This window comes from Arvicanthis niloticus, chromosome 5 (genome assembly GCF_011762505.2).
Source record: "Arvicanthis niloticus isolate mArvNil1 chromosome 5, mArvNil1.pat.X, whole genome shotgun sequence".
Lineage (NCBI taxonomy): Eukaryota > Metazoa > Chordata > Mammalia > Rodentia > Muridae > Arvicanthis > Arvicanthis niloticus.
The window spans coordinates 74155353-74227441 of record NC_047662.1 but is presented as its reverse complement, the minus strand read 5'-3'; the positions used below and the strand labels follow the sequence as shown (position 1 = coordinate 74227441).

General features: G+C 36.5%; 2 pseudogenes; both read left to right on the top strand.

The window, feature by feature from the left end:
• Positions 1-18352: 18352 nt before the first annotated feature.
• LOC117708749 (eukaryotic translation initiation factor 4E pseudogene) lies at positions 18353-18751 on the top strand (annotated as a pseudogene).
• A 22247-nt stretch (positions 18752-40998) lies between these two features.
• Positions 40999-41394, top strand: LOC117709485 (RNA-binding protein 3 pseudogene; annotated as a pseudogene).
• The last annotated feature ends 30695 nt before the right edge of the window (positions 41395-72089 follow it).

The window sequence follows — 72089 nt, the reverse complement described above, 5'->3', positions numbered from 1 at the left end:
TTTTTATTTTTTAGTAGGTCAGAAGACACCTTTATGGAATATGTATGTGCCCTTTTTCTTCTTTTACCTGAATTTCAGAAATGGAATCAAGTTGTGAGGTCCATATCCATTAAGCATTTTTGTTTTGGGGAACATCCAAATATCAGACTTTTTTTTCTCTAGGGAAAATAATCAAACTTATCCTCTTGCGTGGTACACCAGGGCACTGTATTATCATGGTGTTCACCTGTGGTTTCTGTACACTTGTTATGAAGAATCTTTCTTGAAACCGTTAGGTTCTTTTGTAAAGATTAAATGGTGCTTAGCAGGTCTGAAGTGCCATCAGGCACATATTTTCTGAGGGTTTTTAGAACATCTGGAAGAGTCATTTTCTGTAAGCAACCTAAAAGAAGACTGTTTTGACTGATGACATTGGGAGTGATTTGCTATCTGTATCAGAGAGGAGTCTAATGTGGCTTTATTAATCACAGAATTGATTGATTACTAATTTCTCAACATGCCTTCAAAACAAGCAATTGTAAAGGTTTTTTCTTACCACACCCTTTGTATACCTGAAAAAAAAATCTTTGAAGCATATGGCACCACACTTTTAAAGTCTCATATGAGAAACACGCATATCCTTCTGAGAGCAATGCATTTCTAAAATGGCATTTGCTTTGATTATTGTTTGTCCCAATCCATCTGAAGAGCCACCTCTGTATGCTTTTCTGCTAATCCAAAGTCTTCTGTGTGTTATTTACTCAGTTTTTCATGTTCCCTGCCAATCTTGTCACAAAGATAACTGATGCTGCAATTTCATCTCTCAATGTTCAAGAACAATCTGTGAGGGAGACAAAGAATAAAATATTTCAGGAGTCAGCAATTTGAAAGTGCGGCTCACGAAATTGCACTTAGAGTTAGGATTAATCACAAATATTTGACAGAAAAGTCTTGTCCGTCTCAACAAAAAGGGCTGTATGATGTGTCTTAATGAGCTCTTTGTTAAAGGAAAAGTGGCATCATTCCTGTTTCAGTCGAATAACAAGGCTAATGGACTTAGTTGGGATATAGAAGATTAGTGCTAAAAGCTAAAATGCAGGGGAGGCCAAGCAAGAGTCACATATAGCTTAGCATGGCATTTAGATGTGAGTAGACACATTTTACCCATAGAGACAGCAATGGAGTGTGTTCATATTTCTGTGGACATCACATGATCACTTGGTAATTGAATTAGCATCTATACTTTAATACTGATTGATGGTATATATAAAATGTAGTGAACATTGTTATGTATGTATGTTATATTTTATGTCATGTAATATATGAGATATGAGCCAAATTATTATGTAAACAAGTAAATCACATTATTATTTATTATATTTTTCCAAACATCAATTGGAATTTGATAAAAATGTAGAAAGAGTAATGAATTTGAACACATTTCACTGATTTTATGTTGATGAACCAGAATTTAAAGCTGTGAATGTCATTTTTATCTGAGTATTATTGAACACAATATTTGCAAGAAAAAGGAATTTAATAAATATTGATAAATCAACTCCAAATTTATCAATGGGACAAGTAAAAATTATACTTAGATGTTTCTTTTTTTCATAAAGGCAGCAGTTGCTATTATCATCTTTTACACTTCATTTCCTAGAGTGAATACACACACACACACATACACATACCCCTCCATTCTGTTGAGCAACTGAATATACTTCACTATGTAAATATGTTTCATTATTCTACTTTCTTCTCTGATTTTCTCGTAATGTGCTTAATGCCTTGCCATTTTGAAAAAGCTTCAATAATTAGTCTTACAAACATGTAACATGCTTCTATAAATCTATTCATTTAGTTTCATTTAGTTGATATACAGAAGTGAGGTCTCTGAAAAAATACTGGGAACAACATGTGATATATGCAAAGTTGATGATTAGACAATTTCATTGGTTCGGCTTAACGAATTTAGCTTCTGGCATTACTAGGTGACACAATGTCTCAGCAATTTATGTTTTTCTAAGATAATTAAATGTTTTCTTAGTTACTTCTTTTTACTTTTTGAGATTAATATAATTGCACCATTTCTCTTTCCATTCCTTCCCTCCAAATCTTCCCAACATCCCTTTTCCCTTTCAAATTCATGTCCTTCTTTTCATTAAATGTTATTATGTATATGTATGTATATAAACATCTCTTCCTAAATACAGCCCACTGAGTCTGTATATTAGTTGTATACATGTTTATGGAGGTAACCAGTTAGTGTGCTCTTCCTTGGGGCACACTACTTCTCTCACTCTCAGAACTCCTTATTTATCTATAATTTTGGGGGGTAGGGTTTATATTTTGTCATCTTTCCCTCACTGACTTTGTCACATCTATTTTTGTTGCTCTTGTGAACTTGATGTTTAGGCAGTCATATTGGTGAGACTTAACAGGATTAGCTTTTGACATTACTAGGAGACACAATCTCATAGCAAACTACTCTGTTCTTGTAAGCTTAGATTTTTTCCAAACCTACTTTATCTAGGGCTCTTAAATGCTTCAACCTCCCTTCTAACTCAATAATCAGAAGTAGGGGAAAAAGAAGTTTAATAGGAAAGGGGCTTGTGGACCTGTTTAGAAGTCGTTCTTTGGGGTGGATTTCACTCTTTGTTGTCAGAATACCAGCAGTCCAGTTCAATACCAAACACCAAACATGAATCAGTAGCAGTGGCACTATCTTACAGAAACAGTAAGGCTCTACCAAATAGGCACAAGTCAGTGGGTGCTGCCAGAATCAGCTAGAATACCACCAGAAGTCCTTTGTCACATTTCTTTCTGCAAAATGAAGACCAACAAAGACCAGTGAAGACCAGTGAAGATTGATGAAGACCAGCGAAGGCCTGTGAAGTGTTGCATGTTGTAGCAATGTAAGAGCATTTTCTTTGTTTGTGGGGTTATATTTATATTCTTTCTAATCATCATGTGTCCTCTCAAGTGTTTGTTTTCAGTAAGACATCACATCACAAGACAGCTTCCAGTAAAGCATCAAGTGACACAACTGAGTTGTTAAAGAAACCAGAAATTTCCACTTTTTGTTCCTCTGGATTTTACAATTTTTTTTTGCCCCCTCTTACACAGTGATTCCCAAACCATAGGTGTCAGTGATGTTTGTTGATGGTCCCATTGGTACTAGGATCCACAACTCTGTATATTGATTGGTTGTAGTTTTCTGTTCCAATCTCTATCTGGTGCAAAGAGAACTTTTCTTGATAAAGGCTTATATGTATGCTTATCTTTGGACTTAAGGAAAATGTTTATATATTGTTGTTAATTGATTATGCTTGTTTAATAAAATAATGGTTGTAGATTTTCCTAAAAAAGATCATGACCTCACCAACGGTAAGTAGTTGGGTTTCTTCTTGTTGAGTAGGACTTCAGTCCATTTAGAGAGCTTCTGGTTATTGCCATCATATGTGTTACCCTACTGAACACTGAGGTTATGTTGCTATGCTTGTTGTTGTGGTTCATATATATCATAGCTTGGCAGGATTGATGGCTGCTTTCTTTCTTTGAAAACTTACATGGTAACTTTTGTACCATCAAAACTAGTTCTCAGGGAAGAGGCTTTCAAATCAGTTCCAGCTCAGTGGCCTCTGTGTGCTCTTTCTAAAGTGGATGATGTCTTTAGCAATATGACTTATCTTCCATATCTGGGGTCATCCAAAGGCAATAGTAATAGCTTTTTGGGATTCTCTTGGACAGACATGACCAACAACTCAAAAAAAGTCTCCCATGTCTGTTAAGTGGTCTTTTTCTCTTGTAGGGATTATATGCACAGAGGAAGAAATTTTGTTTAAACTGTGTTTTAGTTTGGGTTACTATTACTATGATGAAATACTATGACCAAAAGGCAAGATGAGAAAAAAGAGTTTATTTGGCTTACACTTCCAGATTGTAGTCCATCACTGAAGGAAGCTACAAGAATTCAAACATGACAGGAACCTAAAGACAAGAGCTCATTTAAAGGTCATGGTGGGGTGCTGATTACTGGCTTGTTCATCATGGCTTGCTCAGACTGTTTTCTTACAGATCATAGGAGCTTAAGCCCAGCGATAGCTTCATACACAATGGACTGGGCCCTCTTCCATCAACACTAATTAAAAAAATGCCCTACAGGATTGCCTACAAACATACCTTTTTTGTTGTTATTGTTTTATTATTTTTATATTTAATTAATTGCTTTAGTTTATATTTCTACCATAGTTTTTCCTCCTTCTTTTTCTTTGCAGTCATTCCTTTGTATCTCCACTCCCCCCATGCACCTCTCCTTTTCTCTTCAGAAAGGGCAAGACCTCCCATGGACATCAACCAGCTTAGACATATCAAGTTGCAGTAAGACTAAGAGAATCTTCTCCTATTGAAACTAGTCAAGGCAGCCTAGTCAGGGGAAAGGGTCTTAAAGGTAGGCAACAGAGTCAGAGACAACCCTACCTCTAGCTGTTAGGAATTCCACATGAAGACCAAGATACACAACTGTTGGGGCCTAGGCTGGCCCACTTTGGGCAGCCTAAAATGTTGAGGCCCTCTCTACTCCACACTTGGCGGCCACTGTATCCCAGCCCAAGCTGCCTCTCCGGTCTGCGGGTCAGGGTTCAGCAAGAGAGAGAGTGAGGACGGACTCGAAGAATGGAGACCAGACAGAGTGTGATTCAATCCTGTTTATTCTTCACTCTCTCTTCCTAGTCCAAGTCCCAAGTCTTGAGTTCCTAGTTCCTAGTTCCTAGTTCCTAGTTCCTAGTTCCTAGTTCCTAGTTGTACTCCTCTTGTTCTCTTCCGAGTGTTTAATGTCTACTCCTACTCCTAGTGTCTGAATCTCTGTTACTCCAAATTGTTCTGTTCTCAAGTGTCTGATTCTCTCATCTCTCTTCTGTCTGCCTCTCGCCTTTATATGTCTCACTTCTAAGCCATGCCTCTAAGTCACACCTTTAATCATGCCCTTAGGTCTTGTCTCTAAATCTGATCTCTAAGTCACACTCTTAAGTCACACATCTTTAATCTCACACACCTTTAATCTCACATACCTTTAATCTCACACACCCAGGGAAAGTCCTGGGTATCTAAAGCAAGATGTTATCAGAGTGTGCTCAGCTGTTGCAGGCTATTGTAATCCAAGTCTCCTGTCAGGGTATATGGCTCAAGATGGCTGCAAAGCTGATAGCCACTTTCTGCTAAAAGTCGGCCCCCAACACACAACATTACATACTACAGCCCAATCTTAAGGAGACATTTTCTTAGTTGAGGTTCCCTCCTGTCAAATGATTTCAACTTGTGACAGGGTGATAAAATATAATCCAGTACACTATATATGAGTATTTTACAGAGACCTATATACACTTAGTTGAGGTTCCCTCCTGTCAAATGATTTCAACTTGTGACAGGGTGATAAAATATAATCCAGTACACTATATATGAGTATTTTACAGAGACCTATATACATTGTAAGTTTTTCTTTATTGGTAGATAGTTAATAATATGATTTCTTATGACTTTTCAAACACAGTCTCCTCTCTTTCTTTCTGTATTTACTTGGCTCTTGCATCCTTAATTTGAGGTCCTCATTTTCTCATTTTCATAATCAGATCACTATTACCCTGATACTGCCCTTTCTATTACTTCTCAATCTTCCATCTCAGCAATGATACCATTTTACTCTCCTGGCTTCTACAGTTATCCTGGATATGTGTGTACATATGAAAACTGTGGAACTAGGTTCTAGGAGAGAGGACATATGATGTTTGTCCTTTCTGAATCCAATTGCTTCACTCTATAAGATATTTTTCCTTTTCTATCCATTTATTTGCAATGTTCTAGATTTCATTTTTCTTTATAGTTGAATAAAATCTAATAGTGTATATGTACAAGGTTTTCATTATCCATTTGTCATTTTAAGGACATTGAAGTTGTTTATACTCCTGACTATATAATATAAGCAACAATATAAGCCCCAAATAAGACTGGTTACCAAGAGTGTTAGGAGCCGCAATATAATCTGCCACCCCAAGTTGGCGCTACATTGATCTGCGCAGTTGCTAGGCAGAGAGGCGTGCCATAGTCACTGAATGTTGGGTGGTGAGCGAACAGCCAATCAGAAGTGAATACGTCACTCTAGACTGTACTTAAGCCGGACCCCTTCCTCAGCTCACCCCTTCCGCGCCTCTCCGCGTTTTCCCACATGTGTGAGACAGATTAAAGCCTCGTTTTGCAGTAACTACCTGATCTCTGCGTCGTGCTTTCTCTCCCATGGATGCAAGGCTCAGGGGGGCGCGTTAGACAAGAGTTACATTTAACGAAGTTGGCATGTTTCTTTTTTTCAAGAAAAAAAGGCAGTTCCTAAGCAACCATAAGCCATAATACATGAGAAAAGTTATGAACTCAATAGTTCTATGAATAGAGCACCCAAATTCAAATTTCTCCAGTTGACTCCATGTATTTGTGGTTATTTTATTGTTTTACTTGTAATATTTGTCAATTCTATCTTCTTAGTCTTCTCCAATATAAGCCCATTCTCTTTATCGAGTTTGTTTGTTTTTTGTATATATTTATATTATTTTTATTTATTGGATATTTTCTTTATTTACATTTCAAATGTGATTGCTTTTCCCAGTCCCACACAGAAGCCCCCTATCCCATCCCCCTACCCTTGTTTCTGTAAGGGTGTTCTCCCACCTACCCACCCACTCCCACCTCCCCACCCTCGAATTCCAATACACTGTATCATCGAGCCTTCACAGGACAAAAGGCCTCTCTTCACATTGATGCCCAATAAGGCCATCCTCTGCTACATACATGCCTGGAGTCATGGGTTCCTCTATGTGTACTCCTTCATTGTTGGTTTAGTTCCCTGGGAGCTCTGGGAGATCTGGATAGTTGATATTATTGTTCTTTCTATGGGGTTGCAAACCCTTCAGCTCCTTCAGTCCTTTCTATATATACTCCATTGGAGACCCCATTGGGAACCCTGTGCTCAGTCCAATGTTTGCTGTGAGCATCCCCTCTGTATTTGTCAGGATCTGGCAGAGCCTTTCAGGAAACAGCTATATCAGGCTTCTATTAGCATGCACTTTTTGGCACCCATAATAGTGTCTGGGTTTGTTGACTATATATGGGATGGATCCCCAGGTGGGACAGTCTTTGGACAGACTTTCCTTCAGTCTCTGCTCTCCACTTTCTCTATGTATTTGATCCCATTAGTATTTTGTTCCCCTTTCTAAGCAGGTTGGAAGCACCCATACTTTGGTCTTCCTTCTTCTTGAGCTTCATGTGGTCTGTGAATTGTATTGTGGGTATTCTGAGCATTTGGTCTAATATCCATTTATCAGTGAGTGCATACCATGTGTGTTCTTTTGTGACTGGGTTACCTCACTCAGGATATTTTCTAGCTCCATCTAGTTGCTTAAGAATTTAATAAATTCATTGTTTTAATAGCTGAGTAGTACCCCATTGTGTAAATGTACCACATTTTTTGTTTCCATTCCTCTGTTGAAGGACATCTGGTTCCTTCCCAGTTTCTGGCTATAATAAATATGCCTGCTATGAATATAGCAGAGCATGTGTTTTTATTATATGTTTGTAAATCTTTTGGTTGTATGCCCAGGAGTGGTATAGATGGATCCTCAGGTAATACTATGTCCAATTTTCTGAGGAACCGTCAGACTGATTTCCAGAGTGGTTGCACCAGCTTGCAATTCCACCAACAATGGAAGTGTGTTCCTTAGGCTTATTGATCAGGTTTTTTTCATTAATGATAAAATATAAAAATCAATTCTTAATATATAGTTCAGCCAATTTTGAGGTATACAAATGAATGAGTTGTGTTTATCATCACTGTGACATATGTGTTCATAAAAATTTACTAAGTCATATTAACTGGGTATATAAGAATTGTGGTTATAGCAAAATGGGACAGGTTTTTCTATAGACCAAAATGCTATCTGATGATAGTATTGCTTTTTGTGGTTCTTGGAAGCTAGGGGAGTCAGCTGCATCAACAAATAGATCCAAAATGACTTTAAAATAACTCTTTATTATGGGGTGTTAGTTTAGGAACAGCTATTCTAGGGGCTAAAGGTAGCCCAAGGTAAGGTAATTAGCATCTGTACCTGTTACATTCCAGTGTCTCTACATTATTGCAGTTCTAACCAGTCAGTTTCTGCAGATAAGTTATCTTCTCAGGAATTCTCATTAACATCTTTATATGTAACTATCACAATGTTTTTAAAAGTAGGTGTACATTTTACAATTACGTACTTCCAATGCATATGCTCTAATTGGGTGGCTCTCATTGCTTCTAAAGATAAAAATTTCCTTTTGGAGAAATTGCTGGGTCAAGGACGTAATCCAACATTGTAGATTTTTATTTCAATTTTTTTTAGTGGGTTATTAGCATCATGCTCTGATAGTAGCTCACTTAACTGCTCTGTGGAACTCCCACTCATTCTATCAGAAGACTGGCAATGTCAGGCTGGGTTTCATTTTCATATATGTCACCTTAGTTCATTTAAAGTTGTGACAATGCATCTCTGTTCTAAAGATTTGCTTCCCCCCTTTTTGTAATGAATAAATAAATGACACGTGGGTAGGACTTTGAGTCTGTGTAAAAACTGTATCCTATATTAACTTTTCTATTCTTTTTGTCTTAGCATCATTTCAGTTTTGCATAAATCAATGCATATTGAAATTTTGAAGTGGTGCTTTTCTATTCCTCTATTCCCTCTATGTGTTTTAGTTACATCCTTCAACAGGAATTTTTTTTCTTGTCTTTCTCCTCGTTCTTTGTTTTGAGGTCATGATAGGATCATGTACCATTGTCATTTGTTTTAATCCATGTTCATAATTCTATTTTATTTTTAAATTATGATGAGTTACTGTTATCTTTCTAGATTATTGGCTCATTAATTTTTAAGGTTTTTGGCACGAGAATTATCTATGTTGTATTTTGCTGGCACAGGCCTTGAATTAACCACTTTCTTGGAATTTGGAGTTTGTTTAGAACTAATATGGAAGATGATATTAGTTTTAAAAGTGTGTAATAAATAATCATGGAGCTGGGAGTGATGGTGCACACCTCTAATCCCAGTAATTTAGAGGTAGATGTAGGTCAGTCTCTATGAATTCAAGGCTATTTGGTCTATGTAGCAAGTTCCAGGGCAACCTGGGCTATACAGAGAGAACCTGTCTCAAAAACAAACAAAAACATAAAACTAAACTAAAAGTGAACCAACCATGGAATCTGGTGCTTTTTATTAGAACGTGCAAGAGCTAAGTACAGAATCTGTCATTTGTTATTAATATGTGTCCTAATTTGTTTCCTATTGCCATGATAAACATTATGATAAAATCAACTGGAGAGGAAATTTATGTGGCTTACATGTTCAGATCATATTTTATTATTGATGAAAGTCATGGCCGATTTTCAAGCAGGAACACAAAGGACCATGGAGAAAACTGCTTATTGGCTTGCTCAGCCTGCTTTTTTATATAAGCAAGAACATGTCCTGGGGTGGTATTGGCTACAGTGGACTGAGACTCTCACATCAATTATTAATTAAGAAATTACACTTCAGAGTTTCCTAAAGGGTAACTCTGCTGGCAGCAATTCCTTATACAAAGTTTTCTCTTCATAGGTATTATGATTGGTTTAAAGAAGACAAGCATATCAAACATTTGTACAATGATTGTAAACAAAATATAGACTTATTTGTATATTTTATCTCTCATTATTATTTTAATTTTTATAAACATTTATTGGCTTAAGTATACTGTCTACCATGCTTACTTATTAGTTATAATTCTTTTTTCTTTCCATTATTTTAATATTTAGTAAATTCTTAGGTATCTTTTAAAATATTTATTTAAAAATAAAATATAATTGCATCATTTTTTCCCTTCCCTTTATTTTCTCCAATCTTTATATAACCTCACTCCAGAATCTCCCACCACTCCCCATTACCATTCTAATTTATGGTATCTGTTTTTGCTTATCATAATAATTATCTTTGTGCTTTTACTAGAATCATTGCTATTAGCTTAGCAAGCATAATAATATATAAGACAAAACTTTCACCTGCCTAGATATATATAAAACAAATGCACAGATAGTGAATGCACATTGAAATTTTAATTATGAAATTTTAATTATATTTTAAAAATATAATCACATCATTTCTTCCATTTCCTTTTCATCTTCATTCTCAAGTTATTTCTCTTTTCCTTGAATTTTTATTCCTAAATATATAGATAAATACATAAATATAGAGACATAATCTTATTATTTTTTGTTTGATCATTTGGAATTGGATTATAATCTAGAGGGCTCATCCCTGGTGATAACCAATTCTGTTTCTCTCAGCACTCTTTAGTTGCTTATAGTTCTCTGACTAGAGTGGTCCCTGATTGTATCTTTACCTTCCATGATAGACTGTCAATTGGTACTGTCATTGTTGAAGTACTGTTTACACAGGCACATTGTTGAATTATTATAGGTCTAGCTTTCCTATCATTTCTTGGAGACATAATTTGGTCTCTGGTACTTACACTCTTTCTATCCATCTTCCTTTATGTTCCCCGAGTCTTTGATGCACAAATTGTGAATTGTTTTGTAGATATATCCTTTGAGTCTGAGAATCTAGCAGTTTAATGTTCTTTGTATTTTCACCAGTTGTAATTTTGTGGTTCCTCATTTGCTAATAAAAGAAAAGTAGTTAATGAACTATGAGAGCTACAATTATGTGTGGGTACAAGATTAAGTATTTAGAATGCAGTTAGAAATCACATTGCTCTAGGAAAGTGGCATAAATATTGTCTCCAAATAATGACCTTACTAGTCAAAGTTGTGAGGTTAGGTTTTCAGTGCCATGCAAAATTTACCTCATGTTCTCTGGGCTTTAAGTTCCATTATATAGCTGTGGGCACTATACTACCAAGGTATGAAAAACACTATGAAACTTTTAGGGATATCTTGGTATGGAAGTGATTGAGATGGTTCATAGGCATCATAGCTGTGTAAAGCTATTGATTGCTTCCCACCTGTGGCAGATGATATGATAACTTTTGATACTATGAAAGATAGTTCTCAGGGAGGACATTATCAGGTCAGATCCAGCTTGAATTCTTTGAGTACCATGTTTAAAGTATATAGTGCATTAAGCTATATCTTATATTCAACTTTTATGAGGCAACCAAAGCAATAGCAACAGTTTACGTTGCTTAGGGAGTTTCTTGGAGTCCTGTGACCAGCAACTTGAAAGGTGATTTCTTATGCCTAGTATTGGGGTTTTATTTAATTGATGGCATTAGGGGAACGTGTGTGTGTGTGTCTTTAGGAAAAATAGTAGTAATAGATTATTTGCTCTAGTGTTTTTGAGCACATCAGCATGGGTAGTGGGATAGTTTTATAGTACCAGGAATAATATCTTTGTTTGACTGGGTCTTAAGTCCAATTAGACAGCTGTGGCAAAACTCCCATTTAAACTAAACGTACTTATTTGTATTTACATATTATACAATATTGTATATTATAATATATTATGTATATAATACACATATACTTATGTATTTATTTTAAGTATGAGTATAAAGCAATGTGTTTTCCTATGGTCATTTCGTACATCTTTGGTATTATTTATCTCTCCTTCCTTCCGTTCCTTCTATATTAACCTCTGTCACTGCTGCCAAGTTAAAGATCTTCTAGTAGTCTCATGTCTACTTTCTTAGAACCGGTGTCTTACTACTCTTCTCTTTGTAGCACTTTTCCTTCCAGTCTCTTATATCCCTTTCTCCCTTCCTACAGTTACTTCAGGTTATAAGCTCAAATCTAAAAACACCAGAGCCAGAATCCATTAAAGAGAATATTCAGTGTTAGTCCACTCAGTTTATCATTTTCCAATTTCCTACAATTTTTATGATTTTATTTTTCTTATAGATGCATAGCATTGCATTGTGTGTATTTATCAGACTTTCATTATCCATTTATCAGTTGAAGGGCACTTTCATTTCCTATGTATTGTGAATAGAGTAGCAATGACTATGAATATCTTACTTGTGAAATAAGATATTGAGTCCTTTGGACACATGTCAAGGAGTGTATCTAGGTAACAGAGTAGATTTTTTTTAGGCTTTATAATCTATCTTACAACAGAGTTTTAAAATCTTAGTTATTGATATTCCTTATATATCCTAGTTATTAAGCCTCTGTTAGAAGACTATTAAACAAATGTAGCAGCATATATCTTTAATCTCACCACTTGATAACTTCAGTACTCACTTGAGAGGCAGAGGTAGACAGATCTGAGTTCAAGGCTATCCTGCTCTACATAATGAGTTCTAGGACAGCCAGGGCTACATAGTGAGGTTCTGTCAACAACAACAAGAAAACAAATAAAAATGAGATGACTGCCTAAGAGATATTTTCTCGCATTTTGGAGACTACACCTTCACTCAATTAACAATTTCTCTTTCTGTACCACAGCCATTTAGCATTATGAGACACCACTGGTTGATAGAGTTACCTGTGCTATGTTAGTCTTATAAAATCTTTATCTATACTGCTGTGTTAACAACTACTTCATACTTTTTCATCTAGTAGTTTTAAGATATCAGGTCTTATACTGAAGCTTTTGATCCTCTTTGATTTGAGTTTTGCTCAGGGTAATATATTAAAATTTAGATTGGTCATGATTCTTAGCATGGTTTCTAGAAGATAGTATAAGAAAAAAGGCTGAGGAAGTCATGCAAGCATACATTAGTTACTGACTCTAGGTTCCTGCCTCAAGTTCCTGCCTCAACTTGCTTGGATAATGGGTTTATTAGATGTAAGATTTTATTCCTAGTGTCTTATTATATCAATAGAAACCTTAAATAATTCAATGATTCTATGATGTTTTCTTAGACATCTTCAGAATTTTTATTTTTCTCTGTGGTTTCTTGGGTTTGTTTACTTCTGTTTGGTCTGACATATTTCCTTCTCTACCTTCTATAGGGCAGGCCTATTATTCATGAGTTTCTTAAGTATACTTATATCAATAAAGTTTTTATTTCTTCTTCACTTATGCAAAGATAGTTTTTCTTGGAATAATATTCTGGTTAGTAATTGAGGTCTTTCAGATCTTGGAATAAAGTTTGTTCTATTGAGTCTACTTATGTATATGACATGTTCATTTTTTAGCAGTTTTTAATATCTGTTAATTATTTTATGTTTTTAACTTAGAGTTATTTACCTTAACTTTTATGAGAATATTTTCTGGTTCTGTATATTTGTAGTTCTATGGGCTTTTTGGTTATATATGGTAATATCTTTCTCAAGACTGGACAATTTTTGTTTATAATTTTACTAAAACACATTTTTTATGTTCTTGATCTAAAATTTGTCCTTTTTTCCCCTGTCAATTATTCACAATTGTTCTTTCATGCCATCCCAAGGATTCTGAATGTCCTCTCTATTTGTAATCTTTCTTCGTTTTCTCAGAATATTTTATTCAGCTCTACTTTGTCTTTATGATTTGTTGTTCTGCCTTCCACATATGTAAGTAGTTAAAATTTACTTTTCTAGTTTCAATTCAGTTTATGTTTTTAATATTTCTATCTTTCATTGATTTCTATTTTAATAACTTGAATTTACTTTCTTATTTCATTCATGTATTCGTTTTTTTTTTTTTTTTATGAGGTTGAATTAGTTTATACCTATTCTTTCTTAGTTCACTCAGGTATTTGTTCATGCCCATTTTAAACTCCTTCAACACTTTGAACAAATTTGTAATTGCTCTTTAGAATTTCATGTATTAAATTTTAGTTAAGATATTCTCCTTTGGAATTATTACTATGAGATTAGTGCATGGGGCTGCATCTTGACTTTTTTTTTTTTTTTTTTTGAATTATGTGTTTGTCCAGTAAGACCTTAGGGTGATAAGCTGTTGGTTGGACTTTTGTTGAATTATTTTCACCCCACCATATTAGTGTTTTCATAAGGTCAGTATGTTGAATCACTTTAAGATATTATAGTGTGAAAGATAGCTTGAGAGAAGCCGCTGTCTTACCATGTGTCCACTATGCTGAATCACTTATAGGCTTTTAGCTTAAGCGTGCCCCAGGATCCAGGGAAGTATTATAGGTAGTGGAGATGGAGAAGGGTATCTTATTTAATTTCCAATTGAACAGGGCACATGTGGTAGTTCCACTTGGACAGACATGGGTAGGGATGTAGGAATAACCTTACTTGTTCTCCAAAGTGCAAGGTGTATGTATCAGTTTGCTTTAAACAGGTTCTGGGATGTAGGAAAAAGACTTTAGATATCAGGAACAGATGAAGTACTTTGCCTGGCCCATCAAATGTGATGGGTCAACTAAAGAATCTAGGAAGGAAATTGCAAGTGGTCTGGGAGTGAAAGCTTTGCTTCGTCTCCACCATAATGAGCTGACTATACTGGTTCATTCTGATTTGATATGCCTCCAGGGTGTGAAAATCTCTATTTTTAAATATACTTTTACTTAAATATATAGTTATATGCTTCCATAGTTTTTCCCTCCTGTAGTTTTTAGTTTTGGCTGACCCCACCCTTGCATCATTCTATCATTCTTCTCCTATTGTTCTACCATCATTTCTATTAAAACCTCTCTACCCTTATTATTGATACCATTTACTTACACATGTGCTTTGCTCTCCCCCACCCAAAGAATTTCACCTACCATCTGTCATTTCTCTTACATTCTTCTATAAGTGCTCAGTTTTGTATTAAACACCGACATCTAGAACTTACAATGCTAGGATCTGAATATGAGAAAGAACATATGGTGTTTGTCTTTCTAGTCCTTGGGTACCCCCCACTCTATATAATAGTTTTCATTTTCCTTAATTTTCTGCAAATTTCATTTTTATTCAGTGCTAAATAAAATTACATTGTGTATATGCACAATTTTTTATTAACCATTCATCCATTGTCATATATCTAGGTTAATTTACTTCCTTAGCTATTGTTAATAGACCATGTATGGATATGGATGTGTAGGTATTTTTATAAGAGAATACTTTTGGGATAATGCCCAGGAGAACACAATTTTTTGCTGGTGAACACACCTCTGCTGTTGCTGCCGCAGCCATTGCCACACTGTTTCCACTGCCCAAGTCACTCTCCAGCTGACTTTACCACTGACATCGTTGACTTTCCAAGGCAGACTGAAGACCCTGCTGGCTTGCCATGAATCCTCTAGACCTTCAGAGCCAGGCTGAGACTTCTGAAGCACACAGCATAATGGACTGAGCATCATTACCAGCTCTGTAGTTTATCCAGAGTAAAGACAGCCATTGTTGGACAGTCAATATGGCTTACCATGTAAGCCCATATAATAAGTACCTTTAAAATATATAATTCTAATGTTCAGATTCTCTAGAGCAGCAGCTTTCAACCTGTGGGTTTCAAATCCTTTAGGGGTTACATATCAGATATCCTGAACAGCAGATCTTTATATTACAATTCACAGCAGTAGCAAAATTAAAATTATGAAGCAGCAACAAAGTAATTTTATGGTTTGGGGTCACCACAATATAAGGAACTATATTCATGGGTCTTATCCATTGAGGTTGAGAACTACTGCTTTAGAGGACCCCAAGTGATACGCTATGTATTTCAGATTATCAGTCCTCTGTCATATGCAAATATTTTTCACATTTTATATCCTGTATCTTTTTTATGGTTATTATTATAATTGCTGTTAAGAAGCATTTTAATTTCATGTTATTCCACTTGTTAATTCTTGGTATTATTTTCTGTACAATAGGAGCTCCTTTTATGAAGTGTTTGATATGCTATATCTTATAGTATTGTACTAAAGTTTTTCTCTAGCACATTTAAAACTTTAGGTTTTACATTAATGTCTTTCATTCAGTTTTGAACTGGTGCATGTGTGTGTGTGTGTGTGTGTATGTGTGGTGTGTGTGTACAAGATGAGTCATAGAGATCCAATTTTATTCTTCTACGGATGGACATCCAGTTCTATCATCATCTTTGGGTGAAGAGGCTCCCTTTCTCAAAAAATATAACATTTTTGAACAACATTAGATGAGTGTATGTAGTTGTGTATGCTTGTTTTGGGGGTATTTTATTCTGTTCCATTATTCTACACTTCAAATTTTGTGCAAATACCTTGCTTTGAAGTTTGTAAAATTTAAGATGTAGTACCCCTATCATTGTTCTTCCTGCTAAAAATTTTGTCTATTGATGGCCTTTTGCTCATCAGTATGCACTTTTGGAAATATATTTTTAGTTTTATGGAAAGTGTAATTTAAATTAAAAACACTTATTTATTTTATGCATATGTACCTAAGTATATATGTGTGCACCATGTGTTTTCATGAGCCTGCAGAGGTCAAAAGAGGAATCAGATGCCCTGGATCTGGAGTTATTGATGACTAGGAGCTGCCATGTAAATGCTGAGAACTGAACTTGGTCCCTGTGCAAGAGCAGCAAGTGCTCTTAACCACTGAGTCACCTCTCTAGTCTCATAATTGAAATTCTTATGGAGGTTGTGTTGAATATGTAAATGACTTTGAGTAACATAGTCTTTAAGGGTTCATAATATAGTTTTCACTTTTCTAGTGTCCTTTTCAGTTTCTTTCTTTGATGTCTTAAAGTTTTAGTAGTGTGTTTCCTTCAGAATGCTTCCTTTTCCATATATGACTTACCATTCTATCATAAAGAGTTGTTTCTCATGTGCAGATTTATGTAACCGAGCCCCTTCTGTAGCCATAGGATAGTCTTCTGCTTCACTTCTTCTGTGCCTTCTGCTTTTATTCAGTGGCTTTCTTGTGTTGAAGTCCCTTTTCTCAGATTTACTTCTTCCTTTGCCATTACTGGGCAGGTGTCTCCAAGTGTCCTTTAACAGTGAAAAATGCTTATCTTAGGAACTAAATATCTTTTACTTGAAAAGCCCCAAGTATGTCCTTTCATTAGTGCCAAAACCTGATTTACTTCCTGTCTCTGTAAATATATGTGGTTTCTGGAGGACATGCACAATTATAGCTATTTATCTTCATAGAAAAAACATGGTGCTCCCCAACACGTTTAATATCTACCAAGGAAGCCTGCCAACCATTGTAGTTTTCCCTCTGCTATTTATTCAATCTGTGTTTGTTAGGTACATTTCAATTTAAATGAACTTTCAACCAAAATTTTTACGATGATTAGTAACAAATTATATTACTATTCTATGGAGAGGTCTTAGCACAGCTATATGAAAGACCAAAGACTTAGTAATATGTAAACTAGTGGCTTTGAATCCTGGATCCGCCAGGATTTTCTACCTTCATGAACTTAGCAATGTTATTTGACCTAGTGCTTTAATTTGTCTCTAAAATTGTGTTGTAAGGACAACCTTACTGGTTTGTAGGGAGGGCTAAGACATTTTAACTCTGAGTGGGTTATCCTGCTAGATGGATTAATATGCACCAGTCGATGGCTCTAGGGTCAGCTTCAGCTGGTAGAGTATATGATAGATGAGAGGAAAAAAGAAAAAAAAAAAAGAGATGTGGATATAATGAGTAGAGTAAGATAGTGGAAAATGCTCCCAAGTCTTACATAATTTAGAAACAATTGAAAAATTCTAAGCACATCTCAGGAAGAGTAGCTTGTGTCAGCTTTGCAAAGTGACACATTGCTGAGCTCTCAGAAGTAAATTTTAGGAATGAATAGAGAACTACAAAATAGAATACTGGGCCAAATTGGAAGAAATGAAAAGATCAAGGAAGGAGAGAATAACAAAATGAGGTAGCCAGAGAGAAGGAAGACTTATACATTTCTCTGGCTAATTCATTTCGGAAGAGGGGGCTTTGGGGCAGAAATGGAGAGTCTATGTTGAAATCAAGAAATGTAATTATAAAAGTTGATACTGATGAATTCTGAAGTTTATCAGAGAAAGCTTATTTTAAAAACGTCTCAAAATAAAAATTATCTAGAGAATAGTATAAAAAAAATTACTTGGGCTAATGACCTAAATGATCTATCTATTATTTTTGGAAATATTTTAACAACCTGCTTATTCTGTTTAAGGTAGGAAGGCATAAGATGGATCTGAGATGGTGACTGTGGAACTGAAAACCATCTCTACTATTAATCATCTACCTGTTGAAGAGGTAATAACAGAATTTATCATGAGGTTGCTAACCCAGAGCACTTTGTTAAACATCCTCTATGTAATATGGGAGTATTCCTTTTTAAAAAATGATTAAAAAAAGACTTGACAAACAAACCTTCCATTGCTCTCTAAGATTGATTCTATTGAAGACATTTTTTTTTTTTTTTTGGCTCTGTACAACTATGTCTAGTTATCTTAGAATTTAATGCCTTGCTGTGACTACTCATTTTTTTAAGGACTGTATTGAACTTATGTGCTAAGATGATAAAAGCAAATGAGGAGAATGATGGCTAAATACATTGAACAAACAGTAATGATGAAATGACCTTGATTACTTTTTGCTCCTGACACTGCTGTGCCTTACTGGAGAATCTTTTGATTAGTACATGATGGTGTATGTGGAGCTGTTGTTAGCATGAGAGCTAAAGGTGATAAGATAGTAATATGGACTACTGAATGTGAAAACAGAGATGCAATCACACCCATAAAGAGAGTATACAAGGAAGGGTTAGGACTTCCTCTGATGGTAGTGATTGGTTATCAGTCCCACACAGACACAACTATAAAAAGTGGATCCGCCACTAAAAAGAGGTTTGTTGCTTAAGAAGACACCTTCTGAGTATTCTCAAAGGAGACTGCGTCATGCTATTGAGATTGGGAACTGAACCAAAACCTTGTCAAAGTAGAGTAGACAGCATTGAACTTGATTCCATCTAAATGTTACTATGATACAGGAGAAGTCTCATTCACCTTTGTCTTGTACTTCTGTGTTCATTCTCTCCTACCCCACATTTTTTGCTAATGTGTCCACTATACCCATCAAAGAATTACAGCATATGTCACTACATAACCTACAGATGTGGTCCAGGCCCACTCTGTAACAGCCATTTAGAATTACCATGACACACACATTTGCCTTTTCACATTAATTGAAAAAAAACTTGCTTTCATATTACCTTAGCAGGAAAAGTTCATTTCTGTACCACTCCACTTAAGACTGAACTTTGCTGGCCTGTGAGTCTGAGTACAGCTTCCCAGCAACCTTTTTTCCTTTCATAGCATTGTTCTTGCTGTCCTCTTGCTTATGACTGCTAGATTTTAATTATTTGCTTTTCACTTTGGTAACATTGAATCTGATTTCATTTGTTTTGCTTTTGTTTTTTACCCTCATATAACATTGGTGAAGGATCCAAGAATATGACAGAAAGGAAGAATAAACATAAAATGTGTCCATTCTTTGATAACTTTTGTAACTACAAAGCTTTGCTACAAATTTATGCATTTCATTCAAATCAGTAATCTATGTCTGTATGATCTCTAAACATAATTGTGGACTATAAAAATATAACACTATAATTACATTCCTAACTAGAAGTAGTATATCTGCTTTTGTATCTTTATACTGTTCTTCAACACTTTGTATTACTTAGTTTATTTTGCTTTCATTACAAATGGCTCAAATAGAAATGTGGTTTCAATCATATTAAGACAGTGCACAAAACTACAAATAAAATGTGTACAGTAAATTATTTAAAACAATGATATGAAGGCATATTTCAGAAATGGCATGGTAACTGCTCTAATATGTGTGATAGTTAAGTTGAACATTATTTTTAAGAAGTGTGGAAGAGGACCCTGGGGAAAGACAGATGATGTTAATGATTATCAAGTGCCCTTTATTTATGCACAGACAGGCTTTTGGTCATTGCATGAAATAAAGACACTTCACCTTTAAGGACTGTGTGATTTCCTGTATCTGTAAAGTGAGTTAGAATGGGTCCTTAGGGCTTTGAGGGGGTGAATAAATCAACTTAACAACTCTAATGGCCTAAGCTGGGAGCAAAAGACTGAATTGTTTGTATGCATGTTTCTGCTTCAATTACAAGAAAGAATATAGAGCATAAAGTAAAGTCTCTTAAAAATAGAGCTGTTACCTACAATTCCTGTAGTTGGAAGTCTAAGGCAGAAGGCTCATGAGATCGTGGCCGTCTTGGACTACTCAATGATGTCTTGTCTCAAAAAGATAATAAATATAGTAATAATGGTAGCAATTCTCAAAGCAGAACATCATGAGACCTACACACTTGTTTGTAAAATGTCAGTTTTTATTTTTACTCTTATTAATTTAAGTCCAAAATTAAAAAAAAAAAAAAACAACCTTAGTTTTTGTCACTCCTGTGTAACTATAGAAGCAGAAAATTTAAGCGTCTTACATAGGGTCCTCATTGTTTCCTCTTGTCTCTGTCTCTGTATAGTTATTTGAGGTTCTGATCAAGGTTTTTTGATATAAGAAGTACCACAGAAACCCATACACCCATGGGAACCTACCTCCTCCTAGTATAAAGGATTCCCTGCCTCTTTCAGAGAGGTCCTCCCAAAGTGCTCTGTTTACCTTTCCTCATAGATGACTTCTCTCTAGTCATCCTCTTCAGCACTCATCTTCTAGTAACTTGATGTTTAAAAGGAGACAGGCCTTGGTTTCTGTTCCACTTTCTTTATATCTTGTATACATTTCAAACTTAAAAAAGATAAATGTATGAGGACTTTGACTAATTGCATATATAATTTTAGTCAAATTAATTCCATTCTAAAGAGAATGAAATCCCAGACTATTATATATAGGCTAACAGTTTCAAGAATGGAAGATAAGAAAAGTATATTAGTGTCTAAAAAAAACTCATAGAAGAGCTCTCCAGTACTTCCCTTAACTTTCATCTCAAGTTGTTTATTTCTCATTTATTTTTAGTCTTTTTTCTTTTCTTTTTTCTTTTTTTGAGACAGGGTTATAATGCATAAAATAGGATGGCAAGGAGCTCACTGTGTAGCCAAAGTCTATCCTAACAATTGTGACAAACAACTTGCCTTAGCTTCTGAATGCTGGGATGTAGTCATGAGCCTCTGCAGCAGGCTCCTGAATCTTTGTATTCTATATAAAAAAGGAAGAACTAAAAGAGCAACTTCTGAGGAATTTGAGAGACACTCCTATTCTTCACGTGTCTAGGAAAACTCATCAATAGTAAATCAGAAGCTTCAGAGAGAATATGGACAATATGAACCATGTATCTAAAACTGTGCTGTATAACAATAAAGCTAAATGTTGACAGAGAGAGGAAATTTATTCTGTTTTGGCAATTGAGACAAGCTTTAATTTATTCTGTTTTGGCAATTGAGATAAGCTTTCTGCATGGATCACTAATTGATAGGTTAAATAAATATGAATTAAATGGTACATAATCATAGATTATGATTGTGGAAGAGAAAATATTGATTTGGTGGTTTATATTTTCTCAATATATATATGAAGAACTATCATGGTTATTTTATTATGCTTGGGTCCTTTATTGGGCGAAATGTGTGAATCTCACTTAGAAGGTGGAATAAAATAGTCAGGGGCAGACAGAGAAAGGCAATTGGGTGGGAGAGTGGATGGGGAGAGGAATGAAGGAGTTAGGAATAGATGTGGGCAGAAACCAGAAAGAGGGCCAGAGTGGCAGGAAAATGAATGGAAATCTGAAGCTGTTGGGGGTTGAGCAGTGGGGATATATCTTGGAAGCTCCAGAGCCTGGGATAGGGTAGGTGTCCAGGATCAATGCAGGTGACTCTAGCTGAGTTACTAACAATGGGAACATGACACCAGAAGATGCCACCTCCTGTAGCCAGTCAGGACCCCAACATATGGAGGGATAAAAACACCAACCTACCCATCCACAAAACTTTTGACCCAAAATTTGTTCTATCTAAAAGCAATGCAGCGACAAAGATGAAACAGAGACTGAAAGGATGGCCTGCCAATAACCAGTCAAACTTGAGACCCATCCCATGGGCAAACACCAACCCATGAAACTATTAATGATACTCTGTTATTCTTGAAGACAGGACCCTGGCATAACTGTCCTCTGAGAGGCTCTACCTAGCAGTAGACGGAAACATATGCAGATACTCAGAGTCAAACATTGGATGGAGGCCCCCTGGCACACAGGGCTACCTTGTCTGGTTGCAGTGGAAGAGGATGCACCTAAACCTGCAGAGAGTTGATGAGCCAGGGTGTGGGAGGGGATACCATGGGGCCCTTCTTTCAGAGGAGAAGGGGAGTGCAGATGGGGAAAAGGACTCTGGGAGGGTGGGCGTTTGTGATTTAAATAACAAATAAATAAATACATTTCTTTAAAATGAGAGAAAAAAAGAGATTGAGGCGTGTCCAATGGAAAGAAAGAGAGATAATAGAAGAAGAAATGAATGGATTTCTTCCCCTGTCTGAGTAAGAACAGTGAGAGTTCTCAGGCAGCTTATAGATAACAGGGGAATGGAGGACTGCCTCACAGAAGAAGGTGACTTTCACTGTGTTAACTGCCCATGATCCTAAGAACAAAAAGTACAAGCTGAGAGAAAGGGAAGGATGTAGCTTGAGAACAGATTATTCGTCATGTGGGGGATGAAATAGCAACTTGGCTGCAGCAGATACCATACTTTCTGGAGGGACTGAGATGCCCCTGCATTCACAAAAAGTTTTGAGGATTGGCTTAACCAATCGTTTGTTGCTAATTTTCAAACTACATGGGCAAGAGGGAGCAAAAGAAAAAAAAGAAAAGTAAAATTTTTTTTTAGAGGGAAGGAGATTAGACACTTTCTTAAAGATCTATATAATACCTCATTGTTTTGATAACAGACTGTTTGACTCAAATGAGTTGATACTGCTAAATAAATGCTGTTATTTGAAATTTTATTCATTGAAAAAATTTTTTATAATCTTGCAGTACTGGGAATTGCAGGTACTGTGCCACCAAGTTACTTGCTATTCTTGAAAAGATCTGCATTTTTTTCTTAGTTTAATAAAATATTTTCTTACTTTCTATACTCACCTCTCATGAATTGTTATGAGAGCTTAACTATATGTTTCTTTCTCATTAATTAAATATTATGTAAGAAGAAAAATAGCATAACTGCAAAATCTCATTGGTTAAAGACTTCTATGAAGCACATCAAAGCAATGCATAGTAACGTGTAGTTTGAAGCCATGTCTGTGGTAGATGGTTTTGGATCTGAGTCCAGGCTTTTGATTTAAGTCTGTGTTCACAAGGGGTTTGAATTCTATAAACACTTAGTTCTTTCTAATACGGAGATAAATAATATAGCCCGGTCTCTTTACAAAACAGACCTACTCCATAAAAATTTTTCTTTCTTTCTTTTTTTTAAATCTTTATTTAATTTTTTTACTCTTCAGATTTTATACCACCCCCCTGCTAGTCCACCCTCCAACTGTTCCATATTCCAACCCTCCTCCCCGCCCTCCATCTCCATAAGGATGTCCCCACCCCACCATAACTCTAAACACTCTGGAGCCTCCAGTCTCTTTAGAGTTAGGTGTATCATCTCCGATTGAACACAGACCCGGCAGTCCTCTGCTGTATATGTTTTGGGGGGCTCATATCAGTTGGTGTATGCTGCCTGGTTGGTGATCTAGTGTCTGAGAGATCTTGGGGGTCCAGGTTAATTGAGACTGTTGGTCCTCCTACAGGGTTGCCTTCCTCCTCAGCTTCTTCCAGTTTTTCCCTAATTCAACCACAGGTGTCAGCAGCTTCTGTCCATTGGTTGGGTGCAAATATCTGCATCTGACTCAGCTTCTTGTTGGGTCTTTGGAGGGCAGTCATGATAGGCCCCTTTTTGCAAGTTTCTATAGCCTCAGTAATAGTGTCAGCCCTTGGGGCCTCCCTTTGAGCTGGGTTAGACTTTGGGACTGTCATTGTACCTTCTTGAGGAGTGCTGTTAACTGGCTTGGTTTCCATTGGTCATACTCAACCAGGTTTATAATAGAACTCAGGACCACCTGCCATTGGAGGGGGCTACTCACAGTGAGACCTCACACATTAAGTAATAATCAAGAAAAATGACCCATCCATACACCCACATGCTAGTCTGATTGAGACAGTTCCTCAGTTGAGGTCCCCTCTTATAATTCTGGGCTCTGTCAAGTTGATAACTGAAAATAACTAGAAGGCTCCCCCCTTGTCAATTTGACACACAAATACCTCACTTTAAGCCATTGTCTTTCTGTTCTTGTTTTGTTTCCAAGAGCTCATATTAATATCACAATACAAGCTACACACATGTGTATGTTTTACATGGGGCCTTACAGAAAAGTGCCAGAATTTGCTCAACATCCTTTTGTTCCTTTGTTTCCTTCACCTTCAGTGTTTCTTTTTATGATACTAGAGATTGGACCCAGAGCCTATGCACAATGAAAAATGCACTTTATGTTGAGATATGTCCTTAGTTCTTCTCATTAAAAGCTATCCTAGCTTTGGTAACTTCATTCAGAGTATTCCAATGCATATCATCTAGTTAATCTTTAAACAGACATTGCTCTATGACACATGGGTCGTTAAAAGACAGAAAAAAATAGATTCTCAATTTCTTTCATCTTTTTTTGCCCCCTATCCTCCATTCTTCAACCAGCTTGTTCTGTATTTAAGTGTATACTAATATCTCTTTCAGGTTCCAAAAGGATACAAGCCTGCATTCTGAAGTATAACTATGGGAAATCAATTTGGGATTATTAATTTATTTTTACATTTAATAATATAGTTTTCTGGCTGATGGCTTTGCTCTTTTTTTTTTTGGCTTTGCTCTTTTTTTAATTAATCATTTTATTTGTTTGTATTTAAAATAATATTCCCCTTCCCAGTTACCTCTCCACAAATCCCTCATCCCATCACTGTTCTCCTCCTTCCCCTTTGTCTCTATGAGTGTGCTCCTCACCCATGGGTGCAGGTGCAAACTGGAAGACATCCTCTAAGCTTTGTTCTTAATTGTTCAAATTTTTTTTTTTTTTTTATAGATGGTGGGTGTCTTTGGGCTGCCACCTGTGGGATGACCACGATACAGTGAAATTCCCACATTCATGAATAGAAGAGATTAAACTTGATGGTTCAATTTGCTTAATTGAATCACTTTAAGTACATAAGGTAGAAGGATGGAACTAGGAGGAGTTGGCTATGGTAAAACTAATCATTGTACAAAATTGTCAAAGAAACAAAAAGAATATAAAAATGCAAGAATGCCATTTATATTTTGACACTAACCCACAGATGTCTAAGTAGATTTTAGGCCTACTCAGTAGGAGAGGAGTTATGCCTGTTACCATAAATATAGCCAATTTCCAGTGATCGATGGGACTATGGAACTGACAGAAAAAACTATTATTACCGCTCTCCTAAACCAGTACAATCTAAAACTACATTCTCGATACTTATTGTTATAATCACAGAGAAGTGTAGCTGTCTAATTTCAGTCAATTAATATTCTTTTTGTAGTAGACAGAGATAATTATAGTTACCCATAACTACTCAAAATCCATATAACAACTGACAGTGAGGTGACCAGTCCCAATTGATACATTTATAAAATATCCCCCACACCTAAGGCTCACTATGGATAAGGGGATATAGCTTATGAGATTCAGGGGCCAGAACATATGCTGTAATACCGTATCTTCTATATATGGCAAAGATGCTGTACCCATGAGAGTCTAACAATAACACTCCAGGTTTCACTAAGAAGGGAAATCATACCTAGTACTATAAACATTGAGGTCCTAGAACTCAGAGGATGACCTATTATTGGTACTTTCCTAAAACAGTATAATTCCTAACTACTTTCTAAATACACATTCTTATAAATATTGCTCTCATCTCCCATTAAAGACACTTCTTTTGCAACAGATAAAGAGCACTGTAGAAAGTCACAGGTAATCAACATACTGAGAAAGCTGCCTGTGGAGTGCTCAGCCCCAATTTAAATATCTTTACATATTAAGGCTCAGGAACCTTGTCAAAGAATAGGTGGAAGGATTGCACAAGACCAGGAAGTCAGCTGCAAGATTGAGTTTTCTAGATATGACAAATTAATGACACACATGAAGCCTCAGAAATATGAGTGCTTAACCAAGACCTTCAGAATTACACCAGTAGACATGCAAACATGGATGGGAAAAATTTCATGAGCCCTCTGCCCCATGATGAAGGGCTTTAGGCAATTAAAATATGCTGAAAGAGGGAGGATTAGGCAGATTTTTGTGTTTGTATATTTAATTGCATATGAGATCATGAGTGGGTTCCTTGATGGTCTTTTGGGGTTTGCAATTGGGCACAGCAAAGCCAGGGAAACAGTGAATCAATGCTAGGATTTTTGGCTTAAGTCAATGGTATATATAACTCCCAGAGAACCTAAAGATTTAGCAGTTAGAAAGGAAGAATTCTGGGTTGTGGTGGAGAGCTGAATCTTCCAGTAAAGACAGGATCCTGGCTGAAGTTGAGCAGAAGCTCTATGGAGGACAGGAACTCATCAGGAGCAGGATAAAATGCCAAGGGAGATCCAAAGTGCAGCAGATGGGTGTGAGGATCTCAGTGGCAAAGTAGAGAAGCCTCCTACAAGGAGATTCATGTTAGCTTATATCTCAAGTACTGGGGTTAGGCATCACTTTTTTCAATTATAGACATATAGAACAGATTTGAGAGAGATGGTCTTAGAAGGAGATTTCAAGTGTTAGCTTTATTAAATGAGTTATTAAAGCCACAGCTAGACTGGCAGGACCAGTACCGTACCATGAGATTTTGAAATGGGAAATTCTTTGATTCTACTAAGCAAAGTGAGTTGTCTATTATTGAAGATATCTGAAGGATAGGGAAAGTCCCTTGGCACAAGGCAACACATTTAGTTAATAAGTAGCCTATACTGAATTGCTTACAGTTAGATTTCTAACTGTGTAGGGAGATGAGGAACTTTTGTGATAACTGTGTAAAAAAGGAAAGAAGACTGCATAGTCATAGTGAATGGTGTCTTAATTCTTATAGCTATCTCTGGAAGAGAAAGCATCCAAAGGGAGGTAGTCTTATGGGAGACAGCAGCACCTATGATGATATTAATAATTGTTCATATTGTAGAGTAGATTCTGAAGACTTTTGGAAGTCTCTGCATGTAGGACCCCAAAGGGCTGCTATGCCTTGGCTGAGACTTTCCATGTGCTGCTGTCTACTAAGTAACATTTTGTGGTTCCTTTAAGATCTCAGTGGGACCTCCATTTAACAGCTTCAGTTCTGCCATCGTACTGAGCTTGGGCATAGACCTGGGGGATTAAAGAAAGACTCAGACTTGGGTCATCCATTATGAGAGAATGCCAATGCCTTTACTGGGCAGGTTCAATATATAAACCAAGCCAGGGAAGGAAAAACACAAACTCAGGAAAAAACAGAGACTCAACTGGGGGGGCAATAGGATGTCAAGTGTAAATTCCCTTCATAGGGCACCATGCCTTAATCAGGATGTTTTTGATCTTAGAGTAACCTCAGAATGTTATTTAGTAGACAGCAGCACATGGAAAATCTCAGCCAGGGCATAGCAGCCCTTCGAGGTCCTACAGCTGCATACACAGATAAGAGCCTATGTGTTTGTAGATCATTGTAAAGTTAGCTAGCATTAGTATGTAGGCCTATATAGAAGACCTAAATGTGTAGATTGCTCTGGGTCTGGGGTAGTTTAGTGATACACAAGTGTGATCTTGAATACATTTTGATAAATAAGAGGTATGACCCTCCCAACTCTCAGGGATCATTGGCTGATATCAGTTCATTAGGACAAAGGGAGAAGACAGATTAAGGATTCAGAAACCCTCTGAGTTCATATGGAAATGAGACCTAGAGCAACCATGATAAGGCAGATCAACTTAATGTGATTCAAGGCTTATATAATTTTGGGTGGTGTGATTGAGAATATCCGGATGGGCACAGATCATTGGATGGAGGTTTATTGTACCAATATGTCTCATTAGCACAGGGAGCCATTCCAAGAATCTCAGGTGCTAGCTGAATGGGTTCTTATTAGGAGAAAGGAAGTTGAACCTGTAATCTTAACCAAGGATACATGACATTTTTGGGTAGACGTGTATGTAGGGTTTTAAACTTTTTAGATAAGGTCATAGAAAGAGAAGCCCTGACAATCAAGGGAGTCCTCCATATTGTACCAAGCTCAGAAAACTATCTGGACAAAGGTAGACTTCAACCTTAATTAACAGGGCAACAAAGAGGCTTTATTAAATACTGGCCAGGACCATGGATACTGGCTGGCTTCATACCTGAAACTGTATGACTGTGTTCCCAGAGATTGTACTGAATTATATTAGTCAGGTGCTTATAAAGACAAAATGTATAAGGCTACATATTTCTAGCCTACACATAATCAAACACATACTACACAACTGTGGCAATTGACCTTGTTTACAGAAATGAAAAAAAAAAAAACCAAAACACTTGTTATCTAACATGAGCAATAGCCTCCAGTATTCTAGGAAGTTATCTGTTTTGGGACAAGTGGACATTATGGGATAAGGTATTTTTGTTTTATGAATCTATTAACCACAGTCATTTAAGCTTAAATTACAATGTTAGCCATCATAATAATCTTGTCTTTTCTTTTGAAATGGTGATGTTCCCTGGAAAAATATTCATCAGCATTTTAAATGAAACATAGACTTGCATCTACTACTGTTTTAGGGAACAAACAAGCAGGCACAATTGTAGCATTCCAAATACAACCTACAGAAATTTTCTTAATCTTGATTAAATAAGCATATGCTTCTTCCTGTGCTAGAAGTATCATAGTTGAGACACATGCTATGTTATCTTTTTTAGGAGCTCACTTTATAATTCTTAAATAAGGTGGTGCAATATGGCTTTTTGTCTTTCCATCTTAAAGCCAAGAACACTTTGAGTGAGCATCTGTGACAATTCATTATCAAATCTGGAGGTATAGCTAGCTTTAAATTGCCAGGGTTGTATAAAAGGGAAAGGTAATCCTCTCCTGGATTTCCAACTATTACTTCCTGCCTCCATCTACCTGCAAATGAGCTCAGGAGGTTGAAGAATATAAATACTCTATTGTGATGGTGTGGGATTATGGTGCACCCATGGTTTTACAAGTAATTCCTAACCTAATTCTGAAAGTAAGCTCAAGAAACTCATTGATTCACCGAATTGGAATTTTGGTGGGCTTGAAATTTGTTTTGTAGTCTCTTCTGACCCTGGGTGAATGGGTGTTTATTTGTGCCTCCATAGAAAACTTTAGCACACTATGAAGCAAAAAAGTAAGCAGAAATTTTGGATATAATTGCCTTCCAATTTTGTGAGATAGGGTTTAGCTCAGTTTGGCGTGGAGTTTCTGATCTTCCTGACTCAGCCTCCGTAGTGTTGAGGACTCATTCATGTACTGAGAGGACTGAATTAGCCAGAGCCAGGCTGACACTGTAATAGGCTGCAAACTGGTAGTTTCGAAGATTAGGCCTAAGGTTCTGTTTCCCATAGATGAGAATCTGGATTTGGGGACCAACCAACAATAGCCAACCTGAGGATGCCTCGACACCCTGGAAAGTCCTCAGAGCCTTAATCAATCACAAAGGCAACCAGAGCCCTGGAGATAGAGCTAACCAATCAAAGACAGGAAAGGTAAAAGTCGTCTAGTCCTATCTTAACAGGCTTCAAATTGACCTTGCAAAGCATATACCTGGGTGTCCATTCCTGAATGAGGAGACCCCGGACACAGGAAATTCTGCTGAATAAATGTTCTTTACTTTTGCATACTGTTTGAGTTTGGGGTATCATTCTTCAGCAAATCCCAGACCTTAACTCTTCTGATACACCCAGCTAACTGGTTTTTGTTTGTTTGTTTGTTTTTTGTTTTTGTTTTTAAAACAAATTTCAATCAATTCTCCTGTTTCAGCCCTGCTGGTACCTGCACTTTCTTTACTTCATATTGTTTCTGACCTTTTTACCAGCCTGAAGAGAAAAATCAAAATGTTTTATTGTTTCTAAACTCTCAGTCTAGGATTCCCTTTTCTCAGTTCTTTGGTCAAAATATCCCATTTGCTTTTCAGCTACCAAAATGGGTTGCTATTCTGTCCTTTCCTAATCTGTTTCCTTTTAGATTGATAGCTTAAAAATACATGTATTATCATGTTAGCAGAGTTAGAAGTGACAGTCACTGTGTATTATTACCCTACCATTATTCATTATAAATAATCCTTACCATTTTGCATAATTTCTTAATATTTCTTAAATACAAGAACTATGCAATCAGTTGAAACTAGCAGAGGCATTTTCATCCAGCAACATGGCTGCTATGGTAAAGGATCACATCAGAAGTTATATCTGGCTGGAATGCAGATACACTTCATACCTTAATCCCAAACAATGACATGTAATTTAGGGGTAGACAAAGTGATGAATCAGAGAAAAATTTGACAGAATGAGTCAGAGATAGGATACACCCAACTTTCACAAGGACAGGAAAGAGAGGCTACTTAAAGAAAAATGAGGGAGAGAATGCCATTCAATTCAATTCAGTTCAGAGCAGGTCAGGTTGGAGCAGTTTAGTTCAGTGCAGTTGTGCTCAGTCCAGAGCAGAGCAGTTGAGATCAGAACAGTTCAATTTATAGAGCTCAGAGGCGGTCTTTCCAAGCAAAGCAATTCAGTCAGAAGTTGATAGAAGCCAATTTGGATTAGCCAGTTGGATAGCAGTTTGAGACAGAACAGCTGTGTTGAATCAGCCAGAGTTCAGAAAGAGAATGTGTTTATTCAGTACTAAGTCTCAGAGGCTGAAATATTCTAGACCTACGTTAGCAGATAGAGGCTGGAAGATGAGGCCTTCAGTGTTCGGACCCTCAAAGATTAGATTGATGGAGGCTAGAAGCTTAAGTTCTCTGAGCTCAGCAAAAGCTATGTATTCATAAACTTTGGGTATGGTTCTCATCTCATCACTTCATCTGAGGAAATAGAAGTGTCATTGCATTTACAGAAACTCCTAACTCTCTTTAATTTTGTCTATCTCCATCCATTCACCACAAAGCTATTAATTTAAAGCTATGTTTTGATCATTCCTTTTATAGTGGACAACCTTTTTTTTTTATATGTATCTGTCTATTAAAAGGATATATATATATATATATATATATATTCTTAAACTTTAATAGTTGTATTATATTAGATATGTCTCTGTAATATTAAATATATAAAATTTATGCATGCTTTTACATTTGTGGGGATCATAAAGTTCCTTGTGCCCACAGATCACCATGGAAACCAAGAGTATTAATTATGCAGTGTTGTATCCTCAAAAAAGAAAATGAGTACCTGTTTTCTACCTAGAAGGCTTGGAATTGATATTGTTAATGACCTGGTTAATTTTACTATCTCTAGAACCAGACATTTCCAAATCCAAATTTTTAATGCCAGACTTTCTTTCCCTAGACTTCTTTAGCTTTGTTTCTCAGTCAATAGAACATTTGTTAGGAGAGATGTCAAATGTACTTTACAGCCTTTTGATCTCTGTTTCATCATAGACAGTGACTGCGTCAGATCCTAGGCCCTTAAGCTATAGAACCCATCATCATATATATCTTGCAAAGGAGTTTTGATGTTAGCATGCCTTAAACTTTATTGTGCATATGGGACTGGAATAATTGTTGCCAGGAAACTTTTTCCAAAATTGTTCTCAATTTAAATATGTCTAAAATAAATTGGCCTTAGTGTCAGACTCCAGAATTTTGAACCAGCACCAACAACACTGGGCTGAACTGAAGTGGAAATTCCTGGTTTCTTTGGAGATTCTGTTGTGCCATGTGATGTTTTTCTAGAAGCTGTCTTGTGAAAAGCACGTGATGTTTTGGTAGAGTGGATGTTTGAGAGGGAACGTGATGTTTAGAAAAATATATAAATATAACCTCACAGAGAATGAGAGGATGCTCTTGCATTTGTTCACTTTGCAATGCTTCATTGTTCTTCACTGATGATGCTCTTGCATTGGATTGCCCTGCAATGTTTTGCTAGTATTTGTTGATCTTTGCTTGTCATGACGCCATAGAGAGAAACACACCAGAGAACTTTTTGTGGTATTCTGGATGCCTTTTGCTGCTTCTACAGACTCATGCCAATTTGGCGTATCCTTATGGTTTCTTCTGGATTGAGGCAGTGCTATTGATTTGTGTTTGGTGTTTTGGACTGGACTGCTGATGTCCTCACAATGGAGACTTGGAATTGCCCCCAAAACTACTTCTAAACATGTCCACATCCCTTGTTTCCTATTAACTTTTCTTCTTTCTTACCTTTAGTAGGTGGGCTAGAAGAGAGGTTGAAGCATTTAAGAACTCTTATTAAAATAGGTTTTGAAAAATCTGAGCCTACACTGAATGGAGTTGTTCTTTCCTCACATAGTTTGTGTCGGTCCCTGTTCTGGAGGGCTTCCATGAAGATCTCCGGCCCAGCCAAGTGCAGGGGTCCAGGCCCATGGGGTAGAGTATGAGCAGGGAGGGGGAATTGCCTCTGCTGCCTCTGCTGCTGCATCTTCCCGAGTCTTTGCTGTTGCCACCCAGTTGCTCCCAGGTACTGCACCTGTCTCTCTGTGCTGAGCCAGTCCTGGCTGGGCCTGTGAGAAGCCGGCTAGCTAGCAAGGAGGGGAGGATCCTGAAGGCTCTTTGGGACAGTAGATCTCTTCCCAAGTGTTACAGCTCTTGCGACAGAAACTCTCGGACAATGGGATGATTCTTGCACACCTTTACTTTTCCTGAATAGGGCTTTTATATACAGTTTTGGGGTGGGTAAGGGTCTGGCAGCAGATAACGCCTATTGGCCTATTGGCTTAGTCTGAGAGTTTGGAGATACCTCATTTACATGTGGGAGAGCCTAAGGCACTGTTCCTACACGAATGATGACCATAGACCTCTTTCTGTGGGAGGGGCATGGAGGGCTGAAGCTAAGTGAAAGTAATCAGGCACCCAGGAGCAAAGCCGAACACCTACCATCCCATTAGGGTCCAGCATTCGAGGGCTGTGCTCAACCAGGTGCCCAGCTGCCTCTCACAGTCCACCAACCCACAACTCCCCTTTTTTCTTTTATAAAGGAGAGGTGTCATCAGCATAAGTGTCTCCTATGTTGGGAAGAGTTTGATACTGAACCAAGACCTGAGTGGTAGTTACCTTTGCAATGCTACTCATCTGTTGCTTTAGAAACTGAATGAGGCAGGGTGCCAAGAGAAGCAAGGCTCCAATGGCTATGGAGCCAAGAAGGAGAAAAATCCAAGCCATCAAGGGGGTAGAGTAACAAGGGGTTTTGGGAGTATAGCGAGCTCAGAGGTTCCCCCAGAGTTTTTTGAGCATTTGTACATCTTGTTCTACCAGCTCAGATTCATTGACATAGAAGAAATATTCCTCCTCCAGCAAAACACAAATCCCTTCCTGTTTAACAGTCAAGTCCAAGGCCCTCTTGTTTTGGAGAGCAACTTCTGCTAAAGGGGTTATTTAGCATTGAAGAGATTCAAGGCTGTCTGTAGTAGAGACCATTGCCTGGTCAAGCTTGTCCTGGAAGTTGCCGGCCAGATGTTGTGTTTGGACAAAGGCTGCTCCAGCAGTTACAGTAGTACCAAGTGAAACAGCAAGGCCTAGTCCAATGAGCAGAGGGATGAGGATCTCTCTCTTTTTTTGGCTTCTTCCCATCTGCAAGGCAAGTTCTTCAGGCTCATAGAGATAAACCTTGGGGACAAGAATCACAGGGGCACAGGAGCCCTGAAAATGAGAGTTGATACAGTCACTTGTAGTGCCTTTGCACCAGAGGAGTGCAGGAAGATTAACACATACTGATTTGATAATGGTGATGTCATGAGCACATGTGAGATGAGGTTTTGAGGAGAGCCCTACAAGGCAAAGAGGTGGGGGTAGGTCAAAGAGAGGACGGTCCTGTGTTTTTCTTGTGCAACTGGCTCGGCTCTACCTGGCTTGAGACATAAGACTTAACAATGCCTGAATAGTTACTATGTTGCAGCCTGCTCAGCTCTGCCTGGCTTGGCCTTTCAAAGGCTGTGATTAAAGGCGTATGCCACCACTGCCTGGCTTCAAACTGCCACTCCGGTCTTCCGGTCAGGGTCTAGAGAGAGAGAGTGTGGGGAAAAGATGCAAGGAATGGAGACAAGACGGAGGTTCTGATCAAGTCTCAAGTCCTCTTTATTGAAGGGAAATCTGGGGTATTTATACACTTTTGCCACGCCCCTTGTAGGCATGTGGATATGATGTAAGCCTTGGAGGCATGGCTAGCATGTGGATAGCTGCTTTCTAGCCACTTTCTCCTAAAGGTCGGCTCCCAACAGTGGGCAGGGGTCCATGGAGTTTGTAAAGGAAAAAGTTAATGGGAATGGCTGTTAATAATGGCTGGGAGAGAGAGGCATAGAAAAAGCATTGGAGGGAATTGGTGTGGGTTATAAAAGGAAGGAGGTCTGCTGCATATCGGGTATACTGTAGCCAGGGGAGGGTAGCTTGTAGTTTCTCCTGAGACTGGTTTTCTTGTTGGATAATATTAGCATGGGTAAAGGCTGATTTGGGGGCAGGGACAAGTTCACGGGAAATGTGTAGGTCAGCTACAGGGTATCTGGTGTAGCCATTGGGGTAGAGTTTACTCATGACTCTGGTTCGCCAACATTTATTCAATAGATTGCTGATGGAAAGCTGAAAATAAGTTTTAAGGATGGTGAGCATGGTGCCACCACGACTGGTGAATTCCATCCTGCAGCTCTAATATCTGCAACCTCCATACGTGGAGACCTCCTGGAAACATTTACCTGTGTTTCAGTAAGGAAAGCAGAGAAAAGGGCTGGGGATAGTGGAGATGGATTCTGGGTGTAGAGGAGTCTTAATTCTGGTTTGATATCCTTCAAGGGGGCAGTCCTGGGTTCCTATAACTTTGATGTGTCTGTTGTAGGTTTCTCTAGTATAGAATCTCCAATGGTAAGTTTTGGGAAGGCCAGGAAGAGGCTGGCAGGAGCAGAGTTAGCACAAGTTTGTACCTCATACAGTTTGTTTCCCTGCAAGAGGCATAGCTTGCAAGAACTTCCACATATATTTTACTCTAGCTCATTATGTATCACTAAACAAGAATATTTTATCATAAATAAAAAATATTTCTTGAGGCTTTATCCATCCTGGTGTAATTTGTACTCCTTACCTCTTTTTCTCTCTGTATTGACCCTTCTTCCATCTCAGTTGGACCCCTCTTTCATTCACTCTGTTTTCCATGTGATACTTCACACACCACACACACACACACACACACACACACACACACACACACACACACACACACGCTTGCATGCACAAAGAAATTAAACCAATTGATTTGATAGTGCTCTCCCACAGGAAGCACAGACTAAAAAAAATCCTGGTATAAGGTATAAGAAATCTTTCAAATGGCTTGTCAAGATAGTTTAAGTGACTCCCCAAACAATATAGTTTATCAATGTAGCCCTTAGTTGACTCTTAGGTGTTGAGTATGGATTGCTGAGTGTATCACTCATTTTTTTTTTCAGAGACAATACTCTGAAACTTGGGCCTCAGTAAAGTCTTTGAACTTATATGCTTAACCATTGGTGAGCTAAGATGCCAAGGTCACTTTACTAAGACATGTTTAGAAGACCAGATTTTCACAATAGGTTCATTGAGATATACTTTCTGCTGTGATTACGTCTCCAAGAGGAAGTCCAGTTTGGCTAATGTAGTAACAAAGACTGCATAGAATCTTTTTGTTTGTTTGTTTGTTTTTGTTTTTTTTTTCAAGACAGGGTTTCTCTGTGTAGCCCTGGCTGTCCTGGAACTCACTCTGTAGACCAGGCTAGCCTCAAACTCAGAAATCCGCCTGCCTCTGCCTCCCAAGTGCTGGGATTAAAGGCGTGCGCCACCACACCACCGCCCAGCGCATATAATCTTTATTAGTAAATAAAGTACCATTGCTAGGGGCAAAACTGCTTTCCCTCCGAGAGATTTTTCTTTATTAGGAAGTAGAATGAAATAGAAGATTTTACTCTGATTCACCCATTTTTCAGCTTCTTTTTCTCTAGTGTAGCCAGTGTGGAAAGCAGTATGGAAGTATATTAGTCAAGTTTCTCTAGAGGACCAAAACTTATAGGACAGAAAAAATAGTAATAGAATTTATGTGTGACAATGGCAGTGTCATAATGAGATATACTTGAATCCAGTAGATCCAGTGGTTCTCTAGTCTGCAGTTCTAGATGTCTCACCTCGTTTTCAGTCTATGTTGAAATTCTCAAGAAGTAAACTAAGAAATACCTCAGCAGCAGAGTAGATTAACTACGTCATGAGAGTATATACAAACATTCAAAAGGGAAAAGCTTCTTTTTTCTATGTTCTTTTATATGGGTTGATATCATAATGTGTGGTCCAGATTTAGGATGGGTCTTCTTACCTCAAATGATCCAATCAAGAAAAATTTCACTTGAGTACTCAGATGCTTTAGTTTAGTTGACTCCCAATTTAGTAAAATTGTTACCCAAGAATAGCCACCAGAAATCCATACCTTCTTACTTGACACATAATCATATGTCATGCTTAATGTCCAATTGAAAACAATAACCAGGCCATAATTGTATTTAGTATCATATGACTATCCTATGTACAACCACAAAGCCATTATTTATTTTAGACTAGAATAGGGTGGAAATATCTCTTGTGGAACTGTTTTTTACTGTCTTGTAACTTAATTATGAATAACTGCTGATAGTATATCAATTGATGTTATATTGCATCATAAATAGAAGAAAGAAACCACAAATATATGCTTAATATATATGTGTTTATGTAAAAATACATTATCAACAAATTATGACAGAAACAATCATGTCAACAGTTCTCCTTTCTGCAAATGGTTATATGGTCTTAACTAGAATTTATAACTATCTCTACTGTGAATTCTGTCTATCTTGCCCCTGTAGGAAGTTTCTTGGTAGATCATGGTTCTTTTCCTGGAGGACAAAACCATAACTTCATTCCTGAAGAGTCTGAGCCCATTGCCATCTAGTCTTGATTTAGTTGTTTAAGAATTGTTCTGTTTATACAGACCTAACAGAAATCTAATAGGCTTCTTATTATTTCATGTCTAGAAAACATGAAGCAAAAGTCCATATGAGTTATGTGTGGTAGGTTGAATGAGCATGGCCCCATAGGCTCATATATTTGAATGCTCAGTCACTAGGGAATGGAAGGATTTTAAAGAAATCGAAGGATTCAGAGGTGTGGTATTTTGTCACAGGGGTGGGCTGGGGTTGGTGTTTCAAATGCCTACAGCAGGCTTTCTCTTTCACTCTCTTCTGTCCTCTCTGCCCATGGGTTTGAATACTTCTTTCAGGTACTTCTCCAGTGGCATGCTCTCATCATGCTCCCACCATTATGATAATAGACTAACCCTCTGAAATAGTAAATAAGCTCCCAGAAAAATGCTTTCTTTTATAAGACTTGCCTTGCTTAAGGTGTCTCTTCATAGCAATAGAACAATGACTAGATATAAGATACCATAAAAATCACTTTGCCTGTGCTACCTATTACAGGTCAGGCCATTATAGATATTGCTTTTCCAGTGCTGCCAGTTATAACTATGCTCCCCTTGCTTTTGGTGATTTAGTGCTCCAATACCTGGCCACTGGAATTCTAGAGCCCAATTAAACCCATCACATTTAATTCATTCAATTAAGGAACATCTTCAAGCCTATGGTCTGGCACATGGAAATGAACAATGGCAAAGCTGTTGAAATGTTCCTCTCACCATTAGAATTAGTAAAGGGCATGTCTTCTGAGCCTGTCCATTGTGGAGGATTAGGTTTAATATAGTGGCTCCACTCTACCACTGCAATTTCCCCGAGCCTTAATATCCATTCATCAATGCTAAACCAAGGGATATCAAGCATTTTCAGTTCTTTTTCAATAGGGCATCTTTTGACAAATGCTTCAGACAACCAATCAAACAAACCTTTGAAACCCCTCTTAATTCTGTGAGCCTTTATATTAACCTAGAATCTCTAGACAGTAGGCCCATATCAATAAATTCAGCCTGATTCAGTTTTATGTTTCTTCCACTACTCCATACCCTTAAAATCCATTCATACACATATTCTGCAGATTTATTCTTGAATGAATCACCACCGTCACTAAGCTCTTTAGTGACGCAGTACCTCTCCCTATGGACTACACTTTGTATCTTCCCTTTAGACCCCTGCTTACCTTTAAGTATGGTTCTAGGTCTAAAAGTAACTATAGGAGGACTTTGAGGAAAAATAAGTATTGCCTGGCACCTTTTTCAGTAAAAAATCATTACATACTCAACAGACTATGAATGATTAATTCCCTCATTCAAATGCAGAGAAGGCAAATTTGCAGGGACACAGGTAGTTTGCCAGTGATGGAGAGATTAATTTCTCAGGTGTGATAGGCCATTCCGAATCTGAGGGTTCAAAATTTTTAGCCTTAGTAGGGGCCTCTCACAGATTTCTATCTTATGCTACATGATGCTGTTTGTTAACAATCAGTGGTTGTACATTAGCTACCAACAAACTTTCAATCTGGCATTTGAAGTTTCATTGTAATCCAGCCAATATTCTAATCAGAGCTTTGGTTTGATTTTCTGCAACTTGAGGTCTATGAGTTCTGGACAGAAGATTTTTTTTTCAGGGCATACTTGGAGATCATTAAAGTGTTTATGAGTATGTGAGCTGATTAATTGTATTGGTGAACTCATTATTTTCTTTTGCCACTGTATCCTGCATTGCTAGAAATTGGTGAATTTGATCACAGAAGTTACTTCTTTCCCTTGTCATTTTATCCAGAGAAGGTAGAAGCTATCAGCTAACATCATTATTTTTGATATTTTCCTAGAAATTGTCAAAATTTACATATAAAGTCACTAATTCTTCCTTGTAATAAATAAATGTAAGTAAGCAAAGGCATTTTTCTGTATAAGTTATTAAATAGTCCACATCATGAATTTTTAGTGTTCTCCATGCATGCTTTGGTAACTGTAGGTGTTGAAAAAAATGGAAAGCCTGTTCCAGATATTTACAATTTTTTCTTGTCATTCTGTTTCTCTGGAGCCACTTCTTCTACCACAATTTATATTAGTCAAAGTTCTCTAAAAGAACAAAGATAGAATATATGTGTGTGTGTGTGTACATGTGTATGTATACATATACATATATATGTGTGTGTGTGTATGTATATATTTCATATATATTCCAATATATATGCCAATATGTATGTTCCTATATATATTCTTATATATATTCCAATATATATATATATTTCAACTTATATTCCTATATATATTCTAATATATAAATACTCGTATATATACATGTATGTATATATGTTCCAACAATGGCTGTCTCTCATTGAAATGGACAAGAATCTAGTATTCAGTCATTCATTCTACAAGGTTGAATGTCTCAGATGGTCTTCAGTCTAGTTTAAGATTTTAGGCTGTCACCACATGGTGCACCCCAAACTGAGAGTGGTTCTTCTAACCTGAAAAAAAAAAATCCAGATTTAGGATAGGTATTCTCATATTATATTATACAGTAAAGAAAATCCTTCACAGATTTGTGCAGATGCTTGTAAGGTAACCTGGACTGTTAACTCCTCTCGGCTATTTCTAAATAAAACATAGAGAACACCCTAACAATAAACTCCAATCCATAAATTTGCTATAGTCCCTTAACTCATAGGCTAACCATCTCAAATCTGTTAAAAAAGTTAAAGAAAGACTGGGTCTAAGCCTTGTATTGTGTTATACAGGCACAATGCCCATGCGATTTTAACTGATTTCAGATATAGTTATTAACAATGAAAATTGACTATCCCAGAAAGATTTTAATAAAACTAAAACTAAAATTTACCATATAATAAAAATATAATACTCCTGAGCATATACCCCAAATAACTCTATGTCCTCCATAGAAATACATGCATATCCATATTAACTGTTTCATTTACTATAACAAAGATATAGAATAAACATGGATTCCTATTAGTACAGAAAAGGTAATGCAAATCTGGTACTTAAACACAATAGAATTTTCTTCAGCCCTAAAATTTATGAGAAAACAGATGGTATTTATGAGAAAACAGATGGAACAGGAAATTACTTCATGTTTTGAAGTAATCAAGCTATTCTGATAAACAAATATAACATACCATTTCTTTTAGGTAGATCCTAGCTTTTAACTTTTCTATATGTGTTTATGTGTATGGGGATGTGGATATAGGTTTCAAAACTTGAAAGCAATGGAAATAATGTAAGGAAGAGGGTTAGCAATGAAATTCATGGTGTAAAAGTAGGAAAGGAATGCTGGAGGTGAAAGACTTTAAGTAGGGGGCAGGGTATTGCTCAGAGAATGGGCAAAAAAGCTTAAAAAGTGAAAGTAAAAACAAATTATGAGAGGTTAGATGGTTTCCTGCTTTTTTTTTTTTTTTTACAGGTCCCAAGTTTGTTTCTCAGCCCTCAACTTAGGACACTCACAATGATCTAGTTCTTCCAAACTCTTTGTACAAAGAAATATTTAACTACTCTACTGTTTAAATGAGTGTAAAGACACAACAATAACAACAAACAACAACAAAATTTAAAAAACCTCCAAACAAATATTTCTGGTGAAGCTAGATGCAAAAATTCTCAATAAAATACTTGAAAGATAAATACAGGCATGTATAGAAGTGATCATTGACCATGATCAAATTGGCTTTATCTTGGATATTTGGGAAAGATTCAACATATATAAGCCAGTATATTAGTAAATTAAATGTATTGCATAAATTCTTCAATATCTGATAATAATGCATAAACATCATGATAATTATTATTTGTATAGATTGGTGTCTTTTATATAATTTTGGTAAGAAGAGTTAATTCCAGTCTCTAGTAGAAAATGTTGTTCTCCTGGTTTCTTAGAGCTTGCCATCTCTGCAGTCTTCTGACTTTTAATTTCCAGAACTTGCATTCTGCCATGTCTTCTGAAGAAGGGAAGCTTTTTGTGGGAAGGCTCAACTTCAACACTGATGAGCAGGCACTTGAAGACCATTCCAGCAGCTTTGGGCCTATCTCTTCCAGTCAAGGACTGGAAGATTCAAAGATCCCAAGGTTTTGGGCTCAGCACCTTCAACAAACTGAGAGTATGCCTCAAATGCGATGAGAACCATTGGGGCCCAACGGGCTTGGTCGTAGCTACTCTAGAGGCGGTGGAGACTAGGGATTTGGAAGTGGAAGATATTGCAATCGACCTGGAGGATACGGATATGGGTATGGGTGGTCTATGGACTACAGTGACAGCCAGGGTGGCTATGACCGCTACTCAAGAGGAAATTACAGAGACAATTATGACAACTGAGATAGGGCATGCACACAAAATGTGGATACACAAGGAATAAAACTTCTGAACCAGGATTGTCCTTGCAAATTGCTGTATTTATAAAGATATTTGGAGCTGCACTGAAATGTCTGTTTTAGTATGTCAAGTTCTGTGTTTGAATTGAGCTCCCATGGTAGTTTGTTAATGAACATTTAGAAAGCTCCATGTGTTCTTTAAACATTTTTTTTTCCTTTTAAGGACAAATTTTAAGATATTTGGTACAGTTCCAATATTTTTCTTTTTATCAGAATTTTTGTTTAGGCACTCAGGATTATTGTTTCTGGCTAAGGGAAAAAAGCTGCCAGGGTAAATCAGTTTTATAAATTAATGAGTATTTATGGACACTTTAAAAAACTTGTAAACAATGTTTATCATGGCCAGAAAGTGATTTCTAAATTTATCATGAACAATCTGAATCAAGATCATGATTATTTAGAGATTTTTTTAAATTAAAGAATACCATTCTGGTTATATAGAGGAGCTTCTTTAAAATATTTGTGGATGTCATTTTTTAATATTGGAAGAAAAAGTATTCTGTTGTGTCTTAAGTGTTTAGGATATCCTTTATGGAGCTAATTAAAAGATAAAAGCTGAACACTCATGCACACACACACACACACACATACACACACAGAGGGAGGGAGAGAGAGAGAGAGAGAGAGAGAGAGAGAGACAGAGAGAGACAGAGAACGTTTATTTTAGCTATAAAACTTTTACTTTAAAACATAGATGCTTCACAAAATGGAATTAAGCTTTAAGATAAGTTTTTGGTATTTAAAAAGTAGATTTCTTATTTCAAATAATATTGAATAATGAGAAAATCTTTTATGAGAATAGTGAGATCTTTAGAATCTTTCAAACATGGAAATTACACTCAAGTAAAGGAGTTCAGGATAAGCAAATGGTTATAACAAATTTAAATGAAGGGGCATTATGTCCTTATTTGTCACTTCATTAAAATTAATTTCATTAAACCTTATTTTATTGTTTATCAATATACTGAGCAAAATATTCAACATCATATACTACTTTAGAAATCTAATTATAGAATTATTTACAAACAAAATCTGAAAAATTTTAACTATTTGGGGTACTTGATTGTCACACTAGTTGAAGATGAGTATCATACAGTATTTTTAAAGTTCATATAGATATGTTATCAGATGAGGTTGGAAAATGTTTGACCTAAGAAATGTGAATGTAAAAATTAATCTCCCAGAGTTTTGTAGTTCAAAGTAGGTTAGAAGTATATGGATGGAGTCTTTCTACTCCAGGCAGAATGGAGTGTTTGATGGTATGCTGTTGTTTATTTTTTTCAACTGTTGTTAGCATCTAGTTTTGTATATCTTTTGAGGAAGACTGTGAACTAATTTTGAAATTCAATAATCATAGTTAAATGTATTTTGTAGTAATACATCTATTCTTCTAATAGATCTTGCACATATAATTCTTACCATTTTAAAAGGATATTAAGTACTTATTTTATTAAGAAATAATGAATGTTTGGCATGAAGGGAAAATATTAGAGGAAAGCCAAAAATTTACTTAATTTTTTGACACTTTATTAGCCAAATAACAATTTGTCATTGTTTTTCTAGCAGACCAACTTTTAAAAATTTATGTAATTAATTGGTACATTAAAATGAGTTCCATGGTCATTATGTATTTTAGTAATAAATTTCCAAAAGGAATAATTATTTAAAGAGATTTTTCTTACTCTTAAGTTGGTTGCTAGCAAGTGGGGGCTTTATCTGATAGGTAAATACATAAGAACAAAATCTAAACATATGTTTTAAGCATTCCATTTAGTAAAATAATAACAACCCAGGTGTCCCTCAACAGAAGAATGGACACATAAAATGTTATACATATACACAAAGGAGTACTATGCAGTGATTAAAAACAATGACTTTATGAAATTTGCAGGCAAATAGATAAAACTAAAAAATATTATTGTGAGTGAGGTAACCCAGACACAAAAGAACTAACATGGTATGTACCCACTAATAAGTGGATACTAACCCAAAAGCTCACAATGCATATGGTACAATCTACAGAACATATGGAACGTGGAAGAAAGAAAGATCAGAGGGTGGATGCTTCAGTCCTGCATTGAGAGGGGAACAGGACAATTGTGGGAGAAAGAAGGAGAGGGAGACAAGGCAGGGAGAAAGGAGGAAGGAGGAAATAAGGGTGGCAGTATCAGAATCTTGAGGAGATGTGAGAGAGGTATAGAGGGTCAGAAAATCAAATAAAAATAGGTAGCAAGGGAGATGAGGAACTGGGGATTGCCACTGATGGGTCCCACACACCAGAAAAATGTAAGGCTCTCACGACCCAATGGGATTGACTTTAGCTGTAATGTGCAGAGAAGGGGGAGACTACCTCCAGTAGATAGGCATGGCTCCTGGTCAAGGGATGGAGCCACCCACCCATATCAAAGTTTTCTTAACCCAGAAATGTTTCTGTCCAAAAGACAAACAGGAACAAAAAATGGAACAATAATAGCCCATTAATCTCTGATGTCAGCTTTAAATTGTTTTCCTAACTCACAGTATAAACTCTTCCACAGTCTAGTTATAGTATAGTTTAAGTGGCATAAGAACCTGTTAGTAGGTTTTATTAGTTTAACTTATAATTCCAGGTTGTGGTCTCTTAGCAAAGATGTCAAGGTTGCGTGGACTTAAGTCAGTTCATAATAAAGAGTGGAAAGAAATAAATGCATGAATGCTCTTTACACAATCCATTTTCTCCACTTTTATTTCAGTCCAGAGGAAAAATACAGAAAATCATGGATTAGGCCATGGGCTGGGGCTTCCACATCGGTTAACATAATCAGGCCAATCTGACCAAACCATTTCTCACTCAGACTTTCTTTTTGGATAGTTCTATATAGTATCTATATAGTATCTATATAGTATCAAGAACCAGCCATCACAGCAGGGAGTCATATCAGCAGGAGCTTGAAGGTACTTGTTATTTCACACCAGCAATCAAGCAGAGAGTAATGAATGCTTGAATGCTACTGCTTGGTTACCTTTCTTCAATTAATTATTTAGTCCAGGATCCCAGACAAGGAATGGTGTCCCACAGTAGACTGGTCATCTTTCAATTAATGCAATAGAAGAAATTCCCCACAGCCATGCCCAGAGGCCCATTTTCAAGATTATCCTAGATTATACCTAGTTGACAACACTAACCACTGTGCTTCTTAAATATCTAGTCATTTATGTGTGTCTCACACTATTACTATGGGCTGTATGAAGTTTTAGGGAGGAGGTGAGACAGATTTGAATAGAGAGTTTGGGACTTCAGGAGTTCTTTTGGGGATAATGCCCTGCTCACAAGCCACTTTTTAATGCTTGGGAATTGTGTTTTCTTTTCTCATGTCATTTACATGGTACCTCATTTTTGTAATGATTTCACTTCCCTATATAAGACTTAAATGATTCATCTAAATCCTTTTTTCTACTGGGCACATTTTCCCTGTGGACATGAACCAGACAAACATGTCTACAAATAAGGACAAGAATAAAAATGTTTTATAGAAATGGGCACAGACAAAGAAAGTGGAAGATGATATTTCTGATACTTGAGTTTTCTAGCTGTTAGCTTTTATTAAATTTTGCTCTACTTTTGCCCTTGGGGTTATTAAGTATATATTTAAACAAATATATATATTTAAAACAAAACATTTCTTCTGTCCAGTTTTAATGTTTGATTGATTACTTAAACAAATGTGTGTGTGTGTGTGTGTGTATGCATTAATATGTATGGGTGTAAACATGCACCTGTGTGGACATGTGTTGAGGACAGAGGTCACAATAAGATGTCTTTCTTAATTATTATTGAGCTTATTACTTTTTGAGACAACCTTTCTCTAATTTGACTAAACTCCCTGGTCAAGGAGGCTAATTTTCTGTGTGTTTTTCTGCTTTTGCAGTACTAGGGATTATATATTTGTTTTACTAGTTGTGGCTTTTTTATGAATTCTGGTGTTACAAAATCATATTCTCATGCTTGCTTGGCACTACTTCATTAATTAAATCATTTCCATAGCCCTTAATGAATCTTAATAAATAGAAAAAATAAACAGAAAATTTCAGAATATTACTCTCACCCATTTTTATTGTTATGTAGAAATGTCTTCAAAACCGAAACATTTGCTTATGAAATAAATGAACATTACATGGTGCAGAAAATATTCAAAGCTCACAAGTCTTATGAAGTCCTTGCATTTACAAGATTTATGAAATCACTCTTCATATTACATGCATAGTAAGAACTGTTGGGACAAGAATTTCTCCTCTTGAGTGAGCTGCCTATAAGTCACAAGGGGAGTTTCAGGGATGCAGCTTTGGTGAGACATAATCTGTGCTCCCAAGTGTCATCAATTAATTGCTCTTAGTAACCAAACTTGTTCCTATTCAGAGCACATTCCAAGAGGTTGTAAACCAATTAACCAAAGGTCACTAAAAGGGAACTAATGACTTACAAAAGCTATTTACTTAATCCTTTGTTGTTTTTGGGCTGAGGTGCTAAGTGCCAGAGGGCAGGTCAGCTGCAGTAGCATAGTAACTAAACTTTTCTAGCATAGATAAGTAAACTTTATTATACAGCAACCCTTAATATCTCATAAGACCAAAGTCTTATCCTGAATCTAGACTAAAACCTAAGCGCTCTTCCCTTCCCCCTCTGCTGCCTAAAGAAGAACTGACAAGAAGAAGGAGAAGAAAGAAGACTTCTCTCCTACTGCTGGGGCAACCCCTCTCATCTATAGTATAGTAAAATACCACAGTAAACTCACTGATGCATTAAGCTAGAATTGGATAGAATTGTTGTTACCTTGGTCTATTTTTGGTGTCCTATATGGGGTACAAATGATGCTTTACCAAACTTCCTTATTAAAAGTCAAACAATATTGAGTAAGCGCTTTTTCATTCTGGATGACTTCGCAAGTAATTCATCTGGTTATTCCATTTATTTATATTTTGTTCTATCAATAAATCTTCTCAAGTTAATAAAACCTTGCCAGAATAAATAAAATCTTCAAAGGGAATTTTAAATATATTAAACTCTAGATTAAGCAATGGACAAAGTAAAAATGATCACTGTTTCTTGAATTTAGGAGAAAAAAATTAAAATCCTTTATGTTAAAGAAATTTGAGTATATTTTAAAGCCAAAATCCAAAAATGACTTTTTTTCATTCTAGGAATCTGTCATTAGTAAAATGGGGCACCAGATAATCAATGCTACCTCTAAATGAAACAAATATTACATGACCTGACAATATAATACCTGTAACTTTTAAAGCTCTATTCCTAAATTTTTATATTTCTGAACTCTAAGACATGTCTGAATGATTTTGAAGATTCTTTTCAAAAGAGTTGAGCTTGTCAAACAGTTGGTTTTATTTCTCCAATACATCTTATTTGTCTTTGGCAATTTTTTTGCATTATTTTCTTCTAAAAAAATGAGACCAATTCAAACGGAGAGCCTACTGCTACCAGGAGAATGCTAATTTTCTTCTATTTTGGATGGGAGTTGTCCACTTAATAAACCCCTCCTCATCTGAGAGTGATATTTACTTACAATATTTCACTAAACACCTTTTTACTCATAGGCTTGGAATAAATTTACTGGTTTATTAATTTAGATGTAGGTTGTATTGTTTCCTTGGTCTGTGATTAGTGTCTAATCTGAGACAGTTAGATATTTGTTTAGGAATTAACAAGAAAAGCCACACACCACAGAATCACAATGTAGAACTAGTATGGAGATAGGGCTCTGCTACCACCAAGTCTTGTCTGCTATGATCAGGGTGCTGTTGTCATCCTTGCCTCCTAAGTCATGATTTTCTGCTTAACCAAGAAGCTGTTATGACTACTAAAATCTCCAAATTTTCACCATTGTCACTAGAAACATAGATGTAGTGTTGTTGGCTTCTTTTTTGTATCTTAGCAGATGTTTTCATCAAGATACATGTATCTTTGCATGTTATGTCTGAGAGGTGGCACCAGTGTCACAAGTCTTCTCTACAAATAGCAAGTGGTGGTACTAAGTGAATGTATTTTTGTCTCTTTATTTTTTCTAATCTTGTGTTATTAAGGGGAGATTCACTATTTAGAGGATTATGAAAATATTTTGGAAGTTACAGATAAAGTCCTCTAAAGGCTTAGACATAAGAGAAGCAGCATTCCTAGCTCATAATGTAAGTTTTGTTATTGTGTAAAGTTAATTCTTGTAAAGAAAATGACAAAATGTGTCAAGTATTCTGGAGTTTTTAATTGCATACAGATGTGAAAGGCAACCTGTATTTAGGACATAGTGTATAGGAAAAGAACCTATTTTCAATAAAAGGTAAAAAGAGAGAAGAATTAAAAATATAGCTCAAGCATTACATATTTAATGATCTACATGGGCATATTCATATTACTATATGGTTTTCTCATGAAAACCTAGAAGATAGTTATAACTATTTTTATTTATGTAAAAATAATTGTTCAAGAAAAACATATTTTACTAAAAGTACAATATAACTTTTATCAAATTTGGTTGTTTTTGATTAAAAATTTCAGATTTTGAGTTAGATGTGAATTAAAACCTAATTATGTCATTTTTTGTTATTTATTTATTTATTTTTTTATATTTTATTTACATTTCAGATGCCATCCCCTTTCTCCATTTCACCTCCCTAGAAAACCCCTATCTCATGCCCCCTTTTTCCTTTTATACATTTTTTAAAATGTTAATCAAGGGCTTTATAAGTTTGGTAATGCTCAATCAGAAGTGTAACCCAATACCCAACCTAGATATATAAACTATCTTTGACTGGCGGAGACACGTGAACATCTGCCTCCATGTCCCCCCCCACCCCTTTCTCTCTCTTTCTCTCTCTCATCACCTAGCGTCACCCTTCCTGTTAAAGTAAAACTTTTCTCTCAAAATGCAATTAGAGCATAATTATTCCTAATTATACCAATGAGGTACAAGATAGTCCTAATACCCAGTCCATCATTTTGTTGACTAACCAGAACCTCTGTCATCTCTCCTAACTAAAACACTTAGTTTTGAACCTGGCTTTTTTCTTGGCTTTAGAATGAATGTCAGCTGAAAACCATCCACTCAGATATTTTCTCTCAAAGTAACTAGTCAGGATTGGCTATGAGACTATAAGTCTTCAACACCGTCAGAAATCCAGAATGACTGAGTTAAATGAAATTATGGGAAGCACTAAGCATAGCTTCTAAAACTTAGCCAATTTATAGAGACTGCTGAACACCTGGAAAGCCCCTATACTACAGAATGTTGGAGTATCAAATGTTCAGCCTTCTGGCCGAGAATCATCTGACAGACCTTAGTGATGCAGAATTATTAAGGACTGATTACTCTGTCTAGGTAGATATAATCATTCGAGTATTCTGCAAGTGTATCTTTTTCTGGACAGTAATTTGTCTGTAGATGGAAAGAGGCAATTCTTGCCTAGTGGCTGTTGCCGCACAACTGGAGTAACTCCAAGGATGCTCACTTTCTTCTTAGAATCCACGACAGTAAGCCGTCAGGAGCAGACTGGTCTCTAATCAAAATGAACATTAATATAGAAATATTTGTAACGTCAATTCTATGGACTTCTGACGTTTTGAAAACCAACTATCCATGTAAGGTAACCTGGACTCTTGTCCGTTCACTCCTCTCAGCTCTTTCTAAATAAAATATGGAAAACACCCTAACAATAAACTCAAAGCCATGAATTTGCTATAGTCCCTTAACTCATAGGCTAACCGTCCCAAATCAGTTAAAAAAGTTAAAGAAGGACTGGGTCTAAGCCTTGTATTCCTAAATGTGTTATACAGGCACAATGCCCATGAGAGTATCAATATTCATCTCACTTTTATATCAATAAGAAGCTCATACCAATGAAAACCTTAACTTTGAAATCAAAGTAATTTTTGTACCATTTAAGAAATTATAACTTCATCTTGATAATAATTATACAGATTTCTACCAGTAGGTTATGGCTATGCAATAAGTCCTAGCTAATCCCCCCGTTCCAACAAAACCACTACTTTTCCCTAGAAAGACAGACCAATATTAACCACCTTAGTCCCCAAGCCCAGGGAATAGGGGCGCTGACTCTTCTGTAACTTCTTCAGGCTGATTACGGGCGTTGAGATTTTAGAAGAGGGGTGGGGGGAAGACTAAATTGATAAGCCTCTGACGCTGTGTCTTCACTGAATCCAGATGGAATTCCAGGACATCGGAGGTTTGGGCAGGTCTGCTCAGTATGCTTGATGAATAGATACACCAAGGCTGTGTATTCTGCAATATACAATTCTCAGAACAAGTTTTAGTATCAAGAAAAAAAAATTTTTTTTCTAGAGGGCTGACAGTTTTTTAAAGATGTTGGTTCTAACAACTTTTCTTTTTTCCCCTTTTAAAAATTGGTTGTAATATTTACATTTCAAATTTTATCCCCTTATCCCATTCCTCCCACCACCCAGGAACCCCTTATCCCATCCCCCCTCCTTGTGCTTCTATGAGGGTGTGATTTTCCAGTTTCTATGATGCTGTTTCCATTAACGTAATTTGCATCCTAAATTTCTAAATCTTTCCCTTTATGTTATTAAATCTCTTATTTTTTCTTTCTTTTTTTCTGTGTTTTTCTCCTTTTTTCATCTCTCTCTTTTTTTTAAATTGGGTATTATATTTTTTACCTTTCAGATTTTATCCCCTTACTCCACATCCTCCCACCACGCTGAAACCTTCTATCCCACCCCCCCTCCTCATGCTTCTATGAGGCAGTGCCCACACCTACCCCCCCACTGCCCCCTCCCCACCCTCACATCCCCCCCACTCAGTGTTCATTTTTTGTGGGACCATGAAACTCCTTTCCCACCTATGCCCGACAAGGCCATCCTCCCCTACAGTCTTGTCTAGTCCCTGATCTTAGTGGGATTGCTTCAAGTTTCTCTCCATTTAGTTTGATGTTGGCTACTGGCTTGCTGTATATTGCTTTTAGTATGTTTAGGTATGTGCCTTGAATTCCTAATCTTTCCAAGACTTTTAACATGAAGGGATGTTGTATTTTGTCAAATGCTTTCTCAGAATCTAGTAAGATGATCATGTGGTATTTTTCTTTGAGTTTATTTATGTAGTGGATTACATTGATGGATTTCCGAATATTGAACCAGTCCTGCATTCCTGGAATAAAGCCTACTTGATCATGATGGATGATTGCTTTGATGTGTTCTTGGATTCGGTTTGGAAGAATTTTATTGAGTATTTTTGCATCAATATTCCTAAGAGAGATTGGTCTGTAGTTCTCTTTCTTTGTTGGGTCTTTGTGAGGCTTAGGTATGAGCGTAATTGTAGCTTCATAGAACGAATTGGGTATTGTTCCTTCTGTTTCTATTCTGTGGAATAGTTTGAAGAGAATTGGTATTAGGTCTTCCTGGAAGGTCTGATAGAATTCTGCACTAAAACCATCTGGCCCCGGACTTTTTTTGGTGGGGAGGTTTTTAATGACTGCTTCTATTTCTTTATGGGTTATGGGACTGTTTAGATTGTTTATCTGCTCCTCGTTTAACTTTGGCACCTGGTATCTATCTAGAAAATGGTCCATTTCATCCAGATTTTCCAATTTTGTTGAGTATAGGCCTTTGTAGTAGGATCTGACAATTTTTTTAAATTTCCTCTGTTTCAGTTGTTATGTCTTCCTTTTCAGTTCTGGTTTTATTAATTTGAGTACTGTCTCTGTGTCCTTTGATTAGTCTGTTTAAGGGTTTATCTATCTTGTTGATTTTCTCAAAGATCCAGCTCCTGGTTTTGTTGATATTTTGTATAGTTCTTTCTGTTTCAACTTGGTTGATTTCAGCCCTGAGTTTGATTATTTCCTGCTGTCTACTCCTCTTGGTTACGTTAGCTTCTTTTTGTTTTAACACTTTCAGGTGTGCTGTCAAGTTATTAATGTGTGCTCTTTCCATTTTCTTTTTGTGGGCACTTAGAGCTATGATTTTTCCTCTTAGTACTGCTTTCATGGAGTCCCATATATTTGGATATGATGTGTCCTAATTTTCATTTAAATCTAAAAAGTCTTTTTAATTTCTTTCTTTATTTCTTCCTTGACCAAGTTATCATTTAGTAGAGCATTGTTCAGTTTCCACATGTGTGTGGGATTTCTGATGTTTTTGTCCATGTCAAAGATGAGTCTTATTCCAGGGTGGTCTGATAGGGTACAAGGGGTTATTTCAATCTTTTTGTATCTGTTGAGGCCTGTTTTGTGACCAATTATATGGTCTATTTTGGAGACGGTATGAGGTGCTGAGAAAAAGATATATTCTTTTGTTTTAGGATGGAATGTTCTATAAATGTCAGTTAAGTCCAATTGGTTCATAACTTCTGTTAGTTTCATTGTGTCTCGGTTTAGTTTCTGCTTCCATGATCTGTCCATAGCTGAGTGTGGGGTGTTGAAATCTCCCACTGTTATTGTGTGAGATGCAATGTATGCTTTAAGCTTTAGTAAAGTTTCTTTTATGTATGTGAGTGCTTTTGCATTTGGAGCATAGATGTTCAGAATTGCAAGTTCCTCTTGGTACATTTTTCCTTTGATGAATATGAAGTGTCCTTCTTTATCTTTTTTGATTACTTTTGGTTGAGAAATGATTTTATTTGATATTAGAATCCCTACTCCAGCTTGTTTCTTGGGGCCATTTGCTTGGAAGATTGTTTTCCAACCTTTTACTCTGAGGTAGTGTCTGTCTTTTTCACAAAGGTGCGTTTCCTGTATGCAGCAAAATGTTGGGTCCTGTTTATGTATCCAATCTGATAGTTTATGTCTTTTTACTGGAGTATTGAGTCCATTGATATTAAGAGATATTAAGGAAAAATGAATGTTGTTTCCTGTTATTTTTGTTGTTGGCAGTGTTATTTTTGTTGTTTGTATAGCTACCTTCTTTTAGAGTTGTAGAAAGATTACTTTCTTGCCTTTTCTAGGTTGTAGTTTCTCTCCTTGTGTTGGAGTTTTCCACCAATTATCCTTTGAAGTGCTGGATTTGTGGTAAGATATTGTGTAAATTTGGATTTGTCATGGAATATTTTGGTTTCTTCATCAATAGTGATTGAGAGTTTTGCTGGGTATAGTAGTCTGGGCTGGCATTTCTGTTCTCTTAGGGCCTGTATGATATCAGTCCAGCATCTTCTGGCTTTTATAGTCTCTGGTGAGAAATCTGGTGTAATTCTTATAGGTCTGCCTTTATATCTTACTTTGCCTTTTTCCCTTACTACTTTTAGTATCTTCTCTTTGTTTTGTATATTTGATGTTTTGATTATTATGTGACAGGAGGTGTTTCTTTTTTGGTGTAGTCTATTCTGGGTTCTGTAGGCTTCTTGTATATTTAAGGACATCTCTTTCTTTAGGTTAGGGAAGTTTTCCTCTATAATTTTGTTGAAGATATTTACTGGCCCTTTAAGTTGGGAGTCTTCACCTTCATCTATACCTATTATCCTTAGGTTTGGTTTTCTCATTGTGTCCTGGATTTCCTGGATAGTTTGTGTTAGGAGCTTTTTACATTTCACATTTTCTTTGACCGTTGTGTCTATGTTTTCCATGGTATCTTCTGCGCATGAACTTCTCTCTTCTATCTCTTGTGATATTATTGGTGATGCTTGCATCTATGACTCCTGATCTTTTTCCTAGGTTTTCTATCTCCAGTGTAGTCTCCCTTTGAGATTTATTTATTGTTGTACTTCCATTTTTAGATCCTGGATGGTTTTGTGTAATTCCTTCACCTGTTTGGTTGTGTTTTCTTGAATTTCTTTAAGGGCTTCTAGCTGTTTACCTGTGTTCTACTCAAATTCTTTGAGAGTGTTGTTTATGTCCTTTTTAAAGTCCTTCATCATCATCATGAGAAGTGATTTTAATTCTGAGTCCTGCTTTTCTGGTGTGATGTGGTGTTCAGGACTTGCTGTGGTGGGTTCTGGTGATGCCAAGTAACTTTGGTTTCTGTTGTTTACATTCTTATGCTTGCCTTTCGCCATTTGATTAGCTGTGGTGCTACTGGCACTCACTTGTTCTGACTGGAATCTGCCTTTCCAGCTATCTTGGTTGTGTCAGAACTCGTCGGGGTCCGGATGACTCTATGATCCTGAGCTCCAGCTGTTCTGGGTACAGTAGCTTCTCTAGGATATTTCAGGATATGGTGTCTCCAAGGTAGTAGACCAGCTAGGTGTTTGCTGCTCTGAATATAGTTGCTCCTCTAAGATCCTTTAGTATATGGTGTCCCCTGCTCTGCAGCTCTGTGGGCCGTGTCCTCTCTAGGATGCCTGCAGCTCTAAGGTTCTTGACCTCTCTTGGGTACTTCTGCAGCTCTGTGGTCCGTGACCTGTGACCTCCCTAAGGTGCCTCTGGTCTCAGTTTCCAGAGGGGAGTAGATCGGCTGGGAGACTGCTCTAGCCAAGTGTATCAGGGTACCCAGGACAGAGGCAGAAGGGGAGTGTCTCTACGAAGGGGCAGGGTCTGGATTCCAGGTGCCCTCTGGGGGCTCCTTACTGTTAGTTGTGCTTCTAAGGCCTTGGGTGGTGTGTGGGTTCTCCTACCTGCTGCTCTGTGGTCTGTGACCTCCCTAGGGTGCCTCCGGACTCAGTTTCCAGAGGGGAGCAGATTGGCTGAGAGACTGCTCCAGCCACCGGTACCCAGGCCCAATTATTTCATTTATTAATTTGCCATTTAACCTTGTCCTCACATGCTGTTAATCATAATGTGAAATCATGTCAAACTTGTATTGTCAGAATGACTGAGTGAGAAAACTATCATTTAGTACAGTGTAACAGTAGACAATGTATAATGTGTGTTATCATTATTGTTATCTAATATTTTGTTTTTTCATGTTATGCAAGAGAACTACCAGTACAGATTTTTTATGTATGTATATTCTAAATAACATTAGAAAAGAGAAAAGTTACTTATGAATATTCCAGGCAAATAAAGATATATTTATTACTTACGATCTTATAATCATTTGGTTGACTATTAGTGAATACCAGTATTGAATTTCTTTTATACAGAAGTGGAACTTTTTGCACTCTATGTTCCAAGAATGCCACCAAGTGAATACTTTAAGGCAATTTGTTGTCTAAAGAGAAAATTTTTTTTCTATCGTCCTTTCTTACAAATTTGCAAGTTTCCAAGTAGTCTTCCAAAGGGCTGAAAGCAGAAATAAATCTCACAGAAATCTGAGTATAGGGAAGGTCTTAAGATAACCTGATGGGGCATCACCCTATATGAAGAAGGAAAGTGAATTAGTTTCCTGAAGACTGTAAAAAGCTGAACATGGTTAATATGTCACAATAATAACAGTTTTTTTATATCCTGTCTTTATTTTTCTTGTTTTATATTTGTTTGTTTGTTTGATTTTATTTTAATGAATATAACTCACAAAATTTTACACACTGTGACAAATTAAACAATAAATTAAATTAAATAATAATAAATTAAAACAATCAAGATAAAGTAATAAAATCACCCAACATGTTGATTTAAATGGCATATGATGAAATCCTTGAGATCATTACATAAAAAATACTAAGAAAAAAACGCAGAAGTTTACTCAATAAATATTGGAAAACTGACTTCATTAGCAGTACTAGGTACAAGAAAGTCTCTATTTTCAAGAAACACTCCTTCCAGGGCAGATATACCCTGCCTCCATTCTTAATGCAAGAAGATTAAATCTTTCACTGGAGTAAGCATTCTTGGGAGTTTTGTTACATTAAAGAGCTTCCTCACATGAATATGAACATTTACGTCTTCTATCAATTTGAATAAGTGAGGGTTTGATGGCCTTATCAACACATGTTAACTTTTATCTTTATTTGATTATTTGTTTTTGTTTTCTGTGATTTAAGCAAAACAATGTGTAGAGATGAGCAGCCAGCAACCTTTTTCTTCATGCTGTTAAGAAGCCTTCAAAATCACTTTTCTCTTAATAATTTACAGATATTCCCCTAGTATGTTACCTATGAAGTCTTTGGACTTGAAAGAATTTATAACTTGAAATCTTTATTGGAACCTCTATTTGAACTAATATTTCATTCTTTTTGATGTATTTTTTAATTAAAATATATTATTTATTTACATTCCAAATGTTGACCCCTTCCTGGTTCCTGTTCCCAGAGATTTTTACACTTCTCCCCTCCCCTTTGCAACTGAGAGGGGGCTCCACTACCCACCCACTTACCCCCACCTCATCTCCCTGCCTTGGCATGCCTCTTCCCTGGGGCATCAAGTCTCTACAGGAATCTCAGGGTCATTTTGATTTGCATTTCTCTGATGACTATGGTTGCTGAGCATTTCTTTAAGTGCTTCTTGGCCACTCAAAATTCCTCTGTTGGACAGCAACAATACCAACCAACCAGCGCTCCTAGGGTCTAAACCACAAGCTTGGGAAAACAAAAGGAGAGAAGCATGGCTCCAGCTGTATATGCAGTGGCGTATGGCCTTGTCGGGCATAGATGGGAGAAGAGGTCCTTGGTCCCATAAAGGCTGAATGCCCCAGTGTGGGGGAATTTGAGAGCAGGGAGGTGGGAGTCAGTGGGTGGGTGGGTGGGGGCACACCCTCATAGAAGCAGGAGGAGGGGAGATGGGATAGGGGGTTCCAAGGTGGGGGGGAATGGGGAAAGGGGCTAACATCTGAAATGTAAATGAAATATTCAATAATACAAATATATATATACACACACACACATATATGATTTCTCTGTTGTGAATTCTCTGTTTAGTTCTGTACTCCAGTTTTTAATTAGGTTATTTTGGTTTTTGGAGGTTAACTTCTTGAGTTCTTTATATATTTTGCATATTAGCCCTCTATTCGATGTAGTGTTAGTGGACATCTTTTCCCTATTTGTAGGTTGACATTTTGTGTTATTGACAGTGTCCTTTGCTTTACAGAAGCTTTTCATGAAGTCCCATTTGTCAATTGTTGATTTTAGAACATGAGCCATTGGAGTTCTGTTCAGGAAAATTTCCCCTGTGACAATATGATCTAGGGTATTTTCCACTGTCTTTTCTATTAGAGTCAGTGTATCTGATTTTATGTTGAGGTCCTGGATCCTCTTAGATGTAAGCTTTGTTCAAGGTAAAAAATATGAATAAATTTGCATTCTTCTGCATGCCAACCACCAGTCACACCAGTACCATTTGTTGAAGATAACTTTTGATAAGATGGCCATTTTTAATATGTTAACCTGCCAGTCCATGAGCATGGAAGCTTTCTTCATTTTCTGAGGCATTCTTTGATTTCTTTCTTGACAGACTTGAAGTTCTTGTCATATAGATCTTTCAGTTGATTGGCTAGAGTTACACCAAGATATTTTATATTATTTCTGGCAATTGTGAAGGGTGTTGTTTCCCTAATTTCTTTCTCAGCCCATTTATCATTTGTAAAAAAAGAAGACTACTGACTTGTTCTAGTTAATGTTATATCTAGTCATTTTATTGAAGGTTTTTTTTTTTCAATTGTAGGAGTTCTCTGGTAGAATTTTTGGGGTTGATAGTTTATGTATATTATCATATCATCCACAAATAGTGATACTTTAACTTCTTCCTTTCAAATTTGTATTACCTTTATCTAGTTTTGTTTTCTAATTGCTCTACCTAGAACATCAAATACTATATTGAATAGAATGGGAGAGAGTGGGCAGCCTTTTCTCTGATCTTATTGTGATTGCTTCAAGTTTCTCTCCATTTAATTTGATGTTGGCTCTCAGTTTGTTATATATTGCTTTTATTATGTTTAGATATGTGCCATGAATTCCTGATCTTTCCAAGACTTTTAACATAAAGAGGTGTTGTATTTTGTGAAAATCTTTTTCAGCATCTAATGAGATGATCATGTGTTTTTTTCTTTGAGCTCATTTTGTTTGATTTTTCTTTTTTAATGGATATTATATTTACATTTCAGATATTATTCCTTTTACCTATTCCCCACCCTCCCTACAGGAACCCTCTATACCATCCCCCTCTTCCTGCTTTTATGAGGATGTGCCCCCACCTATTCCCCATGTCCACCTCCCCACCCTCAAGTCACCCCCCACTTAGTGTTCAGCCTTCACGGGACCAAGAATCTCCTCTTTCATCTATGAATGACAAGGCCATCCTCCCTTACATATACAGCTGGAGTTATGTGTGCCTCCCTATGTGCTTTCAGGCTGGTGGTTTAGACCCTGGGGAGCTCTGGTTGGTTGGTATTGTTGCTCTCCTCACGGGGCTACAAACACTTTCAGCTCCTTCAATCTTTTCTCTAACTCCTCCATTGGGAACCTCTTGATTAGATCAATGGTTAGCTGTGAGCATTCTCCTCTGAATATGTAAGACTCTGGCTGACCTCTAAGGAGACAGCTATATCAGGCTCTTGTAGCATGAACTTCCTGACATCCACATCAGTGTCTGCCTTTGGTGACTGCACATGGTATGGATACCCAGGTGGAATGGTCTCCAGACGGCTCCTCCTTCAGTTTCTGTCCCACACTTTGTCTCCATATTTGCTCCTATGAGTACTTTGTTACTTCTTCTAAGTAGGACCAAGGCACCCACACTTGGTCTTCCTTCTTCATGAGCTTCATGTGGTTTGTGAGTTGAATCTTAGCTATTTCAAGGTTTTGGGCTAATATCCACTTATCAGTGAGTAAATACCATATGTGTTCTTTTTTGATTTGGTTACCTCACTCAGAATGATATTTTCTATTTACCTAATTTACCTAAGAATTTCTCAATACCATCAATTTACCTAAGAATTTCTCAAATCCATTATTGTTAATAGCTTAGTAATACTCCATTGTGCAAATGTACCACATTTTTTGTATCTATTTCTCTGTTGAAGGACATCTGGGTTCTTTCCAGCTTCTGTCTATTAAAATGAACATAGTAGTGCATATGTCCTTGTTATATGTTGGAGCATCTTCTGGGTATACGCCCAGGAGTGGTATAGCTGGGACCTCAGACAATGCTATATCCAATTTTCTGAGGAACCACCATACTGATTTCCAGAGTGGTTGCACAAGCTTTCAATCCCACTAATTCTCCACATCCTTGGCAGCATCTACTATCACTTGAGTTTATGATCATGCCCATTCTGACTGGTGTGAGGTGGTATCTTAGGGTTGTTTTGATTTGCATTTCCCTGATGACTAAGGATGTTGAACATTTCTTGTTCTTCTCAGCCATGTGAGTTTCCTCAGTCGAGAATTCTTTGTTTAGCTCTGTACCCCATTTTTAAAATAGGGTTATATGGTTGTCTGGAGTATAATTTCTTGAGTTCTTTGTATATCTTCGATATTAGCCCTCTATCAGATGTAGGATTGGTAATGATCTTTTCCCAATCTGTTGGATGGCATTTTGTCCTATTGACAGTGTCCTTTGCCTTACAGAAGCTTTGAAATTATATGAGGTCCCATTTGTCAATTCTTGATCTTAGAATGTAAGCCATTGGTGTTCTGTTCAGGAACTTTTCCCCTGTGCCTAGGTATTCAAGGGTCTTTTCCACCTTCTCTTCTATTAGTTTCAGTGTATCTGGTTTTATGTGAAGGTCCTTTATCAACTTGGACTTGAGCATTGTACAAGGGGATAAGAATGGATTGATTTGCATCCTTCTACATGCTGACCTCCAGTTAAGCCAACACCAGTTGCGGAAAATGCTGTCCTTTTTCTACTGGCTGGTTTTAGCTCCTTTGTCAAAGATCAAGTGACCAGAGGTGTGTGGATTCATTTCTGGATCTTCAATTCTATTCCATTGATCTTCCTGCCTGTCTCTGTATCAATACCATGCAGTTTCTATTACTATTGCCCTGTAGTATAGGTTGAGGTCAGGGATGGTGATTCCCCCAGAAGTTCTTTTATTGTTGAGAATAGTTCACGCTATCCTGGGTTTTTTGTTGTTCCAAATAAATTTGCAAATTGCTCTTTCTATCTCTATGAAGAATTGATTTGGAATTTTGATGGGGATTGCATTGAATCTATACATTGCTTTTGGCAAGATGGCCATTTTTACTATATTAATCCTGCCAATTCAGGAGCATGGGAGATTTTTCCATCTTCTGAGATCTTCTTTGATTTCTTTCTTCAGAGACTTGAAGTTCTTGTTATACAGATCTTTCACTTGTTTGGTTGGATTCACTCCAAGATATTTTATATTATTTGTAACTATTGTGAAGGGTGTCATTTCCCTAATTTCTTTCTCAGCCTGTTTATCTTTTGAGTGTAGGAAGGCTACTGATTTGTTTGAGTTGGTTTTAAGTATACTATCATATCATCTGCAAATAGTGAAATTTTGACTTCTTCCTTTCCTATTTATATCCCCTTGACTTCCTTTTGTTGTCTAATTGCTCTGGCTATGACTTCCAGTACTATATTGAATAGGTAGGGAGAGAGTGGGCAGCCTTGTCTAGTCCCTATCTTAGTGGGATTGCTTCAAGTTTCTCTCCATTTAAGTTGATGTTGACTACTGGCTTGCTGTATATTGCTTTTACTTTCAAGTGAGGGGCAGATTTGAGTACATTTATATAGTGGATTATGGTGTTGGTTTTTTGTATATTGAACCATCCCTGCATCCCTTGGATAATACCTACTTGAACATGTTGAATGATGGTTTTGATGTGGTCTTGGATTTGGTGTGTGAAAATTTTATAGAACATTTTTGCATTGATATTTATAAGCAAAATTGGTCTCAAGTTCTCTTTCTTTGTTGGGTCTTTGTGTGGATTAGGAATCAGAGTAATTCTGTCTTCAAAGAATGCATCAGGTGGTGTTCCTTCTCTTTCTAGTTTGTGGAGTAGTTTGAGGAGTATTGGTATTACCTCTTCTTGGCTGGTAGAATTCTGCACTAAAGCCATCTGTCTCTGGCTGTTTTTTTTTTTCTTTCCTTTTTGGAGGATTTTTAGCGACTTCTTCTATTTCCTTATGGAAAATGAGACTGCTTAGATAATTTATCTAATCTCTAGATTTAAAATTGGCACATAGTATCTGTCTAAAACTTCATGCCATTTCATGCAGATTTTCCAGTATTGTAGAGTATAGGCTTTTGTAATGAGATCTGATGATTTTTTATTCCCTCAGTTCTATCGCTTTGTCTCCTCTTTTTATTTCTTATTTTGTTTATTTGGATATTGTCTCTATGCTCTTTAGTTAATCTGGCTAATGGTTAATCTATCTTGTTGATTTTCTGAAAGATTGAGCTCTTGGTTTTGTTGTTTTGTTGTAAAGTTCTCTTTGTTTCTATTTGGTTAGTTTCACCCCTGAGTTTCTTTCTACTCTTCTTGAATATGTTTTCTTCTTTTTGTTCTAGAACTTTCAGATGTGTTGTTAAGTTGTAGTATATGATTGCTTCAATTTCTTTCTGAAGGCACTAGTGCTATGAATTTTCATCTTAGCAGTGCTTTCATTATAACCCATAAGTTTGGTAATGGTATGTCATTATTTTTGTTAAATTCTAGAAAGTTTTAAATTTCTTTAGTTTTTCAATGACAAAGTTATCACTCAGTAAAGAGTTTTATAGTTTCTATGAGAATGTGGCTTTCTGTTGTTTTTGTTGTTATCGAAGTCTGAGTTTGTGATATTTGCATATGCTCAGCCCAGGGAGTGGCACTTTTAGGGGTGGCTCTGTTGGAGTAGATGTGTCACTGTTGGTGTGGGCTTTAAGACCCTCATTCTAGCTGCCTGGAAACTAGTTCTTCACATAGCAGCCTTCAAATGAAGATGCAGAATTCTCAGCTCTACTTGCTGCCATGTTCCCACTTTGATAACAGACTGAAACTCTGAATCTGTAATCCAGATGCAATTAAATATTGTCTTTATAAGAGTTGCATTGTTCATAGAATCTGTTCACAACAGTAAAACTCTACCTAAGACAGTGTTGATCTGATAGGATATATGGGATTATTTCAATCTTGTATCTGTGGAGGCTTGTTTTTTGTCTGATTATATGGTCAGTTTTACAGAAGGTTTCATGAGGTGCTGAAAAGAAGGTATATTCTTTTGTTTTGAGGTGAAACATTCTGTAGATATTAGGTAAAACTACTTCATTCATAACTTCTGCTAGTTTCACTGTGTCTCTGTTTAATTTCTGTTTTAATGACCTGTCCATTGGTAAAAGTAGGGATATTGAAGCCCCCACTATTATTGTGTGAAGTTCAATGTGTGTTTTGAGCTTAGTAAAGTTTCTTTTCTGAATACTGGTGCCCTTGAATTTAGGGCAAAAATGGCCAGATGATCGCATCTAGTTCCTGATTCCTTCCTAGGTTTTTTATCTCCATGGTTGCCTCCATTTGTGATTTCTTTATTATTTTTCTTTCAATTTATAGGTCTTGGAACATTTTGTCCAATTCCCTCACCTGTTTGATTGTACTTTCTTGTATTTCTTTGTGAGAGTTATTTATATTCTTCTTAAAGGCCACTGTCATCTTCATAAGATGGGATTTTAGGTCAGAGTCTTGCTCTTTGAGTGTATTAGGTTATCCTGGGCTGGCTGTGGTATAAGAACTGGTTTCTGATGGTGCAAAATTACATTGGCTTTTGTCGATTATGTTCTTGCACTTACCTTTTGCCATCTGTTTATTTGTGGTGTTTACTAGACTAGATGTCTCTGACTGGAGCAGGCATCCCTGAAAGTAAGTAGATCTGTGTGAATTTGGTTAGAGCAGGCCTTCTTGGAGGGAGATAGTGCTTTCTCTGGTTAAGGCAGACCTCCTGTTTTTCTGTTTTCTTATGTCCCTGGTTAGGGCAGACCTTCGGGGAAGCAGATTGGCTTTGGAGTTTGAGGGAAGGCATGTTAATCTGAGTTCCTTGTAGTGGCAGACATCCTGGAAGGCAGGTTGTGGGGTCCAGGATGGAAGCAGGCTCACCAATCTGCCACAAGTTCAGGTGGAGGTGTAGAGTGGAAAGAGGATGATGCTTTGGCAGAGTGGGATGGATTTTACTTCAGTTGGACTCTGTGGGGGAGGTCCCAGTTTGAGTGGGTATTGGGGTCATGGTTTCCCCTTACTTCTTAGCTATGGCAGACCTCCTGCAAGACTGGTAGACTGTGGGGTTGTGGTGGGGTGGGTGGCAGACTCTCTGATCTTCCATGGGTTTAGGTCCTAATATTTCATTCTTGAAGGATGGGCTAATAATCTTATATGCTCCATTTCAACCATAGTAGTTTGCTTCCTACAAAACAAAGTCTATTTGAGGTCATCACCTCTCTTTTTCATCTTTGGAAACCATGAGATTAAGTTTAGAGAGTCACCAGGGGAAGGTACTTTGGTTACTATGTGTTGTGCAATAAAATTTTATTTACAATAAAACAGGTTTTGGGAGACAAGCCTGCCTATGTGGTCAGTATGAGGCAATTTGCCATTACTAACAGAAACTGAACCAAGATAGTTCCAATTTGCCACAATTTACCAATCTAGAAGAATTTCATGTAATGCATTGCAATATATTTTGGACATACTCATTCCTTCTCCTCCCTGCTCCCCAATTTTGTATCTTTTTTCCCAGAAGACCAAAACTTGCAGCATATGTCCTGGTCCTCTAGCCTTAAACTTCCCATTCTCTCTATTATAATGTTTTGTGAACCTTAGATGTAGGCGTTGTGTAGGAAATACATTAATTGGGAAAGGGATCCCATTGTTACATGATCTCTGCAGTGTGAGAAGTTGTGGCTTTCTATTATGATCTCTGACTGTTGAAAAAAGAAGCTTCTTTGATAAAGAGTTAGAGATACACTTTTCTGTGGATAGAAGAATAACTATTTCAAGTGCAGTTAGAAATTATAGCACTTTAGGAATGTGGCAGTAGTATATTCGCTTATCCTGTCTGAGTTCCTTGGCCTACAATTCATGGGTATTTGGCTCAGTTTAGAGTGCCAGACATGGATTACTTTCTAATGAGAAAGCCTTAAGTACAATTATAGGGCTAGTGGATATAAGTACCAGTATTGTTTCTTTTAGAATATCTAGTCATGGTGGTCAGATACTATGAAGACTAGTCCTCATCAAGGAGGCTTACAGTTTAATCCAGATCGATTTTTACAAGTTTTATGTCTGAAATATGTGGTGTCTTCAGCAACAATATTGTTCTACAAACCATAGGCTACCTAATAAACATCCCAGTTCCAGGAATGGAAATTTTGAGTTGTTTATAGGGGAAGCTTAAATTACACCTCAAGCAACATAGGCTTGGTACCTTTCAGAAAAGATGAGCTTTAAAAAAATAGCTATTTTCTGAAACAAAGAAACAAGTAAAGAAATAAACCCCACTAAAGTTCATAGTTATCAAAAGACTTATTAATAAAATCCATGATCAGAAATAGATATAATTCCTTTGGCTTTAGGCACAAATGATAATCCAATCCACAATACCTCAAGTCTACATATTTCTTTAGGAAAACATTTAGGCAGACTCTTTCATTGCTAAACTGGTCTTGGTTTTTAAGACTTGCACCAAAATTAATAAAGGTCTTCTTTCCTAATTGCACAATCAAAATTAATTATGTCTTTAAATTAGAAGGCAAGGAAATTGCATGCATATTTTGGGTGTCCTGATAATGTCCAGCAGTAAATTGTGTTTATATAAATTGCATGTTTAATTAATCACTTTAAAAAATACCCATGTGTTTCCTTGCAAATACATCTCTGCCAGCAATTCATAAAATGTAAAGACATATTAAATTGCCAATTCCAATACAATAATCTTGCCCTTGTATGATCTTGACTGGGCACTGTCAGCCCTCTTTTGAGAGAGTTCAATAAACTCAGTAGCCCCTTCCTTTTTGAGTTGCCCCTGGGTATCTTATTCAACAGATTTAAGTTCTCTCTTAAATTACCATTAGATGAGGCAATAAAGCTAGCTTATGCACAAAAAACTGTTGGTGCTGAAAATATGTCTGGCTCAGGGCCTTTGAGACTCTGATTGAAAGATAGCTTGAGGCAGTGAGTTTTGGGAAAACTATTGACACTGAAAATTCAAGTAAACAACCATCTCTAGTCCAAAATTTTGTAACACTCTAGAAAAGTACATAGATTGTATATACATAAAATATATAAAATCATGAAAAAATTTAACTGGTATGATCCTAATACTCAGATAGCAAATCTTATTTGAACAGAATACTCAATGTTAGAAAAATTGGAGGATTTATTTAGAAAGTTTTATTGTTTTAAGAATGAGGTTCATATTTCACAATTTTTATTAGTTAGAACATTTGTCTTTTTTCAAATTCTGATATACAAGGTGCCTAAGTAGGCAAACATTGAAGGCTACAATGGTGCACATGAGGTCTACCTGCTACAAACCTTTCATCCATAATATCTAGAATGGAAATTGTGATCACAGAAAGTAGCAGCATTTTACTAGAGAATAAAGTTAATTAAAGAACAAGAATTCAATGTGTAAAATTAAAAAAAAAAGGCTTTGTGGTGTTTTGAATCCAGAAGCTTCCATATGGTCCCCCATTCTACACAGGGTGAAACAATCTCCAGTGGGTTCTCTTGCTCAGCCAGTGTTATCTGAATGAGAAGGGAACCAGCAGAGCCATGCTCATCAGCCAGCACAGGTTGGCTAATCCTTGCAGCTGGAGCAAAATGACTTACCTTTTCAAAACAAGGAAAATGCAAGTCAAAATTCACTGTGTTGATATAATTTGTGGAATGTCTGGTCCAAGGTGTCTATTGAATACCAGGGGCCTCAGACTATATATATGTATTCTATTTTAGCTAAAATGTAACCTAAGAATAAATCTGAGAAAGGAATCTACTAAAGTTAATTCCCACGATCCATCCAAACAGAAATCAAAACATAACTGAACATCCTCCACCAATGTGCATTTTGAAGATACTATGAAGTTAGCTTTGTTTTTTGGCCTCAGTGCTTAGAGTGAGTGTGTATCATGGAAATTTTTGTGTCAGCTCAGGTCCTCCATTTAATGGCAGGATATGAGTTGTTCCTTGACGTTACAAAGCTGCTTTAGTGAGCTGCCATGATTTTGACTTGGCTAGAGACTTTCTGATTGGTAATAGTTCTGAAGGTATTGGTCATTGTAGGCTACATAAGAGCCAGAAAAGTCTTCTGTAAGGAGACTGTGCCAAGAGCCTTAAAATTATGGTAAAATGATGAACGAGATGACCAGAGGAAAATACTGAAAACAATCATAGTGACTATTTTCCTTCTCATTTTTTGCTTAACATACTCATTTTCTTCAAAATAACATAAAAATGTTTTTTTTAATCTCAAGTTTATTTGTGACAGTGTTACTTGGTGAGTTTCAGACTACATTTGAATGTCTGTCTATCAACATGATATGACATGCAGGCAGGATTTCATATTGAGCGCATTTGAATATAATAGTTCTGGAAATATAATGTGTACTATCAAGTTTTATGAAGTAAATAATTCGATCTCTGAGGTGGAAGTCACATTGAACATATTGCATTAATTTCTTTGGAGATTCTCTCAATATAAATAACCTCTTCTCATTACAGATACAAGTTGGGTTGTGATAGCAGTTTTGTTTCAAATAAATCTGGCCTCTGTTTTTAGCCACCTTGGTTTGTTTCACATCTAAGAAGTGGTAATATGGGCAGGTCTGTAAAGAACTTTTCCTTTACTCTTTGAAGAATTTGCTAGAATCTCTCTGGTGGTTGGTTACTTTCCAATAAGATTTCTGTAAAGGTAAAAATCTTCTAGATTTTTATAGTGACCAGCTAAGGCAATATGACCAGTAACAGAAATTAGAATTATAACTGACATGAATGTTTCTGTTGTATTTTATTAAGAAGGTATTTGTATAAATATTTATGTTCTCTTTTCTCAATTTCTTTATAATGTGATATAATAATTGAGAGAATATCAATGGTTATCATATGTGAGCTTGAAATACTAAAGAATGCCCCTCAAGAAAAGTTTCCACCTAAATTTATAATGCATTTGCAGTTGTAAGTGGGCTATATCATGTTAATGTAATTTTGACTTGAAATATATAATATACTTACAATTGTCCATAAAATTGTTATATTATGTTTAGTTATTATTATGACTTTATTATTTTTATTTGTAAATTATTCACAACATAAGAAGATATGATTGTGTGTCAGGTTAACAAAAGGTGAACTTATAATGGCTATTCTTGGTTGTCAACTTGACTACATCTGGAATTAACTAAAACCTCAAAATAGAGAGACCACTGTGAAGGATATCTGCTTAATTTTAAGTTGGAAAATCTACATCTAGTCTAGTTCTTTGAGGTATGAAGATATTATCTTTACTCCAGATCTAATCTGGGTCACACCTTCTGCTGAAAGCCTGTATAAAGACAGGGAAGAAGAAAGCGTTTTCTATTTGCCTGCTTCTTTTATCTTGCTAGCATGTTCATTTATTCCCTGGCATTACAAACTACTTCTTTGGGATTCTAGCTCTGGATTGGGCAACAACTGGATTTGTGAACTTTCCATTGATAGCCAGCCATTGCTGCATTAGTCAGATCAGAGCCTGTAATTTATGCTAATCATTCCTCTTTCTTTCTCTTTCTATAATTATGTACATACACACACATATATGAATAGATATAGTTTATATAGTCTAATAAGAGTACAAAATATATTAGTCTAGATATCTATTTTGCTAGAGTAATGGAACATTGTATATATAAGTATATGCAATGTACCTATACATATATATGTACATATATATATGTAATGTATACACACACACACACACATATATATATATATATACATATTTGTATTAGTCTAAATATCTGTTTCTCTAGAGTAACAGAATCCATTGTGTGTATGTGTCTATCTATCTATCTATCTATCTATCTATCTATCTATCTATCTATATTACATATATATACAAGGTACATACACATACATATACACATACACATATACATATACCTATATATACAATGTTCTGTTTCTCTAAGGAAACAGATATCTAGACTAATACAAATATTTAGATAAATTAGAATTTCATTAGTCATATATAACATTTCTGGTTTTTGTAGATACTATATAATATATACTTATATCTGAAAATTTGGAGTTAGGAACTCCCAATGAGAGAGAACATGTAGCAGTTGTAGTTCTTTCATTCAATATGATCTTTTCTAGTACCATCATTTACCCACAAGGTTCATGATTTCAGTTTTCTTTACAGCTGAATAGTATTTCAGTCTATTTATACTACATTTTCATTATTCATTCTACAGACTTGCACCAGGACACACATTGTGCTCATCAGCTCAGTCCATCTGTGTCCAGACTTCATTATATTTAAGCCATATCCAACTTTCAGGCCAAACTTTGACTAGTATATCTTTTTTTTCCTCAAAGCTACTCTGTTCATATGAAAGAAATAGCAAACAAAGTATGCATGCACAGGTATCATAAAAAATAGCAAAAATATGAAAGATCACATCAGTATCTGTTTTCTAAATCACACTAGAACTACATAAATGTTTGCCAATGAGAATTACCTAAATGAGCTACAGGACAAGAATATTTAAAGAACAATTATAAACTTCATAAAAGAACTGAAGGAATTAGAAGACAATAAGAAACAGATCAATGAACTTAAAGAGAACAGACTTCAAGATAATAAATGTCTAGGTGGTGCAAAAGAAAACATAAGACCGATGAAGATAATTAAGTATTTGGACATTGAGTTAAACAAGGAGATAGTAACATTGACAAAGACCCAAGCTGGAACAAAGATAAATTTTTAAAAAATCCATCTTTTTTTTTTTTTTAAAAAAAAACAAAAGCACTCAACTGAAAAAGAAACCCTTCCAAGTAGAATGAATCAAGTATATGATAAAACATCATCATTTAAAGATAAAGTAGAGGATTTAGACAAAGTAAACAAAAAATATGGAACATTTAGTATAATACAGAAAAGCAACATAAAAATAGTATGGGATACAATAAAAAGTCCAAAACCTTTAAATTATAGAAATAAATGTGGAGAAGAATCCCAAGAGCATAAAAGAAAACTTCCCCAAACTAAGGAAAGACATACCCATGTGAAGACATGAAGCACAATACTAAATCAGAAAAAAAATCTGGTATATTATAAAACATGGTATATTATAGTTAAAATATTAGATATACTGAATAACAGATTGTATTGAAACATGAAAACGAAAAAGCAAGACACATATAAATGAAAACTCATTTGAATCACAGCTAATTTCTCAAGAGAACATTTGAAAGACAAAAGAGCTTATGTAAATAATATTCCAATTCCTAAACTACTATGGAGGCATACCTAGACTAATATGTCTAGTAAAACTATCTGCCAAAATTTAAGGAGAGAAAATTTTCTTTGATATAACAACCTAAAAAATGTATATACAACAAACCAAATCTAAAAAAAATTCAAGAAGAAGTGTTTCAGGCAGAAGAGAGAAATGAAATTTAACGATGCAAATGCTAACACACAAAGTACCAGTAAGAACACAACCATATAACAACCAATACAAAAACAACTTTGTGCAAAATAAAAACAAAAACAAAAACATAAAACCCCTCAATTGAATAATGACTCTATTTAACATTTTGATCATGAGGATAATACTCAATTGTTTCAATTCTCCAAACAAATCTCACAACCTGACAGAATGGATTAAGAATATCTGTACTTGCATGTAATTAAAATGGTATGAAAGCAAAAAGGAGAAGAGGGGATGGGATAGGGGGTTCTAGGGAGGGAAAATGGGGAAAAAAGAATATCTGTTGTATATACAAGAAACACATCTTAGCTTTAAATATAGCTACTGATTTAAAGTATGAACAAGTGTATTTTAATTACATGGGACTAGGAAACAAGCAGGTGTCATTATTCTTAAATCTGATTAAAGAGACCACAAACTAAAACTAATTTTAGGAGATAAAGAGAGAAACTTCATGCTAATCATGGAACAGTTAACTAAGAAAACTTTATGATCCTAAACACATATGTGCTAAACTCTGAGCATCTAATTTCATTAACAATGTTATAACTTGATTTAAAGGCACAAATTAACATTAATGTATTGACTTCTGGTCTGGGCCGGAGCACTGAGCAGATCCTGGGAGATAACTCTGCACCAACTCTCACAGAACCCAGAGGAAGAGGGGCCCCAGGAGCTCTAACCTGAGCAGTATCTTAGGTAAGAAGACAGCAACGCTAGCCCCAAACAGGGAATAACTGGGACCCACTGGGACCCAGGAATTCACTCCTGGCCCAGAGCACTGGTTCCTTGTGGTCTGGGCCCGAGCACAGAGCAGATCCTGGGAAGCAGCTCTGCACCCAACCTCACAAAACCCAGAGAAAGTGGGGCTCCCAGGAGATCTAACCCGGGCAGTAACTCAGGTAAGGAGACAGCAACATGCACCAAAACAGGGAGAGACTGGGACCCACTGGGACCCAGGAATTCACTCCTGGGCCAGAGCACTAGTTCCTTCTAGTCTGGGATTGAGCACAGAGCAGATATTGGGCCTCAGCTCTAACCCCAGCAGAAACACTTATCCCAAACAGTTCTGACATAACAAAGATAATAGGAAACACAGGGTCCAGTCAGAGACAGCTCAAGTAGCACCAAGGAGATCCAGAGGGCGAAAGGCAAGTGCAAGATCATAAGCACCAGCAACCCAGGGTACTGGGCATCATCAGAACCTAGTTCTCTCACATTAGAAAGTCCTGAATTCCCCATATCACCGGGAAAGCAAGAGTCAGATCTAAAATCACTTCTAATGATGATGATAGAGGACTTTAAGAAGGACATAAATAACACTCTCAAAGAAATTGAGGAGAACACAGGTAAACAGGTAGAAGCACTTAAAGAGGAAACACAAAAATTCCTTAAAGAATTTCAAGAAAACACAACCAAACAAGTGAAATAATTGAACAAAACCATCCAGGATATAAAAATGGAAGTAGAAACAATAAAGAAATCACAAAGGGAGACTACCCAGGAGATAGAAAACCTAGGAAAGAAATCAGGAGATACAGATGCAAGCACCGCCAACAGAATACAAGAGATAGAAGAGAGAATCTCAGGTGCAGAAGATACCATAGAAAATACTGACACAACTGTCAAAGAAAACTCAAAATGCAAAAAGTTCTTAACACAAAACATCCAGGAAATCCAGGACACAATGAGAAGACCAAACCAAAGGATAATAGGTATAGAAGAAAGTGAAGTTCCCAACTTAAAGGGCCAATAAATATCTTAAACAAAATTATAGAAGAAAACTTCCCTAACCTAAAGAACGAGATGCCCATAATCATACAAGAAGACTACAGAATGCCAACAATGGAGGAGTGTTCCTCTTTCTCCACATCCTGGCCAGCATCTACTATCACTTGAGTTTTTGATCATAGCCATTCTGACTAGTGTGAGGTGATATCTCAGGGTTGTTTCGATTTGCATTTTCCTGATGACTAAGGATGTTGAGCATTTCTTAAGGTGCTTCTTGGCCATTTGAATTTCCTCAGTTGAGAATTCTTTGTTTAGCTCTGTACCCCATTTTTAAATAGGGTTATTTGGTTGTCTGGAATATAATTTCTTGAGTTCTTTGTATATGTTGGATATTAGCCCTCTATTGGATGTAGGATGGGTAAAGATCTTTTCCCAATCTGTTGGTTTTCACTTTGTCCTATTGACAGTGCCATTTGCCTTACAGAAGCTTTGCAATTTTATGAAGTTCCATTTGCCAATTCTTGATCTTAGAGCATAAGCCATTGGTGTTCTGTTGAGGAACTTTTCTCCTGTGCCTAGGTATTCAAGGGTCTTCCCCGCCTTCTCTTCTATTAGTTTCAGTGTATCTGGTTTTATGTGAAGGTCCTTTATCAACTTGGACTTGAGCATTGTACAAGGAGATAAGAATGGATTGATTTGCATCCTTCTACATGTTGACCTCCAGTTGAACCAGCATCATTTGCAGAAAATGCTGTCCTTTTTCTACTGGCTGGTTTTAGCTCCTTTGTCAAAGATCAAGTGACCAGAGGTGTGTGGATTCATTTCTGGATCTTCAATTCTATTCCATTGATCTTCCTGCCTGTCTCTGTACCAATACCATGCAGTTTTTAATCACTATTGCTCTGTAGTACAGTTTGAGGTCACAGATGGTGATTCCCCCAGAAGTTCTTTTATTGTTGAGAATAGTTCGCACTATCCTGAATTTTTTGTTATTCCAAATGAATTTGCAAATTGCTCTTTCTATTTCTATAAAGAATTGATTTGGAATTTTGATGGGCATTGCATTGAATCTGTAGATTGCTTTTGGCAAGATGGCCATTGTTATTATATTAATTCTGTCAATCCAAGAGCATGGGAGATTTTTCCATCTTCTGAGATCTTCTTTGATTTCTTTCTTCAGAGACTTGAAGTTCTTGTCATACAGTTCTTTGACTTGCTTGGTTACATTCACTCCAAGATATTTTATATTATTTGTGACTATTGTGAAGGGTGTCATTTCCCTAATTTCTTTCTCAGCCTGTTTATCCTTTGAGTAGAGGAAGGTTACTGATTCAGATCTTATAAGCAGCCACTTAGCTGAAGTTGTTTATCAGGTTTAGGTGTTCTTTGGTGGAAGTTTTAGGGTCAGTTAAGTATACTATCATATCATCTGCAAATAGTGATATTTTGATTTCTTCCTTTCC